This window comes from Zingiber officinale, chromosome 4B, assembly GCF_018446385.1.
Source record: "Zingiber officinale cultivar Zhangliang chromosome 4B, Zo_v1.1, whole genome shotgun sequence".
Lineage (NCBI taxonomy): Eukaryota > Viridiplantae > Streptophyta > Magnoliopsida > Zingiberales > Zingiberaceae > Zingiber > Zingiber officinale.
The window spans coordinates 36207927-36280015 of NC_055993.1; the positions used below are offsets into that span (position 1 = coordinate 36207927).

General features: G+C 37.6%; 1 protein-coding gene and 1 non-coding gene across 3 annotated transcripts; both read right to left on the reverse strand.

Moving 5' to 3' along the window:
- Positions 1 to 10552: 10552 nt before the first annotated feature.
- Positions 10553 to 10659, reverse strand: LOC121978879. The gene has a single exon (XR_006111211.1). It is a non-coding gene; the product is annotated as a small nucleolar RNA R71 (small nucleolar RNA).
- Positions 10660 to 25564: 14905 nt separating this feature from the next.
- On the reverse strand, positions 25565 to 54492 carry LOC121974954 (E3 ubiquitin-protein ligase UPL1-like). 2 transcript variants are annotated; one of them, XM_042526253.1, is made up of 16 exons: positions 54144 to 54492; positions 48526 to 48621; positions 48241 to 48447; positions 40126 to 47997; positions 39743 to 40057; positions 31476 to 31674; positions 31112 to 31395; positions 30742 to 31031; positions 29028 to 30105; positions 28794 to 28940; positions 28637 to 28717; positions 27905 to 28130; positions 27695 to 27834; positions 27225 to 27331; positions 26904 to 27056; positions 25565 to 25989 (listed from the first exon to the last, which is right to left on the reverse strand). In XM_042526253.1, exons 1-15 carry the CDS (start codon positions 54174 to 54176, stop codon positions 26954 to 26956), a joined length of 11178 nt encoding a protein of 3725 aa, XP_042382187.1. In that variant the 5' UTR covers positions 54177 to 54492; the 3' UTR covers positions 25565 to 25989; positions 26904 to 26953. The 2 variants fall into 2 exon arrangements, with proteins under 2 accessions (XP_042382187.1, XP_042382186.1); XM_042526252.1 differs by having other exon boundaries at positions 40126 to 48000.
- Between the last annotated feature and the right edge of the window lie 17597 nt (positions 54493 to 72089).

The following is a 72089-nucleotide window of genomic DNA, read 5'->3' on the forward strand; positions in this document are numbered from 1 at the left end:
TCAACCACAATACTCCCCTCTAAATGGTTCAAAAGGTATCACAGAATCTATCTTCTCATGAAAGACACGAAGGAGAACAATTTTAATTTGAATAATGACAATAATAATAATCAAGTCTTATCCTACTAAGTGAGACTGGCTATATAGATATTAGGTCATTGGACTCTATCCTCCATTATATCTTTATTTATATTTAAATATTTTTATTGTGGTTAACTAAGTTTTTTTTCATTACAGCAAATGTAACTTTTCAACCGTGTATGGTTAGAAGAGATCATTAATAATAATTTTTACGATATGTGTTACAAATAGTGTTATATTTTACAAATAATAGTGTACAAAAATAATACGTTGTCAAATATACTTTTGACAGCACATAATGTGCGCTGTTAAAATTAAATATTAACAGTGCACTTTTGAAACCATAACACACTCAAACCTATAAGACACATAAGATGCCTTTCTTGTGGTTAACAAGGGTGTCCTAACAGGATGTCAGGTTAAGGGAGACGATGTTAAAAGATCAATATTTAAAAAGAATATTATTTCTTTGAAAAACACATTGATGATTTTTAAAAAAAAAATAGCTTAGTTTCAAAATCTTTTCTTACAAAAATTTTCCAAGATATTTTCATGTGATGTTCAAAATCTTACTTTCAATTTTTTTTTTAATAAAAACATTTCAAAAAAAAAATGCTTTCAACATATATTTCAAAATTCCTTTCTGGTTGGAAAATTGCTTATATCATGGAAATATGCTTGATTTTTTTTAAAAAATAGCTTTCAAAATTTCTTTATCAAAAGATTTTGAAAATATGCTTCAAAAATCTCTCTTTACAAAATTTTCAAATCTTTTTGTAAAATACTAGTCCAATTCATTTTAAAAAAGAATATTATGATTTTTTTTAAAAAAAAAAACAAAATGATTAAAATGGTCTTTCATAGAGGGTAAGAGTTAGTTTTTGACTAAAGAAATATGCTATTATTGATAAAACACCTAAGGAGATCCTTAGGAGTTTAATTATTTTTGATATATGTCAAAGGGATAAAAAAAATGTTAATCCAAAATTCTCTAATTTGACATAAACCCTAAATGTTAGGCTAAGTAATTTAGCTTAACTTAAATATATTATCAAACATTAAAAATGAGAAGATTATTGGTGCAATCGACCTTCAGAGTTTTAAATATTTATTTGAATAATATGTTCAAAGGAATTTGGTCAAGAGTGACCAAATAATTCGATCATGGCGGATCAAGTTAAGTTAAGAGTCCAAGCAAAGTCAAGATTGACTTGAAGCTTAGAAATGAGTGAGAAGTCCAAGTAGGACCAAAAACTTGGCAGGTTGGTGAAAAGACCTAGTGAGACTAGGCAAACAGAAGTCCTGTTGGATAACTAAGCAATGAAAGTTTTAGCAGGGCTAGGCGATGGAAGTTTTAGTTGGAAACTAGGCAGTGGAAGTTTTCATTGGGAACCAAAGAAGAAAGCCCTAGTTGGGAACTAGGTGGATCAAGTCCAAGTGGAGTTAGTTGGGAGTTGAAGGCTTGACAAACAAATCCAAGTGAAGTCAGCTGAGAGTTGAAGTCTTGGCAAGCAAGTCCAAGTGGAGTTGGCTGGGAGCTGAAGGCTTGGCAAACAAGTCCAAGGTGGGTCAGCTAGGAGTTGGACACTTGGCAAAGAGAGAAATCTTAGAGAAGTGAACTCCAAGCAAGTGAACCTAGTAAGTTAGGTAAACCAAGTACTAGGTTTTGTATGTTGTCTTGTTTGTTTTGTAGGAAACAGCAGCTGGACTAAGGCTCAGGCGGGACTAGTTTGGTCCGGGTAACCAGAGTCATGGTCTGGTATACTGGAAGTCGACCTAATCAAGTCTGAATGAGTTGGGTCTCAGATAAGTTTTGGTTGAGCTTGAGGCGACCGAAGGGTGTCCGATGGACCATGAGGTCAAAAACTTATCTCGAAAAGGATCAAGTTTGTAGCCATGTCAACAACTCCCTAGGTGACCAGAGAACTACCGATCGAGTTGTATAAAAGGGGAGTCGAGGCAACGTCTTTCATCAACTCTTGAGAATGTCCATATTCATGCTAGTGCTTAGAAAGTGCTCCAAACGTCGCTCGTGTGATCTAGAAAGCCCCAAGAGTAGTGTCACGACACTCAGGGATTCCAATAGGACTACGACGAGTTTGTTTTGTTTTACTTACATGCTTTTTCCTTATATTACTACTCTTTTGTATTTGTGATTGCCTTACAACTTGTAAGAGGTTTCTTTGCTTCACCTCTGGAAGAGTCTATAAAGGAGGAAGATACTAATGGACGACTACTTTATGCATAACCTTGGATGTACTAACTTAGGGGTTTGAAAACCAAGTAAAAAATCTGGTGTCTACCTTTTGTATTGTTTTTACTTTTATTATTCCATTATGCAAACTAAGAACTTTGATAGCAAAAGAACGAAGAAATTTCAATTACGTCACAGACTTCTTCTAGCATCAAACAAGATCCTACAACTAGATGTAGGATCATTTTAGTATGTAGGATCGTTTTTTTAGAAATGTATCATGTCATATTGTTTATGAGAAGGTCATTATATAACATTCAAAAGATGAGAAAAATGGAGGAAAAATTTACCAAAACATCTATAGATGAAATTCAGATGATATTGTATTCTTTTTTAAATTTTAGTTTACTTTAATAAAGTATATATTTCAATCTCTTTCTACTATTTTTCTAGGAAAATATAGCTAAAAGGCTATCGGGGTAAAATCTAACACTTCACCTAATTTGTCACAAGATTTGTATGGTAAAGAGTCAATTGATGACGAAAGAATTCATAAGAAAAAAGGAACGAGGAATATCAAATTTGAATTAGTGGTCAATAAAAGTCCAAAGAGTTAAAGCGTAATGAGTTTGAACAACTGATTGATGTTAATTCTATGAAGTACACTTCTTTTCTTGGTTGCATGGTAAAGGAATTTGTGTCATATACATTAGATGGATAGAATGACGTAAACTAAGAAGTGAAGAATAAGATGAAGAGTTATCTTCAAGTAATGTCTTGAGTCAATAATGTTTTGAAGTCTGATTCTATAATAAAATGTAGATATAATTTTGGGTTTCTTAATGTATAGGTGAATTATAATGTTTGAGGAGTGTGAAAAGAAAACAATCTTTCAAAAGTTAGATAATTTGTGGCATGATAAAAAATTCAAACTACAAATACTTATATGAGAAGCTAATGTTGGTCAAGTAGCTACACGAAGTCTTAATCTTTTAAAACTTGAATTTATGAATCAATAGTAGTGGGAATTATTTATAAACAGGACATTATCAACTTAATTTCAAGTAAGTATTAATTAAAAAGTCTGGCTTTTAATGGATTTTTCTATACTAGAAAAACTCTTAAACTATCAATGATTATTAAAAAAAAATGGATGTGAGGCTAAATCAAGACTACATTCACATGATGAGCCGAAGAGGTTATGCCCGTTTGGCTAACATGATTGTATGTATTATTATTTATAAAACATAATGAAAGATTTTATAGATACACATATTAACTTTATTATTTGTTCCTAATGATTTTTGTATATATTTATATGTGTCTTATACTTAAGAAAAAAAGCAAGTCCTACGGATACACCAATTACAAAATCAAACCTTTGGAGTGAAGATCATAAGAAGAAAAATGGACAACTTAGTAGTCAAGCTGTTGGAGAGAAAATGGTAATAAAAAATCTCTTGTTATTATATCTAAAAGTTTTATACCAATGCCACCACTAGTCACCTAAATTTATTATTTTATATAAGTTGTATTTTGTTATTTTCATAAAGAAATAGACGAACGTCCACCCAAATCTATTAATACAATAAACATTGTTGATGATGCAATTAGCCTTGTATTTGATAAGGATCCTCGAGGTAGAGTGCGCAAAATGAGTCTTGGAGTTACACCATCGAAAGTTGAAGCTTCTGTGTAATAAAAGGGCACCATTAAACATCTTGAAAGTACAATGCATAACCTTTAAATACATATAAGGCAACAAAAATATGTTAGGGCATGTATCACTTCTTTGAATTTGATTTACGGCAAAAAAAACTTGAAGCAATGTATTCACCTTCTTAAGGTGACTAATCTAAGAGCTCACTCCCTTCTCTCATAGATGTACCATGAAAACATCATTCCTAGAGGTGAAGAAGCCTCATACAAGCTCAAACACGAGAATACAACCAAGAAATACAAACTAGATTACAAGGGAAATCAAAAATAACTTTTCAACATGAACCTTACTTGCTTGCTCTTTTCTTTCTTTGGATTGTCTCTTGGTGGTGGAAAATATAACATCACTTCTTATCCAAACTCCCAAAACTGGCATAAACAAGTCTACTTCCAATCTTCACAAAAATTTCATTTTTAGGGTTACTTTGATGCCTCCTAATTGATTGGCTTACCAAGTTAGCTTGACAGTCCAAAACTTGCAGAATGACTCTTTTTCGCTCATCTAATTAATTGGTGAGTCATACCAATCGATTTGACAGCTTCTAATGGATTACCCCAATCGATTCAGAAGCTTTCTATTCATAGAGAATCATTGTCCAATCTATTAACCTAATCGATTGACAGGCTTGATCGATTGCCCCAATCGATTCCAAGCCTTTCTAATCTCACGTGAAAAACCCTCGATCGATTGGCCCAATAGATTAACATGAGGCTTAATTGATTAACCAATCAATTCCCAACCTTACTGATCTCACAAGAAAACCCCTTGATCAATTAACCCAATCAATTAACATGAGGCTTAATCGATTGACCAATCGATTTCCAGCCTTACTGTGCTTCACAAAAACACTTAATCAATTGGCCTTGGGCTAATCATTTAAGCTAATTGATTGCCCAATCCTAAACACTAACCCGAGTTTAGGGTTCCTTTGCCCAAGCCTCAAGTAATCTGTGACTCGTTGGGAGTTCTTGTTGTCTATCATCCGGTCAACCTTGACCAAGGCTTCTACACCAAGTGTCCTGTCAGCCCTTGACCCACTTGGACTTTTCATCTCGTGCCAACTTCCCGTCAGACTTTCAGTCACCAAGTGTTCGGTCAACCTTTGACCCACTTGGACTTTTTCCTTATTTAGCCCCGTTAGGACTTCCATTGTCTAGTTTCCAACTAGGTTTTCTCTATCTAGCCCCGCTAGGACTTCCACTGCCTAGTTTTCAACTAGATCTTCACTACCTAGCTCTGCTAGGACTTCTAATTACCTAACATCTAGTTAGGACTTCCCGTTATCTAACCTTCAATTAGGACTACCTGTTGTCTAACCTCTAGTTAGGACTTTCCCAAACAAGTATTTAGTCCTCCTTTAACCTACTTGACTTCTCTCACACATATTGTCAAACATTAAAACTAAAGCTCGAGTCAACTTAAGCTTAGTCAAACTGGTCAACCTTAACCCAAGGATGATTGCACCAACAATCTCCTCTTTTTAATGTTTGACAATATTTTTAAGTTAAGCTAACCCATATTAGCCCAACTCCCTTCTTCATCCCATGCCAAAGCATAAATAAGAGTTTCCTAAGTTGAACCTTATATTTTTCTCCCCCTTTGACACACATCAAAAATCTTCTCCCCAAGATTCATCATTTTATCATTCAAACTTCACAATAAAGGTCGCATACCCTTCCATTATCTCCAATGCTCAACCTTGAGCATACATCCAATATCCTTCAAAAATTCTCCTTCCATACATAAATCATGTCTTTAAGGTGGCCCTCCCCCTCAAAAATATCCTTCAACTTTTATCATTACACCAACAATAATTTAGAGTTCCTAAACTTTTAAGAAATTCTTAAATTTGAAGTCTCAAGGTTAAAAATCCACCCTTAAATATAAAACTCTACCTTAGCTTCAAATCAGCCTCCTTTAACCATTACTTTCTTATTTTCATCAAGAAAATTACTCTTAAATGCTTATCTAAGCACTTCAAAGAGTTAGGGATATATAGCTAAATTGACTAAACATGACTTAATGGATAGATGTACTAAATTAACATCTTGAGTATTGTTTATTATCCTTAAACTCACTTGTATCTAATGTGTCTCAATATACAAACAAGTCAACTCCATAGTCTTTGTGAGATATAAAATAGGTTTTTCCTAAACTAAGAAAACATGCATTTCTATCTATACATTTTAAGTTTGATCATCCTACTTATGATGTTAATTTATATCATTATCCTTAATTACAAGGAATCTAAAACAATGCATAATAATGATTATGACATACATTAAATGAGCATTTTTCGAAAGAAAACTACCATAGTTAAATGATGTATGTATGACAAGATATATAGTATTTTTATAACAATATGAATGCAAAGTATAATGTCATGGCATGTGATAGGGGACACAAATATAACAATAATTTCTCAAAGAAAATACCTAGATTTTCATATAAGTGGTATTACTTATCTATTATGCCAAAAATAAGCATAAGTTGCACCCCCCCCATCTCCCTAGAAATGTCAAAATCTCAACTTAACATTTCTTTGAATTCTATCTTATTTGTGTCAATTTGATTATTCTCAATACTTCAAATTTTTTAATTAATACACTTTTACTTTTCAAGAGTAAAAAATTCAACTTCTCAATTTCAAGGTATCACAATATCTTGCAAATGTCCTAAAGTATCAACTTTACTATGATTGAGTTAACTACTCTTCCAATTAGAGTTGACACACTCTAAACTCATTTAGTATGTAGAGAATACACTCTTAGGAATCCAAATCCTATTAGTACTTCTTGGGTGTACTGGATATTGACTAGGAATAACTTCCCTCGATACCTTTCTAATGCCTTTCCTAGGCTTCTTAAAATCCTTAGCCACACTAGTTTCCTCAAAGTCAACTCTAGGGATAAATTTCCTTGTAACCTTAACTTGACTTCCAGACTTAGGATTAATTCCATAATTATGTGAAACTTTATGGTACAAGGGCACATGATCCTTGGACTTAGGTTTATATCTCAAGCCTCTCTTACCCTTAAATGACTCCTGCCTCCCTAAACCTAGGTTTTGCTGTTAGTTAGAGCCCTAGAGCCAATCATTTGATGATTGTATGGACTCATTGTATCATATTCTTGTATATTAATAAAGACATTTGTTTGGTTATTATACTTATTTGTATTAGTGCCAAATAGACTAAGTATAATAGCGTCCTTGAGTAGAAGGTTCATACCTATATCAATCGATTAGTTGAATCGATAGTGAGATGATGTAGGGAACATTACTCTAAATCATTCCTAGTCGAGTATTAACATTCAAGGACAATGTTAATGCAATAAGACTAGCATGTAGGTTAGCTCGATGACTTGATCTCACAAGTCATGGATATAGAGATATCAAGCTGACACATGGGTATACATTGGAGAATGTATACTGAATGACCCGCCATGAGAAAGTATCATGGATCGTTATATGAGTGTCATATACTTTCTCATGTGGCTATTAGTATGACTATTAGTCCTTAGACCTGAAGTCACCATGGATCCCTACATAAGGAGTTATGTACTTTGGTTTCGTCAAACGTCACCCGTAACTGGGTGGACTATAAAGGCGATTACCGGGTATGTAACAAATTATGCAGAGGGATGTGAGTGATGTAGATGGGATCTATCCCTCCCATATGACGGGAGCGACATCAATATTCTTGATAGAGTGAGACCACTAAGTGCATGGTCATGCCCAAATGAGTCAACATGAGATGTTGAGCTCATTTGATTGAGTGAGTCTACTTGGGGTTCAAGATTTAGATTGATTAGAGGATGACACGGTCTATGCCTCATATTGATCAATCTAGATGTCTAGGATAGAAGGACACTTGTCATTATTTTGTGAGGAGTCACAATTGGTAGTCACAAGGTGATGTCGGATCTCGACATTCTTGTAACTTGAGTAGTAATGATGTGTTGCTAGATACCGCTCATTACTTATGCTCCTAAATGTGTTTAGGGCATTGCCAACGTTACAAGAACCTATAGGGTCACACACTAAGGACAATTAGATGGAGATTAGGTTCATATGATGAACCAAGAGGATTAGATTCATTTGATGAATCAAATTGGATTAAGAGTAATCCTAATTGGGCTAACTTGAGTTGGACTCAAGTTGATTCATGTATTCAATGAGTCTAATTTAGATTATGACTCATTAAATCAACTTAATTTAATGAATTAGATTCATTATATTAAGTTGGCTTGATTCAAATAGTTAGATTAGATCAACCATGGAAGAGATTTGGTCAAGTTTGACTTGACTTGAGAGGAAGTTTAAAAGTCAAGTTTGACTTGACTTTATGCCACCTCATTGGTGAGTTGGCATTGATGTGGACCAATGATGATGCACCACATCATCATGGTTGCCACCTCATGGAAGTTACAAAGCCATTTTCTTAATAACTTCATATTAATTGCAATTAATGCAATTAATTTGGGAGTTTTCACAAGGTAGAGTGGCCGGCCACTTTGGGATTGATGTGGATTTCATTTTTCCATTCAAGTGGTGTATCTTCTTCTTCCTCCTCTTGAAGCTCTTCCTCTCCCTCTCCTCCTTGCCTTGGCCGAATCTTACCAAGGTGCTAGCACACCTTTGCGTAAGGTTTTCTCCACCTACGTGTCCGTGTGGATACATATAGAGGTTGTCTACTTTGACAACTTGAGATCCGGCAACTCCTTGGACGAGCGGGAACGCGAAAGGGCTCGCTTCGAAGGTATAACTCTCATCTAGTGTAGATCTAAAGTTTTTACAAACTCGTACAAGAAAAAAGGTTTTTTCGATAATTTTTGTTTACGAATCTTTGCACGAGATTCATGGCTTTGGGTGACTAGGGGTTTCCGCGACGCGAAAAAGCGGTTTTCGCGGCCCGAAGAACCCAACATTTGCTTCTTGGACCCTTTGACATTATTTGTCATTTTCTCTAAGGTCCTCTACAATTTCTCAAGTATTGACCTCAAGACTTAATTTTCTATCCTTAAATACTAAAATATAGATTTTTTTATGATTTCCTTAAGCATTTTTTCTCTTTTAGGCATATATCTAACATCCCTAGAATTTTTACCTAGAATTTTTGCCAGCTATCCGGTCAGCCCGTCGACCTAGCTAGACTTCATGCCAAGCGTCCGATCAGCCCGTCGACCCGCTTGGACTTCGTGCCAAATGTCCGGTCAGCCCGTCGACCCATTTGGATTTCGTGCCAAGCGTCTGGTCAGCCCATCAACCCGCTTGGACTTCGTGCCAGACATCCGGTCAGCCCGTCGACCTGTCTGGACTTCACCTGCACACTCGATCAGAGTGTTTGATAACGACAAACCTAACTTAACATAAATTGTCATTCATCAAAATCTGAGTTAGACCGTTAGTGTTAACCGCACCAACAACAGGTTGTCCCGCTAACGGACTTCATAGGGATCATAACTATTTAATTGATAGAGGTGTAGATCAAAATCCCTTACCAGTTATCTTCTACAGGAGAAACCCGACAACTTCCTACAAATGCATGTCAATTGAGGATATGAATTGGAGAACCATGATACATCAATGAATATCACAAAGAAACTAAATTCCTAGAACACTCACAAAACCAAATACTTCATTTACTTTCCTATTTCTATTTCTAGTTGCTTACTTGGTACATTTCCTTACCTTGTTAATTGTTTAGCTAATTCTACATGAGAAGTCTCTTATGCTTATAATCATTCCCTATGGGATCGATAATTTTTTATTACTGATGACGAAATCGTACACTTAAGGTTGCATAACAAGCTTTTGGCGTCGTTGCCAGGGACTATGTCTATTACATTAAAGATAATCATTTGAGTTAGTCTAAACTTTTCTTTTCTATTACATAGTTGTAACTAGTCTTAGAAATTTTGTTTTCAAAATCTTACCTTGCATTTCTTATTACTTTTTCTATAATTTTCCTTGTTGTAATTCAAATTCTGCATTTTATATTTCCAGCATTTCAGTTTAGTTTGTCTTTCAAGTAAAGAGAAAATTTTGAAACTTGTGATCTTGTTCTTTGTATGCGAAGATCTAACCTTGCAGGTGATTTGTTACCTTTTAATCCTGAAATTAATAGAACCTTTCATAAAAGAAAAATCTCGCAAAGACATCTAGAAGAATAAGAACACTCAAATATGGCAAACAAACCACTGAAAGATTATACAGCACCGTATGCAAGAGGACTTTGTTCTAGTATCACAAGGTCATCTGTTGAAGCCAATAATTTTGAAATCAATCCTACGATAATCACTATGGTTCAACATAATCAGTTTGGAGGTGGACCACACGAAGATCCTAATCAACATCTTGAAGTTTTCTATGAAATCTGTGGTACAATGAAAATGAATGGTGTTCCAGTAGAAGCAGTGTGATTATTATTGTTTGGATTTTCTTTGAGAGACAGAGCCAAACAGTGGCTAAATTCTTTGCCTGCAAATAGTATATCCACTTGGGAACAATGTGAGCAACAATTTATGGACAAATTCTATCCTCCAAGTAAAACTTCTCATATGAGAAATTTGATATCAAGCTTCAGACAGTCGGACTCTGAATCATTATTTGAAGCATGGAATAGATACAACAATATGCTCAGACAATGCCTACATCATGGACTGGAAAAATGGCTGGTTCTACATACGTTTTATAACGGCATCAACTATCATACAAAGGTGTCTCTAGATTCTGCAACCAGAGGGGCACTTATGAACAAAAGCTTAGATGAAGTCAAGAACATTATTGAAAGTGTAACACAAAACCATCATCAATGGGCAACAGAAAGGAGTGGAGGCTATTTATATGCAAACCCAATTAAAGCATCAGGAAAATTTGATGTAAATGCAATTACTTTGATGTATGCAAAACTGGATGCTCTTACTAAAAAGCTAGAAAATATGGGAACAAATTCTAGAACGATCAACGCCATAGTGTGTGTTTGTGAAACATGTGGAAGCACAGATCATGCTCAAGATTCATGCCCATTCGGAGCCATCTCTACACAAATTAATCAACTTGAGCAGTGTGATGCTATCATGAGTTACAATCAGAAACAGAACAATCCATACTCCAACACATACAACCCTAGTTGGAAGAATCATCCAAACTTCTCTTATCGTAATAATCAAGAACAAGGACCATTCACGAGGGCTAGACCAAGCTACCAGCCTAGGCAACAAAACTTTCAACAACAATCTTCTCAAGGCTATCAATTTTCTAAATTAGAGAAAATGCTTGAAGAAGTCATTTCTAGTTAAAATGAATTGAAGCAAGACATCAAGCTGTTAAATCAGAGAATGGATAATTCAGAGAAACACCAGAAAATGTAAGATAGCCAAATTACCCAGATAGCTTCTTCATCTTCAAGAGCATTAGGATAATTTCCTGGAAAACTTGATGTCAATCCAATGAAACATTGCAACAGAATTGAGCTTAGGAGCGGACGGACCTTGGGAGATCCTCAAGTGACTGCTCCAAAAGGTATGAAAATTCAAAAAGAACTCTCTCCTCCAACACTTGAACAAGTTCATATTCAAGATGATGAGGAAAATACCGAGAAGGTTGAAGAGAATCTTCCACTTACCCTCAAAGCCCAGCAATCCCTTTTCCTTAAAGATTAGTCATGTTGAAGAAGGATGAAGAATTTGGTAGATTTCTTGATAAGGTTAAAGATATTTGTGTTCAGGTCGCTCTCATTGATGTCATTCAACAAATGTCGAAGTTTGCCAAATTCCTGAAGGATATTATGTCCAACAAAAGAAGAAAAGGAGAGATCGAGACCGTAGCTCTAACTGAAGAATGTAGCGCTTTATTTGAAAAGAATACTTCCCCGAAGCTCCAAGATCCAGAAAGCTTTTATATTCCTTGTATTATAGGATCTGAATTTATAGAAAAAGCTTTTTGTGATTTGGGGGCAAGTGTTAGCCTCATTCCATACTCAATTTGTAATAAGCTAGGTCTCAAAAACTATAAACTTACTACTATGGCATTACAATTAGCTAATCATACTTGCATGTACCCTATGGGTATAGCTGAGATGTGGCAATAGAAGTGGGTGGGAGCATTATTCCCACAGATTTTGTTGTGGTTGACATGGAAGAAGACGCAAAGATTCCAATAATACTGGGAAGACCTTTTCTTGCAACAGCTGGAGCTATAATCAACGTGAAAAATCATAAACTTTCATTGGTAATTGGTAAGGAAAGGTTGGAGTATGATTTATCTAATTCTTGTAACCATGTCTTTTCTTTCTTAATAAGCATTTGCAGCAGAGTGAATGCTTACAAATTGGAGGATTGGGACTTCCATCCTCATGAGAGGCTGCCGAATGAGGACATGATCCGGTAAGTGTTGGTAGAAGGCCCCCAATAAACAATGAGAAGTACATCTACCCTCCGAGGGCAAGAATGAGGGAAGAAGAAGCACACTCAACCCTAGGAGGGAAATCTGTGTCTCCTTAGGTATAGTCGTGAAAATGGAGATGGGGTCAAGCTAATGACCTTAAACAAACACTTCTTGGGAGGCAACCCAAGGGTTCTTTTAGTTAGATTCAATTTTAGCTTTATTTTTCATTAGTTAATGTTTTTTTAAAATTATTGTCATTTTTGCTTTCAGGTTGTACATTGCTTCCATGAGCTAGCCATGATTATTTCATGGGCATGGAGGCATTGGAGAAGACAAAAAGGAGGAAATTCAGCAATATTGGACCTAACAGAGCTTGGTCGTATATCATACACGGCCGTGTGACACTTACAGAGGGAGAGAAGTAGCTGGCCGTGTGAACTCACCTGAGAAGAAGAGGGACAAAGCTGTGTGATTCCACATGGCCATGTGAAAATTCCAAAGAAGAAGAAGAAAGAGGTCGTGTGAGGCCAACCGAGAAGAAAATGAACTCGATCGTGTGACACACACAGGCCGTGTGAACCTAGCAGAGAAGGAGACACCACCACCCATGTCATTTAGCACGGTCGTGTGGTTCTGACTGAGAGGAGGACTTCTTGGGTCGTGTAGATCTACACGACCGTGTGGAGTATCTTGACCTGGCCATGTCTATAAGACACGGTCGTGCTAAAGTTGTGTCGGCCACACCCTCAAGCCGAAGTTCTTCTCCAACCCTTTCTAATCTTCAACCTTTCTTCTTAACCTCTCAGATCTAGATCTCTTACTCATTTTTCTCTATAAATCACATCTGGATCTAGATCTAAACAGTAATTCTCCTCTCTTACCTTCAAGATTTACAATCTCCTTCCCTAAGATCTTACTTCTTAAGATCTATTTTCTCAAGATCTCGCCTCTCCAATTAAACAACACTTTTCCCCTCTCTGAACTCGACATCATGTCTAACCTTTTGAAGAAACTTAGAAAAGGAAGTGGTGGATCAAGCCGAGAAAAGAAACCAATAAAGGAAAAGGGCAAGGAGAAAGTCGTAGAAGGCAAAGGCAAACAGAGGGCGCTTTTAGAAATAATGATCATAAAGCTAGATTTGATATTCTTGTAACAAGAAGGATTGTGTGTACACGATACATGGACCTAACTATTTTTAATGTCTTAGGAATTAGAGATAATATAGATTGGATGATTAGTTCTCTGGATTGGGATGATATTATGTATACACATCTTCCTACATATCCTCGATTTGTACTTGAATTCTTGAGCCCATTAGATGTCCGCTATTCAAATGGAGATGATTATATTGGTAAAATTACCTTTAGATTAATGAATCAAAAATTTTAATGGGCATTTAATGACTTCAACAGTTGTTTTGGTTTGTCTACTGGTGACTCTCGCAGGCTTGACCCTAGATTTAATTGGAATAATTTTTGGAATTCAATCATCGGATTGGATCAACCTTATGAGCCTTCTAGAGCTAAAGCTTCCCATATGCAAAACCTCATCTTTAAATACTTACACCGAGTCATGAATAAAACTATTTTTGGTATAGGGTAAAGCGATGAAGTCATTAGGAAAGTGGAACTTTATGCTCTTTGGGCTATGTTACATAAGGTTGACTTTGATTCTAGTTTCCATTTTTTGCAAAACCTAATGAGAACCGGGAAGGCATCCTCGGGATTGATTATCTTTGGCGGTTTGATCACCCAAATAGCTATAAATTTGGGTTGTGATTTAGATGAGATAGAAATCATTCATGGCAATGGCATGATCGATATCGATGCATGTCTTGCCATGAAGATGATTTATCGGGATGAAAATGACTTTGCCTTTCCTAGGAAGGATGGTTTTCCATTACCCCTTCCTTGTCCCGAGCGAACCTTTGTTCGCAACCCCTCTAATTGGGTGATCACTGATTTAAATCCTGAGAATGTCCCTTCCTTGTCTGGAGACACGGAGCCCCACCTTGAGCCCTCATCATTTGGACACCAGCAACCGTCCGGACATCCAAAACCTGCTAAGCACTCTTTTACCTATGGTACGGGTCACTCCAGATTTGATTTTTCTAACTTTCGCACCTCTGTAGATTCGCTTCACGAGAAGCAAGAGGCCCAACGAGTAATGTTGGAGGGTTACTTCACTTTGTCAGATGACCAGTATAGAGAGCTACGAGATCATTTTCAGTTCACGAGGAACTTTCAAGATCAAGTGGCTAAGTTTGTCCAGGATTATGATACAGACCAAGCTAGAATGAGAGACTTCATAGAGGGCATGAGCGTTACACGTCAACAAGTTGACGCCCTCTACGAATATCATAGGATCCTAAGCGAGACTCCTAACTTTCCTAGTTTCCCTGTTGGCCGACCGCGTATACCTCCATTTCCCCGTCCTCCTCCACCACTACCACCATATTGATTTTATCGGGAGGATGAAAAGTTTAAGTCAAGGGGGGGGTTTGTAACCTGAAATTTCTACAGTTTCTTTTACATTTTCAGTTGTTCTACATTTTATTTTGCTTTGCATGCATTCAGTTTTTGCTTATGTCTTACACTTTTCTTTGCTTTATTTGCTATATTTGGTTTTGACTGTCACTTGATTGTCTTTTGAAACATTATGGCATACTGAGAACATCATTCCTCACTACTGCTGACTTGTTTACAAGCAAAATTGTTTGTACGTTTATATCTTGATTCATGATGTTGTAGATATAATGCTAGTATGTTTAGTGTACCTCTTTTCTCTATCTTAAGTAGCATGATATGAGCTAAGTATTATACGGAAACAAATTTGAGTTTTGGCTTAACCTTAAGGATTCTATTATCACTTTACTTGAGATTGAATAGTTGATATCATTGGAATAGTCATGATTCATCCTATTTGTTTAGTACTTAGTTCCTATGGTGATTTCTCAAACTATATCTTGGTTACTAGATGATGCTTGAGTCATGTAAAGTTATTTGGAAAAATTAAAATATCTCAACATTTGCACTTATATGCATTTATGTTCAAGTGTTGCATCTTGCAATCACTAAAAAATAATAAAAAATATTAAAAAAAATAAAGAATGAATAAGGGATATAAAAAAATAGTTGTCGTGAGTGGAAACTAACAAGTTACCCCTTGGAGACCGAGTTAATTTACTAGGGAAATGACTTCTATGTTTCTCTTGATATCGAGCATGCCTTTGAGACCTTGGGTGGATTGAGGAATATGAACCAAATGTGCGACAGGTAAGTGTCTATCACCGAGAATATTAGGAACTCAATTGGATAACGACTTAACTAGAATAAAGATTGAAACTTGAAGAGTTTGGGTCACTTGTTGCACTGTGCACAAGAAACTTATATTTAGGTCATACTTGAGTTATTTCTACGATCATGCTCATCAATGAAACTTGTAGATAGAGTTAGGAAAGTGCACTATGGATTATGATACATTATAGAGCACATGAGTTTAGATTACGGTATTTTACTTAAGGACAAGCAAAGGTTTAAGTCTGGAGGTGTGATGTGCGTAGATTATATACACTTAGCATGTTTTGATGCACATTCACATATTTTATGCATGCTTTGTCTATGCACTTTCATACTCTATCTTACTTTTAGTATAATTACTCTTCTTTGTTCGGAGATCTTCTCTTATGTATTTTTTGTTTACAGGAGTCAAATTTGGAGAGGAAATGATGTTCGTGATTGATCCGAGCAACATGCGAAGGAAAACAGCACTGGCCATGTGAGCCACACGGCCATGCCAAAGAAGACAGGAGGAAAATGACTTTGGTCGTGTGGTGCAGACAACCCGTGTAGCTTCACTAGAGGAGGAGCATGACATGGCCGTATGAATCCACACGGTCATGTCACCCAGCACCGTGACCAGAACATGGTCGTGTAGATCTACACGGCCCAAGTAACACTTCCACATGGGCGTGCAACATTTCCAAAGAGAAGGCAAGTCCAGGCCATGTGTGCCACATGGCCGTGCAAGATTTCCAAAAGCCAAGATTGGCTAGGCTGTGTGAGCTACACGGTCGTGTAAGCCATCCAGAGACAAAGAAGTACACGGCCGTGTGACCTTAGTCAAGAGCAAAACGTTTGAGGTCGTGTGAAGGCTACACGACCGTGGCATGGGCCGTGTGGTGCCCGTACCCTGCTCTATATAAGGGGGGTCTTCCTCTTTCAAAAGGGAGGAAGACTCTCCCTTTGGGGTTGTTCTTCACCTTCTCCAGCCTTGATCCAGCATTCCAAAGCCATTTCCATCTCCGTTTTAACTCTAGAAGCTAAGGATTAATGGTTCTGAAGATCACTCATTGTCTCTAGATAAGCATTTCTATTCTCTTCTCTCGATTGGGATTGGAATGTTTGTGATCTCTTCATCTTCAGATCTCTATCTTTGTATTATGGAGTAGATTCATTATTCTATGACTAAGGGAGTATTTATGGTATGATTTGATGTAAGAATCTCATGGATATACTATTTTCCTATCTAGATGATATTGGTGGGTTTTGTATCTATTTGATCTTATGTGGAATCTTGTGTTTGGACCTAATTATCATGTTTGATTGAATGTTTGTGATGCTTGTGGATCTCATAAAGGGATTCCCTAGATTGTATGACCGAGGGGCGTCAATGACAGGCTGCCTCGCTAACGGACGTCTAGGGGGTTACCTTGAGAGGTGAAGCTAGTCTCTACAAGGAGGTGGGATAGTTGAATACGCTTAGTTCCTACACCTTTATGTGGATCGAATGGTGATGTGTTTCTGTGTTGTATGACCGAGGGACATTAGTGACAAACTGTCCCGCTAACGGATTATAATTGTATGTGATATCTGTGTGCAGTATTATAATTATATGATGCTGAAATTGTTTGAGTTATGATTTTATATTTGTGTGGTGTTGATTATGTGGTTAACATCACATCTTAACCATAGCACGTGGTGTGCGCTGCAATGTTCTTAACTACACCGCGCACTGCGTGCTGCAAATGCTCTTAATTGTAGCACGTGGTGTGCATTGTATATGCTCTTATCCATAGTGCACTATGTGTGTTGCAAATGCTCTTAACCGTAGTGTGCACTGTCAATGTGCAGCATGTGATGCACACTATGAATAGAATAATTGTACGTTGTGAAAAGTCAAATTTGTTGTAGTGTTTGATCTTCTTCATTTGATGTGCACATTTGTTATAGTTTCATATCATTTAATTGAAGCATTTATTGATTGTCTAACTACATATTCGTACTACCTTAAATGTGTCTTTTAGAGGTTTTTCTTAATAAGTGCAACCCTGACTTCCTTTTTAATATTTTAAATTCTTATTATGTTCACCTCCTATTATATTATCATTTATATTTATTATTGCTAACCGAATTTTTTTTATTTTCCTCTTCCTCGTTTGATATGCACATTTGTCATAATTTTGCATTATCTAATTGGAGCATTTATTACTTGTCTAAGTACATGTTCATATCGCCTTAAACATGTTTTTCAAAATTTCTACTCGATAGGTACAACCCATACTCTCTTTTTAATATTTTCATATTTTGATCATATATGTTAGTCATAACTTAACATTCAGCTTCATATAATATACAAGGTTTATACTTTAACTATTGAACATGACCCTTTATTTTATCCCCCTGGTCAATTTATGACTTGAAGAAAGAACTATTGGACTTTGAGCTCAATATATTTGGGACACTAGACGAGAGGCCAAATTCACAAATATCTACTATATCATTTAGAGTTATCGATCGCTAACCTAGTACTTTCGATCGACTTGAATGTAGATGGAACCCCAAGCACATACATTATAAATGCTCTAGTTAGTAATATTTGGCGGGCAATCTATTTGAACAAATTAAGTGAAGGCGATTACTTGGCTCATTCTTCATGACAAACTAAACACTCGAGACGAGGTTTGATAATAGTTTTATGTAGGCTTACAAGGGTGTAAGCGTTGATATTAAAATTTCTTATAATATTAAATAAACTAGAGGTTTGATTTAGTCAAACTAAATATTCAATGGACTGAATACAAATGTTCAAAATAATTAGAATTATTTACTATTAAATTACTATCTATTAACCCTCCCCTCTAGCATATCCAATCATCAAATAAACTTTGCTATTCAATAGGACACACATTCAAGGTACTAAAGATTGGATAGCACCTTCTTTTGTAGGTTTTGAAAGATAGGATGACTGAAACAACTATAGATTTGAAGCCGAAAAGAGTCAACCACTAGAGCAAATGAATTTTATATTATGATCAATTGATATTCTCATTCGAGACTCTTAGCTTGCTCGGTATCATGTACTCTTTTAGTCTATTAATCCTAAATCGAAATAGAGTTAGAAATAAAGGTTAATGAGAGATTTTCTCAAGACTAGATAAAGGAGGATATTACACGCATATGATCGAGACCTCTTAAATCTAGAACCTGAACTCGGTGATGTGGATTATGCCAACGATAGTATCACACCTCCACAAACTAAAGATTATGTGTTACAAGTTTGTCCCTTATGAAACAATTGATACCTAACAAAAACATCAATCATAAGTCCATAACGAATCTATTATTTAAGAATTTGCTACCAAGAATATCATCTCAAATGAGATATCAAATGGGAAGAAGAAAAAAAATACCGACATCGACAAACCAAAGTGTGATATGCAAAAGAAAAGAACAACATCTCAAATCGCTAGAAGAGAATGATGTCGCTTCCAAGTGTCCAATTTATTCTCTAGGAACAAGCAAATTAAGAGATGATTGGACATTGTTCTTCAACCAGCTTGCTAAAGATAAGGAAATGTAGCAAAACAATTCCTTTCAAGTTGGTTTTGGAAGGCCGGTCGAACACGGCTAAAGCTTATGAATTTTATGTTTAATAATCTGTACGAGATTTTGAGAAATTAGTTGAATTTAAATACATAAAATTAAATTTAACTTATCTGTCAAAATGACCTCAGCTAATAATCTCAAACTATCAGTAGGGGCTAGTTTTTGCCAAGTGTTGAGTGCAGACTACACAATAGCCGAGCGAGCAGAGCGGTTGAATGGGCAAATCGGCCGAGTGGGCAAAGCGACCGAGCAAACAGAGCGGTGAGGCCATGAGGCAGAGTAGCCAAGTGGCAGAGCTAACAGAGCTACCAAACGGACAGGTTGGCCGAGCAAGCACAGGGGCTGCATGGGTAGATCGGGCGAGCAAGCAGAGTGACCGAGCAAACACAACTACCGAGCAGGCCATGAGGCAGAGCAGCCAAGTGGCATAGCTGGCAAAGCTACCGAGCGAGTAGAGCGGTCGAGTAACAAATCAGACCAGTGATCGACCAATCAAAGCAGTCGACCGGGTAGAACGGTTGAGCAAGCAAATCGAGCCGTGAGGCAGAGTAACCCAATGGCAACGTGGCCGAGTAAACAAATCGACTGAGTGGTAGGTCGGCTGAGTCGCAAAGGGGCTAACCGAGCAGAGTAGCCTTACAATAGAAAGCAGGGAAACCTAAAGACATAGCAGCCCAAGTTGGTAGAGTAGCCGAGTGGGCAAAACGGCTGAGCAGACGAAGCGGTAGAGCAAACGAAGTGGACCGAAGTCTGCGAAGGACGCAGTTTCCTTGAAACAGATTTACCCCATCTCCGGTTATGCTTTGAGGTTTTCTCAAGTCGTCTGTTCTCAGGATACAACGGTTAACAGCGATTCCCACCAAGCACTGATTGTCACGGCGAACTGAGAGATATCCGACTACTATCATGAGTACTGCCGAGAAAGAGATGCACGACAGAGAAGGAGGGGAACATAGATGGAGAACTTCTGCTTTTCTTCTTGTGTGTGTCTTGCTCAAGACCATGGTCTCTCTTTATATAACAAATCATCTCTCACTTGCATTGAACGCCGAGTAATAGTCATTCAATACCCAGGGATTAATGATAGTTGTTAGCCATCAATGGTCGACCATTACTATTCAGGAGGTTACGAAACCGGTTAATACTTCTGTTACCTTCCTGAGCAACAAACAAAAAGAATCCATGTAATAAAATGTTAGTCATCACGTATAGGTAGGGATGTAATCGAGCCGAACTCTTGAATGTTTGAGTTTGGCTCGTTTATAATCGAGTCGAGCTTGAGGTCGAGCTTTATTTAACGAATATATTCATGACTCACGAGCTTATTCAAGTTTTTATCGAGTCTAAACAAGTTTAATAAATATAAATTATAAATTTTAATATTCATTAAAAATTAAATTATATATTTAGATAAAATTATAATATTTTTATTAAAATTTATAATTTTATTCTAATAAATAAAATAATATATTTGTCTATATTTTTCATAAAAAGAATGTAAAATGTATATTTATGAGCTTAACGAGCATGTAAGAGAGAACCTCTCTCTATGCTTTTGTTCATATTTTTAATATATAATGAATCAATATAAATCAACCAATATTCCTTGAAACCTTTAATATAAGACTAAGGTGTCGCTTGGTTTGCGGAAGGGAATGGGAATAGGAATGGGATTCATTGAAGTAAAGAATGGGAATGGAGAGTTTTGAATCCGTGGGACCCACCATTCCCATTCCACCCATTTTACTTGTTAATGGCCCAATCCCATATTTGGGGGGTTGAATCCGTGGGATCCACCATCAATACCTCAAACCAAACATTAAGGGGGCGTTTGGTTAAATGATGGGAATGACTATAGGTATAGGTTTGATAGTAGGATGGAATGAGAATAGGAATGGAAATGAAATCCATCAAGTTATATGGGTTTGGTTGATTCTCATAAATCTAGTAATCATTCCCAAAATGACATTCCCAAACCCACAATCCAAACACTATTTTTTACTATCATTTCATTCCCTCATTCCCAAACTCATCAACCAAACACCTCCTAACTTTCAATCTTATTCCCCACTTCCATTCTCTCCAACCAAACACTACCTAAAGTGTGTGTGTATATATATATATGGCTAAGGGCGAGAAGTAGACTTCTTACACTTGATCGTATTAAATTCCATGACACCACCGAGCTATGCGAATTATACAACGATGAGCTCATGTGAGGGATTGGATGGGCATCACTCGACAAATGAAGACCTCGAGGAGGCGAAGAAGATTTCTTTTGCTTGCACGGTATATCAACAATGCCTTTCTCGTTAAAAAAAAAAAAAAAAAAAAAAAAAAGACTCGAGTCTTTGTATTATTGTATAGGTTCTACCCACGAATACAATTTACATTTATCAATATATATATATATATAAAAGGAGACGATTTGACACCACTTAGGTTTGTGTCTAGCCTCCAAAGGGAACAAATTAATGGCACCATGAGCACAAGATCCCTCCCCCTCCATACCTATTGTTTCAATTGAAAGATTGTCCCTAGATATTTATCAAAACCAGAGGACAATTAAATGCATCTCACTTCAATTGTGGCATGGCCTCTGTGAATCTAATGAGCTAATTTTATTGGCAAAGAAGGCATCAAGCTGGCAGTAGAATGAGATGTAGTTGGTCAACAAAGAAAGCAGAGGACTGCATGTAGTTCAGCTGGAATATTAACTTGTGATGGTATCTCCACCACCCTTTACCCTCCCATCACCTCAGCCCAACTCCACCGTTGGCTCGAAATTAAGCCCTCCACCTCCCCCCTATAAATAACCTTCATCAGCATGTCCACCCTCCTTGAGTAAGTAAGTTCATAGCCCCCTACACACAACCTAAAGGAGGAGGAATGGGAGGAAACCAATCGACTTCGTGCTTTTGCTTCAAGTGCGTCGAGGATGAAGAAGAACGGGAGCCGAGGTACTCCTCGTCGAGCAAGGTGAGGCCTAGCGATGAGGACCGAGGGCACTATTGGGTCGGGGAGCCGGACGTGGACAAGAAGGCCACCGCCTTCATAGCCAAGTTCCATGAGGCTCGCTTCATGGACCTCGAGACGCAAACCGCGGGGGTTTGAGTTTGTTTGAATGGTTTGTTTCATGATTCATGGTTAATATGATTAGCATGCCCTCTACATCTACATGGAAGGGAATGGCATTGTAATTTGTTATGTGAAATCGTGTTAGTGTTGCACTAATTAAATATATTTCTCTAGTTTGTTTCAATGTCGCTTCCAAGTACTCGATAATTGGAATGTCGCTTTCTTCGATCTCCTTTATGATTTTACATATTCCTCCATTTAATTAGTATCCACAAGGTTATATCATTAGTGCCTTAATCTAGTTAGCGACCATTAATTACTTCAATCGATACTAATCCAAGAATGAATAGAGAGCTAAAATAGGTTCTATCTCCCATTAGGTGTGGTGTGTGGCAAATACTAATCTAAGAACTCACAAAGCATCTCTTTTATACTTGTATTGAGTTTAGGGTGTGTGCACAATTGGAACAATATGCATAAGCCGATCCGATTGGAGAATAAGAAGGGAAAAAAACACTTAAAGTGGATGGGCTCAAAGCGAAATTGCATCGCCCATATGTTTCGATTCATATAGCACATCAATCAAGCTCCAACTTTGAACTCTATATGCTCAATTAATTTGAAAGACAAATGCTAGCTTGTACGACCTTCCGCATAACTTAAGAAGCACCATGTTAGCATTTTTTTTCTCTTCCAAGATGTGTAATATAAGCGTAACATATGTAAGTGCATTAGATGTTGAGCTAGGGATGCAAACCATCCTACACACGAGAACACAAGTCGGAGGGTATCAGAGTCTTTTCCAATGAGGTCGCTTTGTTGTTCGCTAGAGTACCATGAAGCAAAAGTTTTTAAAAAAAAATAGTGAGAATTTATAAGAGAGCTAGAGAGACATGATCACATATTTGATATTTGTAGGGGTTAAGGAGTCTAGTTCCTAAAATCTTCTTAACCTCTACCATATGACCGCAAGGGATCATGGATTATGGAGATGTTGATATTACGTAGTTAATGTGGACCATATCCGTTTATGGCTTATAATTGTAGGGGTTATAAGCAAAATAAGGAGCTTGGAAACTCGATCTCAATATAGAGAGCTCGGGGAGCTTGGAGGGGATAACATAGTAAAGGGGAACTAAATTAAGGTTATCCTTAATGACTTTTTGTGTTAGGCAACCCATTAACCTCTTGGGAGAGGTCAGTAGACCTGCGACATGCTGACCTACTCATCTTTTAAAAGATATTGGCTCTACAATTCAAGATCTTTATATGCGCAAGTAAAAGTGCTAGAATGACTGGAGCAGAATCGACATCACGTGGCATTTTGCGTAAACTACACAACTTAAACTCACTGCAGATTTTCTATTGGAATCTAGCAAGTTCTTATTTCACACAATACTAAGAATGCTGCTTCCAACACTCACCATTACACCTAAAACTAGCCTGTCTTCTTCAATGGGATGTGTGGTATCACAAAGAATGTGGACAAGGTGTGGAGAGATGTTAAAGCTTTTAAAAAAAAAAACTATATATGAATCAAGATAAGCATGCATATCATTCATTGTCCTACGGAATCAAGACATGATGCTCTTTGATTCATGGGTTGCTGTTGAAGTCAACCTGCAATAACAATGTTATATTCCATTGCATGATTGCGTTGAGTAGGTGAGAATATTGAGCCTAGAGAAGAAATCTTGGGTTATCATGAACAGACAAGCAAATCTAGGTTCCACTGCTAAACGCCCACTGCCCCTTTTATGTCTGTCTTCTTTGCATGATGGTGTGGAGGATTAAGACACTTGGATGAGTGAAAGATACTGGGAATAACACAAATAAATAAATACATATAACATTTCAAAAATATAATGAATAAAAATTACTGATATTTAATAGGCTTGTAGTATTTATAATTTTCTTAAAATAGATTTGTCCCCCTCTCTTGTGGTGTTTAAAGGTTCACAAGAAAGAAAGAATTGAATTCATCTGCACTGCAGAGGTGAGCTTGTATTTATACCATCAGTTCACCTCTAGCCATATAACCACAATTAATGGGCAAGTCATGTAACGGCAGTTAGTGATCACTCACTGTTTATAACCATGATTAGTGCTATAATGATTGAACCAATTCAATCTCAAGCATGACAAAGTTCATTTCCATCATGTGGATAGTTTTTTTTAACTTTTACCATGTTGATGCAGCATCCATGGTAGCAAAAAGTGATTATACTTACCCAGACGCTCTTCACAATCCGCCCCCAGATTATATGCAAGGAGATAAATTACAAAGTCAACTTATAACCGACCGCCAAGTTAATTAGATAATACAACATCCATGAGTCACTGACCAGATTCATCATTTACATTTGTAGCATGTGTAGTTCAGATTAATAACAAAAAAGCTGAAATCGATCAAGATGCCAATCTATATACATGCAAGTAACAACTAACTCTTCAAGAAGAGAGTAAAGAACCGCGTTACTAAAGATGAGAGCAACTCAATTTGGATTTGCATGACAATGATTAGGTATAATGTGTGGTGGAATGTTTATAAATTCCTTTGAGCTACAAATTTCTTCATTATAGCAGTCAAATGCAATCTAATAAACCTTTGTGATTAGTACAAGATAAATTTTGATGAAGTTGTAGTCTCCAAAGCTTAGCCTTTTAACCATCTAAAAGAAGAATAATTAAGAAAAAAATTATGATGAAACATTCTTTTAATATATTTTTTCAATAATAGGGAAAATGGCTCCACGGTTCTTTTTCCTCACAATTTAAGTAAGGCGATCTTTAATCGTTGTAAAAGAGACCCTTTTTATAACTTCTTGTTGCATACTCAGATACAATTCTATTCAATAATTTAATTATTCGTCTGTTCTTTTCCTGTTAAACTGGTCTGTCCTTGTTCTGTTTTTCCATAGGTGCATAACATCAAGTGACCCTTCAGTGTAAGCTCGAAAATTACATGGGATCGTACTAAATATAGACAACCAGAACCTTACGGATGAAACACAGAAAATTCATTGATCTTTCGATCTATGATACTTACCAAGTTTACCAGCCATAGGAAGAGGGAAGCAAAAGGGCAGAATCAACTGTCACAGGACTTGCCACTGTCATTTTTGTTTTGCTGAGACTCATTTTTCAGCTCCAGAAATTCTACTTGCAACATGGATCATTGTTCTCAATGTTTCTATGTCATGATGCCCCTTTACCTTTAAGGAACTGAAGGCATAGATTTGATCATCTCTATGAAAGCAAATCGTAGTCCAATATTTACATGCGAAGTAACAGAAATTTCAAAAGGCGGGTAGAAAGAGCCAGTATACAATCAACAGGCAAAATTGTAGAGGCAAATTGATTACCAGATTGCAGCTGCTACTTACATTTGAAAAGGCACACTTCAAGAGAGCCTAATATATGTTAACAATAGGCAAACAAGATGGAAGGTGCTTTCGATTGTTAACAGATAGATGCATCAGGCAACGTGGAAGATGCCATTCCATGTCAAGCTCCAATAGCATGATCCAGACTGCAGGCTGTTTCAATTTACTGGGATCTTATGGCGTCTGATTGAGCATTTTCCCAGTGTTCAGCCCCGCTGCTCCAAAATATAGCCCAGGGAACTCTGCCTTTGGAATCTGTATCAATCGTCAGAGTATTTCGTGGTTCAGTCATTGTAAGATAGATCAGACACAAAGGTTATATACACTTAATACAGCAACCTTTGGTAGTTAAAAAAATAGTTTGCTCACTGGTTAAAGAAAATAGTTAAAAGTAAAAAGATTTCATGAGCATTAACTTAAGATTCGAAATGCCAGAAGTTAAAAGATATGCACTGAAAGGATAATAAGAGATTTAGTTTAATTCTTTAGGGATTATAATAAGAGATTTAGTTTAATTCTTTAGGGATTATACCTATTTCACTGTGAATCTAATCCTGTGACACCCTACTTTAGCTCCGATGAGTGAGTGTGAGATAATAAAGGGGATTTATAAACATAGATAGATGAGTTAGTATTGTATTGAATCTAGGCATTTGGGCTAATGGTGATGAGTTACTATTAAATTGAAGCATTTTGGGCTAATGGTGACATGACATGTTAATGAGTCAATTCTCTCAACTAAGAATGGTTTGGTGTTGGAATTGATAGAGTCACCACCAGACTTTACATGCTGTTTGATTAAGAATGATCCTAGCTTATGCATCATACTTCTGGGCATTGACAGGGACTTAAGTGGAAATTGTGATATGGTGACTTGTTGCCAATGAAATGTTTTTCAAGTCAGGGTGAGAGATTATCAAGTAGAACTTTTAAGCCAATGGTTGAGTCTGAGTAGTGAGTCAATACTCCCACCTAGGCAGGTCGAGAGAAATCCTCCTCACTCAAAGAGGCATTTGATGGGTCAAAATCAGCAATTGGTAAAATAAATGATAAAATAGACATGCTATAAAATTGAAAGACCAGTTAGTTAATTTTTGGTAGAAAATAAGCTAGTTAACCTAAAAATTAAGGCTAACAATATATTTGAGAGATCAAAGAAAGCAACTGACCTGTACATGGCAGAGAGAAAATAGTCATATGTTATCAACTGCCACAAGGTCTAACCAAAACCAAAGCCTTCACTAGCTTCATGGATAGCAAGCAGCAACCTTTCTTCTAATTGTTCCCTGGAAGAGTATTCTGGTAGATCTAGTTGGTTAAAACTGCACATTGATTGAAAGTTATTAATGTTTGGTTAAGATTCAAGTAAAGAGAAACATGAAAGCATCATATGCAATAAAATATAATTGAATGGAGGGAATGGAAAACACCAAGATGTAGAACATAATTATACCCCTGAAAGAATTTTACAATTGGTGGCAAGGCATTACCAGGTATGTGCAGAGGGCAGCCTTTCAGGAGCACCATATGCCTTGTGAATCTGAAACTGCTGGGGACCAGATATACCCTGTAATGCTTTAAACCCCTCCAGGGGAACCTGAATTACATCCAAAAGATTATAAATCCTGTCAACCAAACTTTACTATTCAACTCACCAGGCGTGCAAGGCCTTAATTGCTTGTTAGGAACAAAATGTTACTATACTATTGTGCAAGTGCACTGAAAATCAACAAGAAGAGATACATTTGTCTGCTAAATCTTTTTTTATTATGCTGTATTTATTCAACAGTGCTGCATAATCATGCACCATTCATTTTCAACTTCTATATGATGTTTTGTTTTTAAGTGTAATTAGGTTTTCTCTTTGCCTGTGTTAGTAACTAGTTATGTGTCAGTAGTATCTCCTGTCAAAAGATCAAGAAAAGTCAAGTAAAAAAACAATAAAACTGTCATAATATACCTTTGATGTTCCAGTAACAAATTGTAGTAATCTCGCCATATCCTCCTTGTTAAATGATTTAACAACTTCCCAGAACCACTGAATTACAGTAGAAGCAGCTGAATATCCAGTATACTCTGTGTTGGCTTGAAGATCATCAACTGCATGATGCAAGATGAATTAAATGAAGTACAATACTCTGACTTTTAATTAAACAAGAAACAAACTTACGGTCAATCTCTGGAAGTCCACTTAGAAGAAGTTCAAGTTCCTTGTCATTGAATATTGAAATAAGTTCCTTAGGCACTAATTCATTGAAGCCTTCTAGAAAAGAATTGATTTGAGGACGAATAGCTGTGGTCAAAATGTGTTCAGCCACAAGATCCACATATTCATGCTTTGTCTCCTCAGTTACTCTGATATTCCTCCCTCCGGGAATAAGCTCATAGTCAGTGACCTTCAACAAAAGTAGTTACCAGAAAAAGTAAAAGTTTAGTCAATTAGGCATATGTATATTTATACATTATTTAATTTCCTTTTCTTCCATAGCTGAGGCCAGTAATATCTGAGTGTGGATTCAGTTACCCTAGTTGCGCAGATACTGAAGAAGAAATTTGACTATTAATATACATTTAAAAGGACTTAAGTTTGTATCCCTCCATCCTCCTGTTAATGTCCACTTTTGGCCGCAGTTTGGAGAGAATTACCAATAAAAGCTAATCAAAACCAGATTTTAAGAGAAAATGCCTTTGATGCTTTGAGCTTTTTTCCCCCTTCTTTTGTTTTCTATTGCTTTATGATTCCTTCCATCATTGCCAGTGCAATGGGTTAAAGAATTTATATTCATCTGTATGTATTATAAACTTAACCCAAACCATATTTTATCAAAAATTAGGAAAACAAGGATTCGCCATGCAATCTCAAGAATGTACCAAAACTGGAATTTAATACTCAATCTGTTACCTGATTCTTCTCATAAAGGATGTGTTTTTCTTCATCAGCATCCTTGCTAAATGTTAAATCTGGAATGTCACTGACATCATTCTGTCCAAAACAGTAAGAAATGCAGCTTATAGATAAAGATTAGCAAATGGAAAAGAGAGAAGTACAAAATGCATACCTCTAGCATCCATTTTAAGTTCTTATAATAGTCAGGATCCACAGCTTCTATGTCATGATAAGTCACTTTTACACCAAGAATGTGCTTGTAAAAGGACCGGGTGAAGTACACATCTAACAGTTGACCATCGAACAATGCTTTAGCGACCTGCATAGACACAAAAGAGGAATGATACAGAAGCTTTAAAATGCCAACAAAAAGTTCAAAAGTTAAGCAAGGGGCTAAAGGCAATACCAATCGACCAACAAATTTGAAATAAGAAAGATGTTCTGTTTGGTATACTGAATTAGAGTTGGGCTGGAAAGTTGAATTATTGCCAACTGTAGTAAAAAGTAAAGCTCCTTTATCAAAAATGACCCTTGAAAGCAACTGATACCATTCCCTAGTCAAACCACCAGCATCAATTCCTTCCTCGCCTTGAAATTGCACTGTTAAACGCCCCTTCAAATCCTGACTGGAGCGCAAACGTAACTGATTATAAGAATCCTCTAAAATATAGGCTCGACGAATACTTATCCTCAAAGGAGCAGCAAAGTGCTGATCATGTTGTTGTCGGATGTGAGAGCGAAAGTATGCCCTTTTGTTATCAAAATCAATAAGTCTTGGAACTTTTAACATCAGTGAAAGTGACTTTTCAAGTAAACTCGGGTTCTGTCTAATAAAGACATTTAGAAGACGACGATGTTTTTCCACAACCTTAGCAAATGTCATGGTACTTGGTGCAGTAGGTGATAATGAACTCCCATAAGACTCTTTGACTTCTTGTGCAGTCACATTGTTATCTGGCTGACCAATAATCTGATTACTTTGAAGTTTTTCACACAAGAGGAAAAAAGCTTCTATATATGGCAATAGACTCTGTGCAGCAGGAGGAAGAGGTGCTGTAGGAGCGAAAGGGCCACCAATTTCTCCTACATCATGTAAAGATGACAAGAAGGATGCTATCTGTCCTATCTGTATTTCTGTTGCACTTATGCAATCACTCAGTGCATGCCATAGTGGATCAAGTACTGAATTAAGATTCCACAGTATGGATTGTTCCTCCTCAACATTTCCGTCTTTACTTGAATCAATTGAAGCAAGTTTACTGAGTACTTGTAACACACGCAAGATTGAGGCTCCGGCCACTGAAACACTACCATGTTCCAGAACATTTGAATTCCTCATAGTTGAGAGCTCAGCAATAGCAGAAGAACTCAAGCAATGAACTAAATCAGCCAACTCATTTGCAAAAAAATTACGGTGCGGAGTAGCAACTGATGCCAATTTCTTCACCACCTCAGCAGTAAGTGAATATACTTTTTCTGAAAGTCTGGTTCATATAAATAATTCTTAATCAGATAATTGTTCATAAAAATAATAGAAGAGACTAGTAATGCAAAAAAAAAAAAGTAGTAAAGATATTGAAGAAAATTTAATAAGTATTGGTGCAGTGTAGGTGGAAATTGAAAATAAATCAGATAATGCAGAATACAATAACACAATGGATCTCAAGGTTCAAAATCTCAAGCTGTAAGCCGTATGGGAGTTTTCGTCTTCGATACTGTTTCAGTATGTTCAGATACATTGTATGAGTTGAAAGTCGAAAGAGGAAGGAGATGAAGTAGAGGAAGTGGTATCGAGTTTCGGTAATTTACTGGAACATGTTTCAACCGTTTTATCTGGCATGATACAGTATTTCAAACAATGATTGATCTATCATCTAAAAGTTCCTTGTGTGATGCAAAAAGAAGAAATCATGTGAATAAGAATACAAGTGTATCTAGACAGTAAAACCAATCAAACTACAGCCCTTAGAAAAAAACTTGCAGGAACTTGAACAGAGTTGCTATGGTTTTTGGTAAAAAGGATGGAAAAGGCAACAGATTTCTCAGGCAATGACTTGGTCCTTATGCATTAGACATTTATGTCCCAAATAAGTAAAACAGGTATACAAGAAGATAATCACCCTTCATGTGCAAGAATGCGACACAAATTGCACAAGTCAGATTTTGGAAGCTGCAAGAAAATTTCGTGTCGATTAAAAGTATTTTTTAAACTTGAAGATGGCACATCATCACTTGACTTTTGGTTCTTCTCCAAACTAGGCCTTTGTTTGGAACTCAAATTTTCACTTATGTCATCAGTAGTTCTAGATGCCAACTGGGTTTTAGAAAATCCCACACCTTGTCCGAAGCATGGTTCACAATCAATTTCTGAGACAGCATTGCTTACCACTACTTGGAGCAAGCACATGACCTGAAACAAAAATTAATGAGCAATACGTTCAGGTACAGTTTCAATGGAAATTTGATACTCTAACTTAAGCTTGTATGTACCTGCTCAAGATGTGCATTGCTGCGCAAAAATAAAGGTCTGTCCAAAAGCTTCAGAAGTAATATTAAAGGTACAAACCCACTGGCTGAAGTTCGCATATCAAGGGGAGCGTTTGTTTCAAGAGTCTTCTCTTTACCTTTCTCCCATTGAATTGATGAATACACAATTGAAGCAGATCCAACAGTTGAAGGATCAAAGTAGAAAAGTGTGCTTGCAAAATGCACATGATTTTTAGCCAGATATGTCAGAATTTCAAGAAGCCGGCGTGACACTAAAGGGGGAAGACCTTACGTGAAAAAGGAAGACGATACTTAATAAAGAACGCAAAAGCAACAGTAGAGAGCAATGTAAATCAGAAGACAGTACCATCAATGTGTTGTGGTTGACCATAAACGACATCCCACCGACATCCATAAAGCCGTTGGGAAGCTGAACAAATTGATTGTGCAGACCCTTCAACTTCAAGCCTTATCATATCAATTAGCAGGCCAACCAGAATACTGCAGGTGACACCATGCGCACATAGGTTCAGCAGTAGTCTTTGAAGAAGGCCTTTGCTGAGGGGCTGACACGTAGTAAAAAAATTAACATAATCAGTTACATATAAATGTATCTAAAATTTAGCCAAATAAGCAAGTAGCAATTAGCTTTGTCAAAACTACTACCAACTTACTATTGAAATTTTAGCCACTGCTATTATTTCTTTTCTTTTTCTTTCAAAAAAAAAAGAAAATTTATTCTAGAGATGACTCATTTTCCCAAATATACCTCCTAACTCAGTAATCAAAACAAGGAAAACATTGAAAATGGAAAGCCACAACATTTCCATTGATCCAGCAGATCTCAATGCCGGTTGCCTTCCTACTCCATCTTAAAGGAGCAAATATCAGTCTGAGTTTATCACAAGACAAAAAACAGTATAGAGTATATACGATCATGTTTACTATAAAATACCAGAATAAAAGCTTCTCCATAAGTTGATTGTTCATATTCCAAGTACAAACCAGAATGACACAGTTTAGCATCATGGTTCAAAACATTGGTCCGTAGTGATCAGCTGAGACAAAACATCGCATTCCACCCACAAATCTACCCATGGAATGCATCTAAGAAACGAGACACGTCTTCATCTTTTTCTGCAAACCTCTTCAGCTTCTGCTGCTATCATTCATCTATGTGAGTGGCTTCTACTGAATTTCAAGGGCAAAGTGATTTACAAGACCAAGACACAATAAGTGGTGATGGGTAGAAAATGTTGTCTTAATAAAAGAGTCTTCTTCAACCCACTGAAACACAGGTTCCAAACTAGAAATCAACTTGGACAAGCTGTGTCACTATTTTTGTGGTCGGACCATCAGGTCCATTGGTTGTTGCATATCAACAAGAATATTGACCTGATCAAGCCCATGGGTCGAACCGATCTAAGTTAACTGATTGAGCCACATATCTATTAAGTATTATTTTAAAGATATTAAAAATTTTAAATGAGTTATAGTCCTTTAAAATTAGAAAAATATTATCTAATTGTTTGGTACAAGAATGAATAAACTCAATGAAAAAATCATAATCTTTTTTCCACTTGCATCATCCTTCTAGTCATTTTTTGCACGTATAGCGAGTGTAGACAATAGATAAAAACTAAGATTAAAATACAGAATAATTATACAAATGCCACAAATAGAAAGCAAACAAGTACTGCCGAATAATGTGTAAAAAAGTACATCCAGGGATATAAGGATTGCTAGAAAAGAATGTCACAATTATAAAGTTCATCACATTTAGAGGCTTGTTTGACAATTTTCATGTTAAGAAATACTAGCTATATCTCAAAATCATTCAAGTCTCATGATAAAAAAAAACATTCAAGTCATGGGAGCAAAAGATTTCTTGAAATGAATAGATTATATATATTTACTACTAAAAATACTGCAAAGTTCTCATTACCATCACAAGATTCCAATTTTAAGTGAGTTGTGACTCAATACCACCAGCTAGCCAAAGAATCTCCATTAAATCCGGATATGGTAATCTAACCACAATTGCAAATCACCAAAACAATCCTAACCCATACTTTCAATTGATGCCACCCTTCAGTCCATGCTCGGCCAATCAATCACCCTCCCCCATTTCGCTTTCATTTAGGCCTTCTAAGAGTGATCACCCAAAACCTCTCCCTTAAAAAGATGCAAAGCTGCAAAGGTGGGGTTGACAAATGAATAAAGAGGAGCTTAAGAAAAAAAAACAAAGAGATCAACCAATTAGGATAAGTAGAATTGAGGAAAGAGGGTCAATGGAGGGAGGTGGCCGACATCCAAAGAGAGTCTAAAGATGCAAAGATTGTTGGTGCGATCATGCTCCAATTTGATTGTGTCAGACAAAGGTGCTCTGATGTTTGGTTGTATGCTTAGTCAAATGTATGCTTGACTTAAGTGTTTAAGTTAAGACGATGTGTTAAGTTTATATAGTGTCTTAAATAGGTCAAAGTTGGCTTGATAGTTAACAAACAATGAAGTCTTCAAGTTAAGGTTGATTAAAGACTTGGCGATGGAAGTCTTGGAGGTAAGGCCTCATAGCATGTGGAAGTCCTAGAGGCAAAGCTTCTTGGCAAGTTGAAGTCCCAAAGGAAAGGCTTCTCGGCAAGTGGAAGTCTCGGCAAGTGGAATACCCAAAGGCAAGGTTTTTGGCAAGTTGAAGCCCCAGAGGCAAAGCCTCTTTGCAAGTGTAAGTCCCGGAGGCAAAGCATCCTCGCAAGTCAAAGTCCTAGAGGTAAAGCCTCTTGGCAAGTGGAAGCCCCAGAGGCAACACTCCGTAACAAGTGCAAGTCTCCAAAGCAAGGCCTCTTGGCAAGTAGAAGCCGCGAAGGCAAGGCTTCTTAGCATAGAAGATCCAGAAGTGAAGCTGCTAAGCACATGAAGTCTCAGAAACATGAGCTCTTGGCCGCATCAGGTGAAGTTGAGAGTCGAATGCACCTGTATGAAGTGTTATGAGTGACACTAAGGCACTCGATCTTAAAAATAGTTTTGAGTTGAGTATTCAATTGTCTTAAAGAATTATTTTACAATCAACTAGAACTTCAGTTGACTCATTAGTCAACTTTGGATAATTCAATATTTCTATGTGTTTTTATTTTAGGGCTTAGTCGACTGAAGTATATTCAGTCAATAGTCAATTGATGTTTAACATGAGTCTACTATTTCAAAGCACATAGGATTAATGACCTGACAAATCCTAGGGAACACTTATGTACAAGCTATGTGCATATACTCAATGATCATGATCAAAAATTATTTTTAAAATGTTAATTTAAAATAAAATAGTTTTAGAAAATTCTAGTTGAACATATATGTCCATAGAAGTTTTTTGAAATCAAATAGATAAAAAGTTTAGATTAAAACATTTCTAGACTTTTCAATTTTGTGTCAATCTTTAAAAAATCATTATTTTCATAGAGAAATCTTTTACATGGATAAATTCTATACAAAATTTTGCATTTTAAAAATTTAAATGTTGGAAAGCACAGAACTCAATCGACGGAATCTTGTGAGCATTCATCTGAAAGGCTACTTCAACAAACTCAAATCTATCTGAAACTCTAGTTTCAGCCTGAATTTAGGTTCTATTCACCACCAAGTTTTTCATTTATTCCTTAAGTCTCTCAAACTCATAGGTGAATGTTAGAATTAAGGTTTATAAATTCTAGGAGTTAATGTTAGTGCAAATTGAAGTTTTTAAAGAGGAGAGTGGGAAAAGTGAGGAGCTTCAGTTCTTTATAGAAAAGAACCATTGAGAAAATAATTTCACTAGCCCAGTCACAAAACTCCTGCCAGTGTCGGGTCACGGGAAAGGGTCAGGTCCCGGAATCTATTGTATGTAGCCTACATATTGTACATCATCTTATCTTGCATTTTGCAAGAGGTTGATTCTATAATCTCAAGGTCACATGACAACAACTTTACCGTTACGCCAAAGCTCTCCTAGAAAATAATTTCACTAGGCTTAAGGAAAATGATTTTTTAAGTGAGTAGTTGTTTATGATATTAACAAGTGGTCTAAAATATTTTAAGGTTGAAACATAGTGATAAAGTAAGTGGGAGGAAAAATTCAAGGTTGAATTTTTTGCTTATGAAGAGAGAAATTTATGTATTGATTTCCATATTTTAATCTAATCTTCTCAACAAATGCTATAGTTGTATTTTTTGATATCTCATCTTGTTAAAAATAGGTACAAGTCGAGAAACAGCCTCTTGCAAAAACCAAGGTAAGACTACGTATAATGGATCCTTCCCCAGACCGCTCTCTCCCGCATGGAGAGAGCTTCGTGCATCGGGCTGCCCTGTTTTCATTTTGTTAAAAATACACTTAGTATCATGGAAATTCGGTTGAAGTTAGATAATTAGATGAGTATCATGTAAGCTCAAAGTTTAGCATTGGAACTACCGTTCAAGTAGAAGAAATTGAACCCTTTTTTGGGTTAAAGGAGGAGAAATTTAAATGATGATTTTGATGTATATCAAACTTAGGAATCATAACTTAAATTTGACATTAATTTTAAGAGAAGTGAGATTTTAAATGTTTTCTTTTATGTATATCAAAGGGGAGAAGCGAAGTATTTAAGTTAGAAATGTTTACTTAACCTTGACATAGAAAACATAATTAAAATGATTTGGATTGCTCTAATCTAAAACCTATTGTCAAACATCAAAAAGAACAAGAGATAGATTGTTAGTGCAATGATGCTCCTGCTTGGTCCTATTAGACCAAGGTGTTTTGATGTGTTGTACACTTGGTCAAAAGTGTTTAAATTAGGATAATGTGTTGAGCATATATGGTGGGTCAAGTAGGTCAATATCGAATAGATACTTGACAATGGATGAAATTTAAGTTGGTCAATGTAGACTAGACACTTAACAATTAAGAAGTCTAGTAGGTGTTGGCATAGAAAAGGTCCAATAAGTGGTGGCAATGGTTAAAGTTTTGGAGGCAAGGCCTCTTGGCAAGTGGAAGTCCCAGAGGCAAATCTTATTGGCAAGTCAAACAGAAGCAAGGCCTCTTGGTAAGTATAAATTCTAGAGGTATGACTTCTTGGTAACTTGAAGTCCCAAAGGCAAGCTTGGTAAGATGAAGTTCTGAAAGCAAGGTTTCTTGGCATAGATGAAGCAAGGCTTATCAACACGTAAAATTCTGGTAGCATGACCTCTTGGCAGGTAATTTGTAGTGAAGCTGAGAATAAGTGCACTTGTCTAAAAGATTACGGTTGGGACTAGATTTGGGAAAATATTCGGGCCTTAAGAATGGTCTAAGTAAAGTATTCCATTGATTGAAAGTGCTTTTCAACTAGAACTTGACTAGAATGTATTTATGTGTTTCTGCTACAAAGCTCAGTCGACTACAAATGAAACCAAGTAACAACGCGAATGAAAGCAAGTAAAAGCAATTTAAAAGAAGAGTTTCATCTTATAGTGTTTATTTATTATAATTTTTATTATTTATCTTTGTATTGTCTTATTGTTGTTTGTAAGCTCATATTTAAAGAGGTTTCTTTACCTTCGGAAGGCATGCAAGAAGGAGAAAAATAAAGGGGTTCTAGGTGTTCAGGTGTTCCATAATTGACTCATAGACAAGTCATAGGTCAAATAGTAGGAATCAATGGTTTCGAACTACATAAAGAGTAAGTGTTAGCATTATTTCTTGTTTTATGTCTTGTATTTGATATACCACACCATATTACCTTGATTGCAATCATGAACAAGCAAAACGAAGCAATCAGCTATTTACATCCCTCCCCCTAGCCTCTAGCCTTACCATCTATTCAACAAAGACTTACCTATACCTCTCACATTTACTAGAACATGGTTAGTAGGCAAACTTGGGTTTCCAATAGGTTAACAAGATTTTATGGTTTTGAATTTTTTTAGCAAAAATATTTAGTTGAAAAAAGGATAAACTTACCTTTATATATTTTCATAATATATAAGGTTACTTTTGGACATTGTTTACCTAATGAAACAATGGTGGTTTTTTCATAAAAGATTGAAAACTCAAGTTGTGGTAGAGTTTTAGCGTTGAACTAAGACTAATTAAAACTGTAGAGTTTTGATACTATATCAAAATGTTGACACATGGTGTTAGTGATGAATTGGCTGTGGAGGGAGGGGAGAGATGAAGAAGAAGAAAAAGTAGAAGAGAAGACAATGGGAGCATGGTTCAAAAGTATCATTATAGGGTTGGAGTTTTGGCTCCTACATTTTAGCAATGTTGTTTAAGTTAGATGTGACTTGTGGTTTGATATATGTATTTAGTGTGCAAGTAGTTGTGACAATTCCAAGAGATTGCATATGGAGCTCGTGGAGCTTGTTAAGTAGTGACACCAAGTTGTTGACATGGCGATCATGGATATCTCATGCTTAGTGGAGTGAGGAGTCTGATGGACTTGATGGGATTAAGTTGTTGGACATAGAGTCAAGGACTCCTAAACTCAAGAGCTTGGCTTAACTTGTCACGTTAGAGCTCAATGAGGAGCTCAGTGAAAAGAGATGAAGACTTGGATCGAGTTATTGCAGTAGGAAATTGACAAGGAGCACAGTGAACTCAATGAACTTACATTTTAAATATGAGAGTCATGAGAGGTTGTAATCTTAGGTAGTTAATAATATTATGTTGCCTAGTTAGTGGGTAAACTACCTAGGGCTTGGTTGTGAAGCATTGGTCTCATATTTTGTCAAGCAGCTTGAGTCCCAACCTTCGATTAGGTTTATAGATTACCTAGAGCTTGGTTGTGAAGCATTGGTATCATATTTTGTCAAGCAGCTTGAGCCCCAACCTTCATGTAGGTTTATAATGGTGTGTTAATCAAGTGAAGTAGAACAACTAAGATTTCTAGTCAACTGAACATGACAATCAATTAAGCAATCAAATCAATTGATTAGCTGATTGGGCAGAAGGTTTAAATAACTGGAGGCTTGAGTAGTAGACTGGAAACAATTACCAATAGAATGAAATTATAGTTGTTGTCATCCAACGATCAATTGGGTGCAGAAACTATCTTTTCTGATATGAGAATATTTGATGCTATGGGCTGTAGGCGGTTATGAAAATGGGCCTTTGATATTTTTTTTCTTTGAGTTCTTTAACTATTGTGCAAATTTTCCCCCTTTTGTTACTTGACGTGAGATCTTCTCTTGTGCAGGGAAGGTTAAGTAGAGATAATGGTTAGAAATCTCAGGCCGGATTTGGGTTGCAGTTCAAACCTAATGAGGCATTCTAGTCATGTTATGTGTCTTGGTGTTGATGGGCGTACCAAGAACTAACCTTAATGGAGGAAGCATAGGAGAAAAGTAAATACCAAAGGAGGAAGAAGCAACCACTCACGTCTTGGGAACTCACGAACCATACGCAAAGCCATCCCTGTCTTAAGACCTCACAAACCATAAATGAAGTTGTTGTCTCGAGACCTTGCAGAAGCCTCACAAAAGTCATTACCATCTCCCAGAGCCTTGCAGATCTTGCATGGAATCATTGTCAACCTCGTATGGATTTGTGGGCATCTTAAGACCTTATGAAAGCTTTCAAAATCATCACCCTTATCACAAAGTGTTGCCAAAGTCTGAGTGTCATCTCAAGCCTACTGCATGTATCGATTGATTACAGGATTAAAAGCATTGCCATGCTAACCAACGTAGAATGAAATTCTAATCCATCCATGATTGAGATTTACTAAAAGTACACCAATTTGCCATTGTCAGATTATTTCAGTTCGACCATTAGACCACATCAATTTTAAACCTGTGGTTTCATTTTCGTTCAAGTTAATCCACCAACACATTCAGGTTTTGATTCGTTCAACTCCTCTAGCTTCGTCTTCTTCCATGGGCTATGTCGAGGAATGACCTCCTCCTTTTTCTTCTTCATTTCATCAAAGCCCACAAATTTGCTGATAAACTAGGATTTTGATTGGTCCAACTGTTTATTCAACATCATCTTCTTCCATGTGCTATGTTGAGAAACAATCCAATGCTCCTCACATGAACCAAACTCCTCTATGTGAGTAGTCTTCGACCACTGGCCATCAGCAACGTGTATCAATATGTCAACATGGCATCAAAATAGTGTTAGTCTGTCCAAGGATTGAAAACTCTAGCTTGAAATTATACTTAAAAACCTGGGTTAGCATCACATTGAATGCAGCACACTGATTTCATCCTATAATAAAAATGTCCATTGAGGTTGTGAGATCATGAAAGTTCCCAAACCGCCATCAAATGTGCAGGATGAAATTTACTCATCAAGGATGATATAACTTATTTAAATATCAAGGATGATATAACATATTTAAATTTCAGACATTAAGTGCACCTACCATAAATACGGAAATCAAAATATCAATCACCATTAAACATAGAAATGTATAATGATTTCACCCTACAGTAGAAATGTCAGATGAGGTTTGAGATGATGAAAATTCCAAAGGATCTAACCACCATTAAACGTGCAGGAGGATATACATATTCAAATTTTAGTCATCCAGTGGTCCGACCATGCATAGCAAAATCAAAATATCAGTATCACCATTAAGTTCATTGTCAGGCATCATCTTTAACTACAAAATATATTTTAATGAAGAGGAAGAGAAGTACCTGAGCTAATCTCAATAGACGAATAAGAGCCTTTAGAGCATTTTCATCAACAAGTGGCAGCCCTTCGATTTCTTTGCTCTTTGAAGTGCTTGGATTTGCAGATAGAATCCTTCGGTCAATTGTTACACCCACTCCTCTATCCATTACCGCTTGCCTGTTAACTGTTATTCTCCTGCCGTCATGCCTATGGTTGCCTCCAAAGAGGGTGCTTCGATAGTGATACCGATTGTTTCGTCTATCTCTGAGCATTTGTGCCTCAGCAACCAAAGCAGGAGGTAGCCTGGACAAAACTGCTTCAGGAGAGGTCAAAAGTACCTGGATAGAAAAAGTAGAGAATAAGGAGTTCTGTTGTGGAACACAAATTATAAGTCATAAAACGACACCTCTTCACGCAGTTCAGGAGGGAAAGTAGCTATAATGGATGCATTGTCCATTTCAACTGGTAGCCCCTCAGCTTGCTCAAGTTGTAAGTTTTGTTGTGCTCGTTGTTGAGCCAAAACTTCAGCTTGAATATCTGGAGGAAGAGCAGCTAAAAATTCAGGATCTATTTCTTCAGTAGGTGGTGGACCATAATTTGTAGCTTGGGTTGCTTGGGTAGCTTGTGTGGGCCTTGTATCTTGCTGTGAAGCTAGAACTTCAGCACGTAGATCCTCTGGAAGTGCCTCAAGAAATGTAGGATCGATTGCATTGGCACCGAAAGCCTCGTTGCTATCTAGTCGATCAGCCTGATTAGTTTGTTCAGTAACTTGTATGATTTGAGGAACAGATAACTCATCTCTGTTTAGCAGTAGATCAATGTTCTGATTCTGAACTGTATTGACAGAGTTCATATGAGCTTCAGTACTTCCCGGAGACGAACCAGCATGATTATTAATAGATTCTTGCACACCAGAGATAGGGATACCACCTTCGTTGTAGACTCCTGTACCATGAAGATTATCAAGTATTTCAGTGTCAATTCGAAGTTGGCTATTCATAATTGGCAAGAAAGAGGAATCAACTTCAGGTATAGTAGCCATCCTTGCAATTCTAGGGATAGATTCAATTGCAAGATTAATTTGAGTATTATCTGCGACATTCAGGTTATCAGGAGTTTGCTTCCTCGTTTCAGATGCCCCTTGATGCCTATCCTCCACAGTGGCAGTCTGCTGAACAGACAGTGTTTCATCTGACAAACTTGGAGGACAAGAACACCCTTCAAAAGGAAAATTCAGATGTTGATTAACTGAAGTACTCCTAGGAACTTGAAATTGGTTGTTGGTTGGTTCAGCAGTAAGTTCAATTGCCTCATCTGCTTGGACATTAACAGGCAGTGTTGGCAATTGTTGATTAGCTGAGTTTTCATCCACAGATTTTTCTTTAGTTTGAGGGTTAATGACAGACATTGTTGCATGCATGTGAGTCAGAAATTGGTCTTCTACTGCTTGAGCAATTGCAGAAGCATGACTCCCTACTTGAGGCTGGCCATCATCAGTCCAACGGCTATCACCAAGCCCCCTTCTTCCAGAAACATGGCCAGAGTTCATTCCATGTGAAAAATTAATTAAATGTGAGTGGGCATCACCATCCAAATGGTCGTCAAAAATAGGAGCTACAGAAGCATGCTGGGATGGCACTGTAGTACCAAATATGTTGAGATGGGATGAACCAAGTCCTGCAATGGATGAGGTTAAATTTCTTGAAGAGCTTCCATTTGTAGACCATGATGAGGTAAACAGGTCCCCAGAACCTGGTGGTCTCACAAGTAGCGGGTGTTGAAATGCAGATGCATCAAGCCTAGAAATCTCAAAAGTCCTGCTACTACTTTGACGGTTGTGTCCTATACTAAATGGACGATGAAGGTGATATAAATCATCAGAATCAAAACCCTCAAAATAATCCTCAGCAATGTCAATGAGAGCATTTGAATCAGCAGGTGCTCTAAGAAGACGCATATGATTTAAACCTGTCAAACCTTCCCTCCACCTAACTTCTATAACGGGATTATCAGGAAAGCGGTCATCTTCCCTGTTAAACTCATCATCCATAAGGTTATCATTATCATCATGATCTTCCACATCAGTATCTGCTAAAGACATGGCAGCACCTTCCTCTGCTACATCCTCTTCTTCATCTTGATCATCATCTTCCTCATCATCCTCAATGTCTTCACCAACATTCTCATCATCTTCATCACCTGTGTCATCAATATTCTGGTCAGCAACCTGATAAGTCAACTCAACCTCATTTGTATTAGGTGTTACACCACCTTCATCCATCTCCTCATGCATGAACACAAGCTCATCATTGGCAGGTGGATTAATCGTTTGATTCTCTAGATTTGCTCTAGTATTTTGCACGATAGATACATCTCGAACATCATGACTCCTCTCGCTATGAGAAGATTCATTTGGAGACAGATCAGCACTTCGACTGGCATTCATGTCATCATAATTTCCATTTTGGTCATGGTGAACATTATCAGTTGCTGCAGTACTCTGACCACCAGCTCCCGGTGCCAATGTTGACATTTTCTTAGTATGTCCATCCAACTTCAGAACTTGATCAGTATTGGCAGCCCTTGTGAGATTTTCCAAACACTTGACAATCAAATTTACAACTTTTGGAGCATTTGGATGATCCAGATCAATCACCTGAAGCATGCAAGAAAGGTAACGAACTGTTCCTCCATCTATCATGGCTTTTACAATATCAGGTGAACATCCAGGGCCAGGTACATTGCTAGAAGAATTTCTAGATAAGATGGAATTTATCAACTCCACAAAAGTCAGGATCATTTTGTCAGGAATCAAAAATGATTTAGAGGAATCTTCCTCTTCATTGATAAATGATGAAAATGTTTTTAATATCTCAATAATAAGTCGCCTACGGCCCTCAGTAGATCTACCACAAAGCACTACTAAGAAACATGATGCTTTTTCAGACAGTTTATCATTCAGTTCATCTGAGGCTCCAGATGATTTTTCAGAAGCTAGTGGAAGTAGATGATGCAATATATGATGCAGTAATGCACTATGACCTGAGGCACCTAATTGACCACAACAACCTTGCAACTGGACTGTCTCTGTGTCACGTTTTAATATTACTCCTGCAGCATGAGTATACATGAGAAGAATATCAGTCAACAACTTCAGCACAAATGTCATCTTAGAAAGCCATGCAGATCTTTCTGGTAGATTTTCTTCCATTCCTACGGTTTCACCAACTTTTGATTTGCCTTTCTCTTGTACTGCATGCTTATCTGTTCGCACAGGGCTGGAGGACATAGCAACTTCGTCTGACTTCTTTGGTAATGGATGGCTTAAAACAATTTCCAAAAGTTGATCAATAACTTTAGAAATGTTTGCGGGAAGCCTCTTATGATTCCTAGAACATTTGCCTGGTATATCCTGCAGCTTATTGTCAGGCATCCGAATAGACTCTGTGGAGACAAGTCCAGTATCAGTACCAGAAGCTCTTAGTTTGTCCTTATCTTTTTCTTTTTCCTTCTTCAGGACAATATTTGTTCTTCCACCTGATGACTCTATTTGGCAAACTGCGGCTGCAGCTCTCATAAAAACAGCAGGATCTCGGGTAAGTAAAGATGCCATCGATGTTAAAAACAATCGAGGGGAAAAACGACCAGCATGACCTGTTAGACTCTGTCTCATCTCCAATTCCATTGCATTTTGAAGAGTCTGAGGGTCTTCAATGAGATGTCGGACAATAACAGACACCAAACTGTCAAATCCAGGAAAGGAACAGGATTTTGGAAGATTAAGAAGTGCAGCCAAACCTCCACTTTCAAGAAACTGGTTTGCCAATGTATGTGTTTTAGTCAACCGTACAGATAACTGTAGGACAGCTCGCATAAGAATTTCTGAAACATGCTGTTTAATGAATTCACAGGTGATAGACAATGCTTTTTGACTTTCCTCAACAGTTAGAAAACCAGTAGACTTTCCAAATATTCTTTCAAAAGCATCAATAGATTCTTTCTCATGACCATCTACTGTTGTGCTATTGTCAGTAATCGGTGATACATTTGCTAAAGTATTTTCTGCTCCACATAAATCAGATGAAGATTTACCAGCCCCAACAGCCATTCCAGAGATAAATTTGGGTTTCAATTGGACCAAACTATCAATTATAAGCAGCAAAGAAGTTGCAGTTTTTGTTGCAGATGCCTCATATTTAGACTCATGCCCATATTTAAAGTTGGATAATACATCTAATGCAAAGGAAATGAGACCACTTGCTGCAGCTGCCTCCTTAGTACTACTTTCCTCATGAAGTAGCAATGCCAATATATGAGAAAGTGAACAAAGTGCAATTGTATCCTTTGAAAGATCTGAGGGGCAAAGCTTAAGCTGCTGAATAAGAAAGCGAACCACCATCAGACAATCTTCACCATTCTTTCTGCGACAGAGTGCCAGAAATAGATCTGTTAATGAAAAGACCAAATCATCAGTCCATTTAAACAACTTGACCGACACAGAAAGAATATCATCAACAGGAGGTGCCTCCCGCATAGTCTCAACATAGGCATTTATTGACATGACATTGCTGTCTTCTTTAGATGATTCAAATGTGTTCCCCAGTGAGAGAGCAAGTGCCTGTGCCAACTGCACATCCTCCTGAACATATTCCTCAGGGTGGCTGAATAGCCAATCAGTTGCCATTTCAACACTATTTGCACCCACACTCCTCAAAGCTTCCTCAGCACGAGTTCGAGTAAAACCCATCTCAACTATAGTGGAAATAGTTGTTTCATCAAGTGGACTGGTAAATCTTCCTTTAGTACCTCCTGTGGCATCGTTGTGACCACGCTTCAGATCTCCAACCCCCAAGTAAATGTAAGTCAGTACAGAGTTCACAGAGGTAATAAATGATGGGCTGCAATTTGGGAACTGAGGGTGGTTCCATATAGGAAGTATCACATCTAATACTTGTGATTGCAGTATACGAACAAACAACTGAGGATCCTTAGGCACAGGAAAAAGACCAATTGACAACCCAGCTGCGACAGGCTGAACAAGAAGCTGGGTATCAGAAGATGCATCTGAGGATAACAACAAAGATGAGTTGACATAATATTCAAGTAAGCAGCAGTATGTTTGCAATGTATCCAGTAGCCATGATCTATGAGATGCTTTCTCAACAACAGTGTTCTCCTGACCTAGCCTCGAAGCTGGAACTGTGAAAGGCATTGCCCACAGCAGCTGGCTTGTGGCCACAAATGTAGTTAGAAGCTCTTTGAATGTACCATTAACATAAAAGCTGTTCACTAGTGCAGAATTACATGTGCGGCGCCTATCCACAGTTATAGCAGCCATGTCTTCCACAACTTTTCCAAGATAACGACATTTTACTGATAATGTTAATTCAAGGCCAACTGTGGTATGTTCTGGATAACAAAGAGCATCATGAAAAAATTTTGCAACAGTTGCCACAAGGCTTGTAGGATCTAGAGAACTTGAATCCCTCCGATGAGCAGATAATCCTTTCACAATGACAGCAAGGAAAGAACGTATTCCAATGCTAAGTTTTCTCAGAAGTTCGAGTACAAGAACTTCAACACTTCTGCTTCTAACCTCATGCATATGGGAATTTTCTAATGTGCTAGAAGACCCTTTTGAATCTGATAGTGGCAGGTCTAGCTGCCTAAAAATCCTGTCACCACGTCCACGTAAAAGTGAATGACGATTATAACGGTGCATAGATCCAGAAGAATGATGGATGGATGCTAGATCATGTTCAGTTCTCCAATGACTACGAGTTGCTAAACTGCCCCTAATTGAAAAGGAGTTGGAATAACGAGAGACTTGTATAAGGTTTCCATCATCATCGATATCCCTTCCAGCAATTTCGGTCACTGAAGTGTCTATATTACCATCCTCCTGAATAGGAACACCTTTAACATCAGATGAGCCACTACATAAAGATATCTGCCAAACAATTTCCTTGTAAGTCATGGCAAGCTTTTTAAAGATATCAGCATCTGCAGATCCCAACTCTGATATCATATTTGGGGATCCCTTCAAAAGAAGAGCAGAAAGAGTAAAAAGCCCCACAAGACAAGAAAGACACTTCAAAACTTCTTTCTGCTTTAGATTTTCGATTTCCACAAGCTTGGTTTCGGATACCGAACTCAACAGATCATTGGTCAGTTTAAGATGTTCCCTCATAAATGAAAAGACAGCCATAGCCAAAGAAGAAGAATTTTGAGCTGAACATTTTTTAAAGGCATTTGATATGGTCTGAGAGACAGCAATAGAAATAGGCACGATTTGCATTGTTAACAATTTAAGAAGGGATTCAATGCCCTTTTTTTCAATAAAAGCATTGATGGTATTAGCATTCTGAAGTACAGGTTCAAGAAGACGAGCAGCATTGGAAATATACTCCCGAAGAAATGACCCAGTAGATGACTCATTCATTTGATATGCATTCTCAGACTCAGATACATCTCCTTTGCCAAGGGAAGTAGACATGTTTTCTTCTAGGTCAATTTCCATTGGAATATGCTTCGAAGAGCTCTGTGATTCTGAGAAAAAATCTGAAGATCCAATTCTTGAAATTGTGGTAAGAATATCAATGAGCACATCAACACCAGAAGCACGCAGCACTGATGAATGGCGCATCAATTCATCCAACCCGTTGGACAACATTTCCAATGATTGTTCATTCAGTGCTCTCAAATATGATGTAGAAGTGAAGATCTTTGTAAGGCACTTAAGTGCATTACGTTCTTTGACCATTTGAAGACCACTATTATTCAAACACAGGGCATCTAAGCACTGGGGAATACAACTTACAGCTTCGCTAGAGTAAGGTACACCAATGTCAATAGCATCAATAAAAGCACTAGGTGCACCAGCTGCAGCAAGGACAGAAAAGCATGTTGGATCTTTGTGTATAAGATCACTCATAACATTTGCAGCAATTGAAAATATCCCACCACCAAATTCTTTAGCTCTCTTGAAAATTATGGCCAAACATGTTGGTAAGATGTTCTCTTCAGATCCACCAACACGAGCAGAGTTTACAGGAACATAGGTTGCAAGTGAAATTGTACGAAGTAAAGCTTTAATGAGTGACCTTCTGTCATGCGTAATAATACTTTCTGAAGAAAAAGGTTGCTTATCTAATTGAGACAGACTGCTTATGATTTGTTTGCCCTTGCTATCATTCAATACTCTCTCTCCAGTACCATTTGTTCCGCCTTCAACATGTGAAACTTCAATTTTAAGACGTGCAATGGCATCATCTAAACCCCCTAAATCTCTGAATAATGCTAAAGATGGATTATGATAATCCAAGAAACCTTCAATTACACGAACTGCCATACTAACAAGATGCAAGTGTTGGGTGTTAGTATCCTTGAAAAGGGGTAAAATACTGGGTATAAATCCTGCTTCTTGCAGAGCTAAAGAACCTGGAGTTGAAGAAACCAATAAAGAGACAAGAGCAAGCAGTGCTTCAGCAAAAAGAATAGAAAATCTCATGGAGCCATTAATAATCGAATCTACAGCCTTTTGTATAAGACTGGAAAGGGTCCCACGATGACCACCAGCAGATACAGAAGACAGAACCATAGGTTGGTAAGTTCGATCATGGTGGAGAGCAACCAATGATAGAATAGCCAAAATTCGAATTTTTTCAGGAATTCCATCTTCGTAACTTAATAAAGATAACAACTCACTGATAAACTCTGGTGCATTATTAAAAAATGTTGTCAAATCATCAGCGTTGTTGCTTGATTGAACAAGAAGAATGAAAGCATACAAGCGAACTCGAATGAACAGATGTCGAGCTGTTAAAGAACAAAAGGCCTTGGCAAATCTCAATCTTGTCAATAGTGAAAAGCGTAACTTCAGAGGTATACTGTAGTTCCTCACTAACTTCTGCATAATTTGGAGATCATCCTCATTGTTAGTGTTGATGTTTGGAAGATGAATTACCTGCCACCCCTGTTTCACATCTTCTGTACTACAAGATACATTTGATGACTCATCAGTTAAATAGAACTCAAAGTGAAGTGTAGAACCGACATCACAAGCTACTGGATCGCATGTATCTGGCAAAGAGCAAGTGATTAATCCAAGCCCATCTTCCTTCCCTCCCCAACCTTGTGACAGAGCAAACAATTTAGATCTCAAAGAGGCATCTCGAATGGAGCACTTCCCTACTGTTTTTTTCAAGAATGCGGTCAGTGTTTGAAGGCTTGCTTCAACAACATCAGCATCAGATGCAGCTAGGAGAAGGGATAAATGCTGCTGCACCATTTGTAAAATGAAAAAGAATAAGAAAGGCATCCATATTATGCAAGAAAACTAGAAGGGATAGATGCTTCTGTAACATTTATACAAAAAACAAAAAAAATAAGAGCAAATATCATGCATGTGATCAATGAGAAAATAATTCCTGAATCAATTTTACATGATCAGGGTATAAAGCATAATTGTAGCAAAGAACTAGTCGTTATTGTAGAAAAACATCCGTAAATAGACACATACTTCAAATGAACTATAGAAGTACTTGTTTGTACAATTCTCCAAGATAACTCTCATAACATGAAGAATCTGAAGAACTGCATCCTTGGGAAATAATGGATCTGCATTAAGAAAATTATCTTCAATCTGCAAATCTTTCCTTGGCTTTGTGTATTTATCAAAAAATGAATCAAAATGATTAAACAGATCGACCCAGTGATGAAAATCTCCCTGCAGAAAGTTAATATAGAAAGATATTAGAAAAATAGAATGTGAATTTAGAAAACATTGAAAAAGTGCAAGACGAACCTTATCAAACTCCCATACAAAGTCTTTTAATGTTTCTGCTATGTTCTCAAAAGCAGTAGAAGTGACCTTGTTAATGAAAAGTGTTATCCTTGGAGACTGTATCAGCAGCAATAGAAAGTGGGTTAACAACAAACAAATGTAAGGCAGTAACCAACTATTAATCAGGATGGTAATATGAAACACAAGTATAGGGAACATAGGCATCAAAACACTTGATTATATTCAAAAGTGGGAACAATAAGTTACAAATTGACTTTCTTATGATCAAGAAAAGGAATAGAAAATTTTGTAAAGATTGAAAGGTCATCTCTAAAGAAAACTTGAATACCCAACATAGTTAGTGGTGTTAGATACACACCTCAAGCATAATATTAATAGAATGAAAACATGCATAGCTCCTCAAATCAAGCGATCAAAGTTAAAGGATAGGAAGCAAAATATCTTTAAATAAAATGTATGAACATAACTATTAGGAGAAACACATAGCTGCACGAATACAATGGGAAATGATGATGTCAAATTTAAAAACGATAAGCTAGATTCTACTCAGTGAGTCAAGGTGATGGGCTCTACTAAATAAAAAATCTTGGTGATGAAATGAAGACGTATAGGATGAAGACGAAAAACGAACAATTTATAAATTTTTGTACACTTATACAAACGAACAAAAAAAGTACACAGTAACTAAAAAGGGGCCAAGAAAGTAGTAAGTGAAGCCAATAATGAAACTTTTGAATGCTTGTATCAATAGCTTGATACAAAAAAGGGAGAAAAAACATCTATAGAATAACTAAAGCATGAGAGAGGAAAATAAGGGATCTTATCAAATAAGATGCATTAAAGACGAATCGAATAAGGTAGTAGCGAAAAATGAGGAAATAAAAGAGCGATGAAAAGCGACGAAAGAAGTATTTTCTTCAACTTTTTAATAAAGGTTTAGGTGATCAACCTAGCTTAGGAAATTTAAATAGGTCGGAGGAGTATAAAAATTTACATTTTTATTAGAAAATTCAAATCTTAGAAGGAGAACAAACATTAAATGAAATGCAAAATGAAAAAAAAAATGCTTGGACTAGATGATATTCCAATAGAAGTATAGAAGTCTCTAACGGAATAGGATATTAATTAGCTTATAAAGTTATTCAACCTGATATTGAAACTAAAGAAAATGTTTGGAGAATGGAGGGTACTTTAGTCCTCTATTATAAACAAAGGAGATGAACAAAATTGTACAAATTATAGGAGCATTAAGTTAACAAATCATACCATGAAACTTTTGAAAAGATGATAGAAAAAGATTAAGGAAACCTACATTACGGAAAATCAATTTGAATTAATGCTTTAAAAGTCGATGATAGAAGTTATATATCTTCTTAGGCAAATGATTGAAAAATATCAAGAAAAGAAACAAGATTTACACATGATATTTATTAACCTAGAAAAGTTTTATGACAGAATCCCAAGGAAATAATTCTAAGAAAAAAAAGGAGCTAGCATAATGTATATTTAAATAATTAAATATATGCATGAGAATGTAATGACCAGAGTAAAGATTCCACACAGATTAACCAAAGAATTTCATATAAAGATACGCATTGCCATGGTGCATATTGTTTGCACATTATTTTAGTCTATGATACTCATAAAGAACTAAATGCTAACTTTGAATATTGTTAGAAAACTAAAGTAAAAAAAATTTAAGCTTAGTAGAGTAAAGACTGAAATATGAATTTCAAGTTTAGTAGTAATAGATGTATGCTTTGTTTACTCCAAGGTGTGGATTGAGGAAGGAAAGGAATCAAAGGTAGAAGAAAAAAAAACCTAAGGAAAAGGAAAGGAAAAGAAGGGAAAAGGAAGAGAATAGGAAGGGAATAAATTAGGAGAGAAAAGAATAAAGAAGGAAAAGAGAGGAAAAGAAACAAAAAAATGAACTGGACTTGCGTAACTTCATGGCCGCGAGCAAGGCCGACCATGCATGAGTGCAAAACCGTCCACATGAGTTCGCTCAACTGCCTCAAGCAAGGCCACCCATGGTAAGCAAACTTGCGCCAAGTGAACTCGCAACCTTGCTTACGAGGGCGAGCGAGGTTGCCCATGGTCACAAAGTCGCTCGCGGTTGTGAGTGAGGCTGCCCACATCCACGATGTCAACATCATTGGGAGAGATTCAACGTAAGGGAGGAAGAAAAGTTCATTCCATGCAATTCAAACAGAAAAAAAATTCTGAAAAATAGTATGCATATGGATTATTAAATCCATCTATCCATTATTTGACAATAGGCAAACAAATGAAAGGATAAACAATCCATCCTTGCTCATGAAATAGTAGAAAATTTTCCCCGTGGAAAATTTACCCCAATTTTTATTTTGGCCCTCCCAAGTAAACAAGAAGGTAGTAAGATAATTGTTAAAATACGAGTCAGCTAAGTTATCATATTTGTTTTTACAAAAAGGATTAAGAGGTTGATAGAGATGTTTTACATAGATGGAAGCATAATGGTTGAAATGGAGGAGGGGTGTTCTTTATAATCGTAAGATACCTCTAAACCTTAAAGGGAAGTTTTACAAAATGACGATTAAACATATTATGTTATATGGAGCTAAATATTGGGTTATAAATCTAGCGTACGAGCAAAAAATGAGTCGCAAAAATGAGCATGTTAAGAAATGATAAGAAAAGAGGATGGAAAGGATAATAAATGAAAACATTAGAAAGAAAATCGACATCGAAGTTGCGCCTATTAAGGGAAAACTTCTAGAGTGGCACATTTGAGATGGTTTGGACGTGTATTTTCGTGATCAATAAAAGCCCTAGTTAGGTGATGTGAGATCATGACAAATAAACACATTAATCGAGAAAGAAAGAGACTAAAGAAAACTTAGTTAACAATGATAAAACACGATAAATTTTATTTCAATATAAATGACGATATAGTAGGGATTGAGCCCAATAGCGTAAAAGGATTATATAGTTAACCTCACTTAGTGAAATAAAAGTTTGGCTAGTTGTTGCAGATAGAAAGATAGCATCCATATGAGTTGAAACAAAAGGATAAGCAAGATACAAAAGTTGAATGGCATGTGATAATATAGTTGTGTAATTTTCATTGAAATTGTAGTTAAAAAATATGATAAAACAATTATTATACTTGATAAATATATATTTTGCCCAATGACGACGATGAGATTGTTTTAACTATTGTGAGGCTACACCATGATATCTAACAATCAATTTTAAATTTTACTACAGATGCTTTCCCAACATAAGGCATGCCATTGAGAGTGTATTTTTGGCTAATGACTTTATCCAATAAGAACTACCACCAATAAGTTTGCATTTAAATGCCTATGTTACTTGGATGCAAGTATCCAACAAAGATATGCAACACAGTGGTTTCTAAAACTTTATTCACATGATCAGTAGGGAAATTGAATGTCCACTCTTTGCATTGCTAGTGTCGGACATGCGTATTAAGGTGTAGATTACGAGTCCACATATAAGTGCTAACTACTAAATGAAAATTCTATACAATGTAGGAGATAACTTAGCTTTTAAATGTCAAATGCCACACTAAAAGTCAAAAGGTACAATATGCTTCTTGCTTAAATTTAATATGTATAAAATACACATCTGACCAAGGTTTGAAATCTTGAATTATATCAAAGTTTCTATCTTGACCAAAATGATACAATATACAATGATTGTCGATGCGCTTTGTTAACAACGAATTAGAGGTGGAGGGAGGAAGCGGATGAAGAAGAAAAAGGAAAACAACTACAAATTCATTTTTAACTTCAATGTAATTCATGTAACTTATATTCATATACTCCTTATCCACCTAACTTATTTCATTATAAATCTAAACCTATAGAAATAGTTAATTGAATTAGAATTTTAGAGAAATAAAGTCAATAAAAAAACATTATTTGAATTTATCTTGATCCATATCATAGCATGTCAAGAGGTGTCAAACATCGGAATGACATACATATTGGCATACCATAGGAGAGATAACTGATGGCAATCTTCCAATAATTTACTAAAATGCTAAATGTCAACCATGCAATCTGGTATGGTAGAATATTTCAATCCATGCATATAGTATAGTATAGTAAAAGATTTCAAACCATGCATTTGACACAGAAAAATTCTACACATACAAGTAAATTGTATCAAGTAATATAATGTAAATTATAAATCTTAAGAAAATTTTAGCAACCTAAAGAAAAATAAATGTAAGTACAATCTCAATCATCACTTCTCCAATTACAAAAAAAATCAGAGTACAAGTATAAGAATTGAAATGCAAGTTGTATGAATACATGACCAAAACCTTTCCTAGAACAGATTCAGATACCTTATAGTATAAATGTCCAACTCCACTCCAAATAATAATAACCACTCTGTATTTCTCTCTCCAATTACAAAAGAATTAAAGTATGAACAGAGGAATTCAAATGCAAGTTGCATGAATAGATGATTAAAATCTTTCCAAAATGATACCAATGCATAGATATAGAGCTCCAATCCACAAAATGATCTGATGTGTCAAAGTATTCCCTCTCATACAAAAGCAATTAAGCATAAGTAGAAGAATTGAAATGCAAGCTGCATGAGTAGATAATCAGAACCTTTCCTAAAACAGACTCAGATACCAAGACGCCCAAATATTGGACACCAGTTCAGATAATGATATCAGATGTCTAAGTTCTCTCTCTCACACACACATATAGGACCTCAGTCCACAAAAATGATCTGATGTGTCAAACAGTCAAAGTACTCTCTCAGACACAAAAGGAATTAAGCACAAAAATGATCTGTTGTTGTCTTTCATTCTAATAAATCATCAGTTCGTTTGAACAGCAAAGTCTAATAACTGGTCACCAAAAGAATGGCAAAAAATCAACCAAGTCTTATGCTTGTTTATCATTTGAAAAGGCAGTAAAACGATTTGGCATAGGGAGTTCAAGATTAGTTGCAATAAAACCAAAGAGTATCACTGAAGCCACAAATGAAACTATTTGGTGGCCTAGCAAGAACATGATATTTTGTGCTATTTCATTTTCTTCTCGAACATAATATGACCAACAGAGACTTCAAAATAATGTGACGTGTTAGGGAATACTAAGCAATAAAATCTCAATTTTTTTAACTGGAGGACTTGAGTTTTCAATAGAAGATGACAGTGAGAAAAACGGAGATTGAATTAATCTAGATAATCAAATATGATATGAATGTGTATAAAGATCAATAGTATGTGAATCATGAGAAGTGAACTAAAGATGTACGAATGTGACACAGAAAAAGGTAGCAAATCAAATTAAAAACTTCTCAAGAATAGTTTCTATATAAAAATAAAAATTGTAAACACTTATTCTTCTTCTCTATACTATTGAAAGGGAACAATTTTGCTGTGTCTAGGATATATGAACAGCACTGCCTCGTTATCCAGCCAACTAAAGACTCCAACAGCTAACACGACCAGGAAGCACAACAGGTCGAGCCTTTCCAAAGAAATAGAATATCAAAATACATAAAGTTTACAAATTTAACCAGAAAATTCGGGATCTCGAGTAGAAAAGAAGAAGAATATCAAAGTGATCAAACATCTCATGTACCGTCTCGCAAACCCTTCTCTTCTTAAACTTCATCTCCAAATTCGCATCGCCAGAACCAAAGGGACAGATAGAAGCCCGTCAAAACGTTGTAATGAGTATAAATCCACCTCACTAGAGCACCCGACGACAGCGGAGCCGCGTGGAGAGCACGCAATTCGGATCAAAGCCAACGGAGAAGGCGATCAGATGATGACTGCGGTGACGCGGGAGCAGAGGAGATCCGAGAAAGGAATCTAGTAGAAGAGGAGAACGTCAAGAGTGTTAGGGTTTCAGTCGCCCACGGCGAGATCCCCAGCGGAATAAGGAGAGAGAGGGGAGGAGAAGAGAGCGAGAGAGGGGGATGCAGAAAGGAGAGAGAACCCGAAGGGCCGAATGGCGTATTTATATATTCCTATGGGCTTTAAGCGAAAAAAGGGTTGATAAAAAAATAATTAAAAAAATTAAAAAAAAACAAATAGAGATGTGAAAACTAGGGCCCTAAATAAGTCGAGCCAAATCAAATTTTGGGATGTTCAAATTTGTTTGATAAGATAATCAAGTCAAGTCGAGCTGAGTTTAAAATGAACCAAGCTTTTGAAGTGAGTGTTCAAACTTGTTTGGTTTATTTTTTATGAGCTTAAACTTGTTTGAAACTTAGCTTGAACTTGGTTCGTTTAGATGTTATCAAGCTCTCAATTCGAATTTAGCTTGAGCTTTGTTCGAGCTTGCCTTGAAGTTGGTTTGAGCTTGGCTGAGTTTGGTTCGAGCTTGGCTGAGCTTGGTTAGAGCTTGGTTCGTTTAGATGTTATCAATCTCTCAATTTAAGTTTGTTTGATTGTTTTAAACTTTTAATTATTTGATTGGTTATTGAGTTTGATAATTTAAAATTATTTTTTTTTTATTTTATTGTTTATTTAGCATATTGAAAATAGTTTTATTAATGAATATGGTTCGTAAACATTGTTCATGAACGTTGTTCACGAACGTTAACGAGGTGAACACATATGTGTTGAAGATTGTTTATTTAGCTTAACGAGCTATTCAAGCTTGTTTGTTTAATTAATTTTATGTATATTGAACAAACATAAACAAACTCTTACTAAGCCAAACACCAAATTTGTTCACGAACACTTAGGCTACGTTTGGTAGGGTGTGCTTTATAATATAATCATGATTACATTACAAGACTAATTATTTTGTTTGTTTTAACTTTAAACCTGTAATGTAATGTAATCTCGATTACAAAAGGTAGTGAAGTTTTCTAATCTAGATTACAAAGCAAACACTATGTAATCCGATTACATTACGAGGTCATTGTTTAACTAAAATTTGAATGTCGAATATACCCCTAATCAGCCGACCGCCCGTCGGCCGCCGCCCGGCCACCGCCGGTCACCTATCGCCGGCCGCCGCCACCGTCGCCGGTCGTAGAAGTCGTAGGATATTTTTGTCATTTTATAATATTATGAATTGCATTTCTTATAAAAAACAATGGATACCAAATAAAAGAATGTAATCATCCTTGTAATCAAAGATTACATAAATTATTTTACCAAACATAGTAATGTTATCAGGATTACATTACATTATACATTTGATTACATTACAAGATAAATTACATTACACTCAATCAAACATAGCCTTAGTTCATTTACAATCCTAGTGAAAATCCTTATTTATTGATTTATCAAAGAAAAAATCAAACAAATCACGAATTTATTTTATTTTTTTATAATTTAAGTATCTAACTCATCAGATTAATTTTAAAAGCCACTGATTTTGACAAAAACAAAAAACAAAAATTCACCGATTATTAAACTAAATCAGAAAGCACAGGCTTCCATGGACTCGGCAGATGAAACAAATCACAAAACATATGTAAGTAATTGAGTTTGGAAAAAAAAAAAATTGAAACAGCTTTTGTTTTTTTATGTTAAAGAAAGATTCTTTTTTTAAAAAGATTTCATTTGAAATTTTTTTAATTTGATTCATCCAAAGATTAGACATACATGCAAAATTTAATTTCTCGGAAGGTGTGATAATTGAGACATGAAATATTATGAAATTTTGGTCGAAATTCAACACATCTGAATATATCTTCCTTAAGACTTTGGCCACCTACGCTATATGATTTACTTCTTTTAACATGTAGCATATTTTTATTTTAAAAAATTATATGAATTATAAAAAAAATTTAAATCAGAGAGAGTAAAGTAATATGAATTATGTTATAATTTCTTTAAAAAAACTAGTATTATAATTTTTTGTTAAAAAATTAAAATATTATAAAAATAATAAAAATTAAAATGATACCTATTAAATAACTTATATACTTTTATATTCAAAAGTTGAGTAGAAAATAGGTTAGGTAAAAAAAATAATCATATGAATAAATCTTCTTAAAAATTATATATTTTTAATGTTTTTTAAATTTATAACTCAAAGGAGTACCTTTTGAATTGAAAAGAATTCTTAAACAAATTCAATCACCTAGAGGACATTCTTAGTTAATTTGAAGTCTTAGCTAGAATCAAAATTCAGCTAAGTAAAGAATATCGAATAAATCAATTGAACTAGATACGAGTTGACATAACTCTGTGTGAGTCAATTAGAAAAACTATTCGTTGATCGATAAGTTTATGATGTTATCCACTTGGTCGCCAAATAGAGTTGAATAAACTACAATGAATTTTAGTGGGCTGAAAATGTTTTCAATTAACTAACAATTAGTCATTGACAAGATAACATATTACACACATTAACACTAAGTTGACCAATGTACGAGAGGTAGGCGATTATATCGCGGATCTTGAATAATAAAGGCAAACGCATTTTGATGTTATAGTTTCACATGAAATTTGATAGAAAGATAAGAACTAAAGAGTCGTTTGATTTAGGAAATAACAATGGGGAATGAGAATGGGAATGGAAATCATTGATTATCATTGTTAATATTTGGATTATAGGAATAGGAATACAAATAAGGGAATGAATCCTTGAAATTGGATAATAACTCATTTCTATGTATCTCCCCTTCAATGAGTCATTACCCTATTTTCATCAATCAAAATATTCCCTTATTCTAAAAATACTCTTGACCTAAAACTAAAATTTTCTCCCTTAATATCAAATATCAAAATATATTTATTTATTTTTTCTTTCATATCACTTCTCTCTCCTTGTTCTCTCTCATCATATTTTCTCTCTCATTATATTTTTCTTTCTCATCATATTTCTTCTCTCATTATATTTTTCTCTCTCATCATTTTATCACATACTTTCTCTCTCCTTAATGTCTCATATCACACTCTCTTTCCTTTTTTCTCATCATACTTTCTCTCTCCTCAATCTCTTCCATCCCACTCTCTTCCTTTTTTTTTCTCATCATAATTCTCTCTCATCATACTTTCTCTCTCCTCAATCTCTCTCATCACACTCTCTTTTATCTTTTTTTCTCATCACACTTTCTCTCTCCTCAATCTCTCTTGTCACACTCCCTCCTTTTTTTCCTCAACATACTTTTTCTCTCATCATACTTTCTCTTTCATTATACTTTCTCTCTCCTTAATCTCTCTCATCACACTCACTGTACTTTTTTTTTCTCATCACACTTTCTCTCTCATCATACTTTCTCTCTCCTCACACTCTCTCTCCTTATTTTTTCTCATTACATTTTCTCTCTCTTCATCCTCTCCCATCATATTTTCTCTCTCATCATGCTCTCTCCTATCACACTCTCTTTATTCTTTCTCATCACACTTTCTCTCTCATCATTCTCTTTCATCATATTTTTCTCTTACATTCATCTTTCTCTCACATCTAATTTTTTCTCTTATTTTCCTTTAAGGGTAAAAAAGAAAATTTTGATTTATTCCGATAGAAAATATGCAACTAACCAAACATTACTTTTAAGAGTGATATTCATGATTATACTCATTCTCATTCCACAATACAATGATTCTCATTCTGATTTCTATTCTTAAGAAAGAATCAAACACCCCTAAGTATAAGTTGATTTCAAATAGTGAGGGTCAAGTCAATTCCAAATGCCTCTGTGTTCGTTTACGAGTCGCAAGAGCTGCATTGTATTATAGGTATATACTACCAAAAACAGTTCGTTTTATTATTCCATTTTATTGGAATTTGATTGTATTTCTTGATTCTGGTAGGTTCAACTCGAGAACTTTTTAGGAAACCTTTCTTTCAATCAGTTGCTAATGCCCTTCGCTCGAGCAGATGCACCCGAGTTGACAGCTTAGGGCTTCAAATGCACGTTAACAAAGAGATGGTTGTTTGTTTGAAATTAGAGAAGATGGCGTGTTAGCTAGGTAGTATTGAGGTTAATCATGAGAAGACTTTGAGCAGGAGGGACCTGGTGTGCACAATCGAGCATGCATGTCAAAGAGAAGAACTAAAAGGAAAAAATGTCAGTGACCGGACTAGGGAGGGATCTCCGGCATAAGCACTCCAACACTCAAGTTAAACAAATGGCGGAGGAAGAAATGGAGAACATAGATGATAAAGAGTGAACTCTGATAGCAGAGCTTATCTACGCATTTAGATGGAGACCCCTTATATAATATTTGTTTTCTCTCTCATACAAATTAATATCAATGCATTTCCAAAATATGACCAACCAATCTGACACTCTGCAGTCCTTCCTAAAATAGACCTACCATTTATATGCTTTGCATGGTAGAAGCTTCTGTCATACAGGTTGGCTAGGGCATACTCCCTTGATTCTCTAACAAAGGTTACACAAAATGCTAAAAAAAAATATTAGGTCGTTGGATTGATGGACCATTAATACACTTTGATAGTAGGCCGGCTAAGTTCCCTATAATGTCTGATCGTACCTTCTTCTTGAAAGGGGTGGAGTCGCTAAGGAATGATGACCATCTTGAGAACTCAGCCTCTTTGAAGGCTCAACATTCGCTCGGACAAGGAGTCAAGTCGAGCCATTCATCTAGTATGTTCAGCCAGACTGAGAGGACTTAGTTCTGAATTAAAATAGGACGGTTTGGGATTCCATTGAGCCGGGGGGACTTAGGATTCGATCAGACAAAAGGTTCGATCGGTTGGACTATTTGGCCGAGCCACATGACCGTACTAGTCCCAAGTGTTGACCCCTCATTGACTTTGACCGCCACATCGATCAGCTTTCTTAACGTCGACCCCAATTTCGGGGACCTTACCTTATTTGTCGTTGTTAGTTAGAGCCCTAGAGCCAATCATTTGATGATTGTATGGACTCATGTATATCATATTCTTATATATATATTAAGGCATTTGGTTTTTGGTTATTATGCTTATTTGTATTGGTGCCAGATAAAATAAGTATAGTAACGTCCTTGAGTAGAAGGTTCTTACCTATATCAATCGATTGGTTGAATCGATAGTGAGATGATATAGGGAACACTACTCTAAATCATTCCTAGTCGAGTATTAACATTCAGGGACAATGTTAATACAATAAGACTAGCATGTAGGTCAGCTCGATGACTTGATCTCACAAGTCATGGATATAGAGATATCAAGCTGACACATGGGTATGCATTAGAGAATGTATACTGAATGACCCGCCATGAGAATGTATCATGGATCGTTATATGAGTGTCATATACTTTCTCATGTGGCTATTAGTATGATTATTAGTCCTTTGACCTGAAGTCACAATGGATCCCTACATAAGGAGTTATGTACTTTGGTTTCATCAAACGTCACCCGTAACAGGGTGGACTATAAAGGCGATTACTGGGTATGTAACAAATTATGCAGAGGGATGTGAGTGATGTAGATGGGATCTATCCCTCCCATATGACGGGAGCGACATCGGTATTCTTGATAGAGTTAGACCACGAAGTGCATGGCCATGCCCAAGTGAGTCAACATGAGATGTTGAGCTCATTTGATCGAGTGAGTCTACTTGGAGTTCAAGATTTAGATTGATTAGAGGATGACACGGTCTATGTCTCACATTGATCAATTTAGATGTCTAGGATAGAAGGACAATGTCACATATTGTGAGGAGTCACAATTAGTAGTCACAAGGTGATGTTGGATCTCGACATTTCTTGTAACTTGGGTAGTAATGATGTGTTGCTAGATACCGCTCATTACTTATGCTCCTAAATGGGTTTAGGGCATTGCCAACGTTACAAGAACCTATAGGGTCACACACTTAGGACATTTAGATGGAGATTTGGTTCATATGATGAACCAAGAGGATTAGATTCATTTGATGAATCAAATTGGATTAAGAGTAATCCAAATTGGGCTAATTGAGTTAGACTCAAGTTGATTCATGTATTTAATGAGTCTAATTTAGATTATGACTCATTAGATCAATTTAATTTAATGAATTAGATTCATTATATTAAGTTGGCTTGAATCAAATGGTTAGATTAGATCAACCATGAGAGAGATTGAGTCAAGTTTGACTTGACTAGAGAGGAAGAGGAAGAGTCAAGTTTGACTTGACTCTTTGCCACATCATGAGTGAGGTGGCAAGATGTGGACCAATAGTGTTGTTCCACATCATCTTATTTTGCCACCTCATGGAGGTTACAAGCCTCCATTGCATTTAATGTGGATTGGTCACATTAAATGAGTGGAGGTTACTCATTTGCCACATCATTGTGAGGTGGCAAGAGGTGGACCAATGGTAATGGTCCACATCTTCATGGTGTGCCACCTCATGGGAGTTACAAGACACCTCTTAATGGCCTCCACTTAATTGTAATTAAGTGGAAATGGGGGTTACACAACCAAATGTGGCCGGCCACTTTAGTGAGGGGAAGGAAATGAATTTTTGATTCAACTCCTCATTTACTCCTTTCTTCTTCCTCAAGCTCTCCCTCTCCCTCTCCTCTTTGCTTGGCCTAATCTCACCAAGGTGCTAGCACACCTTTTTGTGTGAGGTTTCTCCACCTACGTGTCCGTGTGGATACTTCTAGAGGACCGGCGCTTGACGGTCTTGAGATCCGGCAACTCCTTGGAAGAGCGGGAACGCGAAAGGGCACGCAACAAGGGTAAAGTTCTCAACACATAGATCTAGGAGTAGATCTAAAGATTTTGAAACTCATATTTGTATTTCGTTCGGTTTTCCTTGCACGGATCTACGACTTTGGGGGTGATTCGGGGTTTCCGCGACGCGAAAAGCGGTTTTTGCGGCCCGATAAACCCAACAGTGGTATCAGAGCCACGTGCAAGGCTTGTACGAGTTTAAATTTTTGGTTTTATGAAAACTAAAGTTTCAGTAATTTTCTGTAAAATTATGATTTTTTGGTTTTTATGAGTATTTTTCTCGAGTAATCAAAGCACAAGTGTTTAGTCGCTTGTAGGCTTCGGCTACCGGAAAGATTTTTCCAAAACGGCTTCGTTTCGCCCCAAAATTTTTTGGGACAGCGGACTTGGGTGCCATTAGATCGCTTAGGAGCAACTCACGATGGTTAGATCGCGGGTAGGGGTACTGCCCCTAACCCCGCAAGGGGATTTGCTCCGCGATTGCACCCGAAATCGCTAAAAACGAACCCGCCGGGAAGATTTTTTTTGAAACGGCAATGTCTCGGCCCAAATCGTTTTGGGACAGCGAGTTTAGGCGCTGTTGGATCACAAAGGAACCCTCGCGATGGTTAGATCGCGGGTAGGGGCGCTGCCCCTGGCCCCGCAAGGGGATCCGTTCCGCGATTGCGCCCAAAACCGCTAAACGGGTCCGCCGGGAAATTTTACTCGTAAAAATTGTAAAAATTAATTTTAAAATTACAGAAAATTATGAAAATATATAATTTTGAATTATATATTAATTTTGTGATAGTCATGGCCCAAAAACCCAATATGATTGGATTGTGTTGTAATTCATAATACGGCCTGCGTGCCGTTATGTGTTTGCGCGTGTTGTATGTTTTTATTTTTCCGTGACCTGCGCGTCGTGCCTTTCTCATATATTCTGGTTGTAAATTAGATTTAGACTCGAATGTAACTCGAGTTTCAAATTGTAATGTACAAATTGGAGCGGTGGAGGGTCCACACGAGACGGAGTTCCGAGGCGGGCACGAGCAACACAAGGTGGTCAAAGGGAGGAGCTTGGAGAAGCTGTTGACCCTAGATTGACCATTCGATCTTCTCATTGTCTTAAGAAGATCGTAGTAGAGCCATGACTAAATCACAAATAGATTAATTAATTAATTGCTTATGTATATGATGCCTGTTTAATAAGTAATTAATTAATTAGTGCCTTACGATTAGATTAGATCTAAGTCGTGCACATGATGCACCCTTGCGATTAGATTAGATCTATGTCGTGCACAAGATGTATCCTTTTCAATTAGATTAGATCTCGATCGAACCAACTCTAAATGCCTAACCGTGCCGTGATACCTATCACTACCTCGATCACATGTATTGTTGAATCTGCCAAAGCAGAGCAATACATATTATCTTGGTAGGGTACGGATGGACAATCTTGTTCCCGCCTATCAATGCATGGGTGAATACAAACTCAATTAGATTGAGTATTCCTAGTTACTCGGTTGGATCGAGTCAACTATAGGCATTATTCCAACGGTTGGAAAAGATAGGTCAAAATCACATCTATATTAACTCTCGGGCGTATTAGCCAAAGCTAACTCGAGTTTTAATATAAATGCGGATATTGATTCTATAAACAAGAGTTGCATAGAGATGTAATTGGTAATCGTTACCTACCGATCATGCTAAGCCTTGGGCGTATTAGCCAAAGCTAACTCAAGGATTAGTATGATGTGGATCTTGTCCCACAAGAATTATAGAATTCAGTGGGAGCATCATTTAATTAAAGGCCTAATTAAATAATTTTAAGAATATGATATTTATTTCTGCAAATTTTTCTGTTGTAGATAACTATGACGTCGAACACGAATTCCTTCTCCCTGCTATCTGTCCTTGAGAAGGACAAGCTCAACGGAGCGAATTTCCTGGACTGGTATAGGAACTTGAGAATAGTTCTCACCCAAGAACGTAAACTGACGTTCTGATTCCGGAGGCTCCTCCCGCCAATGCCCCGCGAGCCGACAAAGATGCTTATAAGAAGCATCAAGACGACGCATTAGATGTGTCCTGTCTAATGCTCGCGACCATGAACTCTGAGCTTCAGAAGCAACACGAGTTGATGGGCGCTTACGATATGGTTGAGCATCTTCGCCAACTATATCAGGGACAAGCGAGGCATGAGAGATTTGAGATCTCGAAGGCACTGTTTCAGTGCAAGATGTCAGACGGGGCTCCTGTAGGTCCTTATGTACTCAAGATGATTGGGTACATAGAGAACCTACAAAGACTGGGGTTCCCACTTGGCCAAGAGCTGGCCACTGACTTGATCTTGTAGTCCTTGCCGGATAGCTATAGTCAATTCGTTCTCAACTATAACATGAACGAGATTGACAAGCCACTGCCCGAGCTACTTAGTATGTTACGAACTGCTGAGATTAACCTTAAGAAGGTTAAGCCCATTCTGATGGTCCAGAAGCACAAGGGCAAGGGCAAGCCCAAAGGTAAGGGAAAGTCCCAAACCAAGGGCAAAGGCAAGGCACTGAAGCCTAAAGGAGGGGTCGCCAAGGATGCTACCTGCTTCCACTGCGGTCAGACTGGAAGAGGAACTGCAAGGTATACTTGGAGGATCTTAAGAAGAAGCGAAGTGAGACTTCCACTTCAGGTATATATGTTATAGAAGTCAATCTATCTATTTCTACATCATGGGTATTAGATACTGGATGTGCTTCTCACATTTGTACTGATGTGCAAGCGCTGAGAAATAGCAGAGCATTGACAAAGGACGAGGTGGACCTACGAGTAGGCAATGGAGCACGGGTTGCTGTTGTTGCTGTAAGGACTTATCATCTATCTCTGCCCTCTGGGCTTGTACTAGATTTAGACGATTGTTATTATGTGCCTGCTCTTATTAAGAACATAGTTTCAGTTTCTTGTTTGGACAAGAAAGATTACTTTTAATAAAAGACAAATGTTGTTCTGTTTATTTAAAAGATATGTTCTATTGTAGTGCACCTCTGATAAACGGACTCTATATTCTAGATCTAGAGAGCCCTATCTATAACGTTAGTACCAAGAGGTTCAAATTGAACGATATGAACCACACCTATCTCTGGCACTGTCGCTTAGGTCATATAAATGACAAGATTTTATCCCAGCTCCATAAGGATGGTTTGCTGGACTCATTTGATTTTGAATCATATGAAATATGCGAGTCATACCTACGAGGCAAGATGACCAAGACTCCCTTTAGTAGGCACAGCGAGAGAGCGACTGATTTGTTAAGACTCATACATAGTGATGTATGTGGCCTTTTCAATATCGCTGCTAGAGGCGGTTATAGGTACTTCATCACATTTACTGATGACTTCAGTAGATACGGTTATGTGTACTTGATGACACATAAGTCCAAATCCTTTGAAAAGTTCAAAGAATTCAAGAATGAAGTACAGAACCAGCTTGGCAAGAGTATTAAAATACTTCTATCAGATCGAGGTGATGAATACTTAAACCATGAGTTTCGTGACTATTTAGCTGAGTGTGGGATTCTATCCCAACTCACTCCTCCTGGAACACCACAGTGGAATGGTGTATCCGAAAGGAGGAATCGTACCCTATTAGATATGGTACGATCTATGATGAGTCACACAGATCTTCCGACATACCTTTGGGGCTATGCTCTAGACACGACAGCTTTCATTCTCAACCGAGTTCCATCCAAGGCCGTGATAAAGACACCATATAGGATATGGACTGGGAGAGAAGCCCAGGTGTCTTTCATGAGGATTTGGGGCTGAGAGGCTTACGTACGACGTTAAGTCTCAGAAAAATTAGGACCCAAATCCGACAAGTGCTATTTCATTGGATATCCCAAAGAAACTAAGGGATATTACTTCTACATTCCCAGTCAGCACAAGGTAGTTGTGGCAAAGACTGGGGTCTTTCTAGAAAGGGACTTTGTTTCTAGAAAGGGACTTTGTTTCTAGAAAGACTAGTGGGAGCGCGTTCGATCTTGAAGAAGTTCAAGATGCGAACAATAGCACTAATGCCTCGATGGAAATTGAACTGGAACCACAAAGTGTTGTGGATGATGTTGTTCCACAAAGAGTTGAGGAACAACAACCAGTTCAAGTAGACATACCTCTTCGTAGGTCTGATAGGGTACGTCGTCAGCCTGAGAGATACTCATTTCTCTTGTCTGACCATGATGACATTGTGCTCATAGAGGATGAGCCTACCACCTATCAGGAAGCTGTGATGAGACCAGATTCTGAGAAATGGCTAGAGGCCATTCTCGGAGCTGGAATCTTCGATTCGATGATGCGATCAAACAGTTTGGTTTCATCAAGAACGAAGATGAGCCTTGTGTCTACAAGAAGGTTGTAGAAAACATAGTTGTCTTCCTCATATTGTATGTGGATGACATACTACTCATTGGGAAGGACATCCCTATGCTTCAGTCTGTCAAGACCTGGCTAGGGAGTTGCTTCTCAATGAAGGACTTAGGTGAGGCATCCCACATTTTTGGGATACAGATCTATAGAGATAGATCTAAGAGATTGCTTGGCCTAAGTCAAAGTACATACATTGATGAGGTACTCCTACGGTTTGCCATGCAGAACTCCAAGAAGGGATTTCTGCCGATGTCACATGGCGTGAGTCTTTCGAAGACTCAAGGTCCCTCTTCTAGAGAGGAGAGAGACCGCATGGATCAGATCCCTTACGCCTCAGCCATAGGATCGATCATGTACGCCATGCTATGTACTCGACCTGATGTCTCGTATGCTTTGAGCATGACGAGCAGATACCAGTCAGATCTAGGTGAAAGTCACTGGATAGCGGTCAAAAATATTCTTAAGTACTTAAGACGGACTAAAGAATATTTCTTGATATATGGAGACAATGATAAGCTAGCTGTAAAGGGTTACAGTGATGCTAGCTTCCAGACCGATCAGGCTGATTAAAGATCACAGTCGAGGTTCGTGTTTTGCTTGAATGGTAGTGCTATGAGCTGGCAGAGTTCACAGCAGTTCTACAACGTTTCAATCTCATTCGAGAGATTATCGATAGAGGAGATGTGAAGATTTGCAGAGTATCTATAGAAGCTAACATCGCAGATCCCTTGACCAAGGCTTTGGCACAGAGAAAGCATGATGGTCACACTAGGTCATTAGGCCTTAGAGCCTATACTGATTGGCACTAGTGCTAGTGGAAGATTGTTAGTTAGAGCCCTAGAGCCAATCATTTGATGATTGTATGGACTCATGTATATCATATTCTTATATATATATTAAGGCATTTGGTTTTTGGTTATTATGTTTATTTGTATTAGTGCCAGATAAAATAAGTATAGTAACGTCCTTGAGTAGAAGGTTCTTACCTATATCAATCGATTGGTTGAATCGATAGTGAGATGATATAGGGAACACTACTCTAAATCATTCCTAGTTGAGTATTAACATTCAGGGACAATGTTAATACAATAAGACTAACATGTAGGTCAGCTCGATGACTTGATCTCACAAGTCATGGATATAGAGATATCAAGCTGACACATGGGTATGCATTAGAGAATGTATACTGAATGACCCACCATGAGAATGTATCATGGATCGTTATATGAGTGTCATATACTTTCTCATGTGGCTATTAGTATGACTATTAGTCCTTTGACCTGAAGTCACCATGGATCCCTACATAAGGAGTTATGTACTTTGGTTTCGTCAAACGTCACCCGTAACAGGGTGGACTATAAAGGCGATTACTGGGTATGTAACAAATTATGCAAAGGGATGTGAGTGATGTAGATGGGATCTATCCCTCCCATATGACGGGAGCGACATCGGTATTCTTGATAGAGTTAGACCACGAAGTGCATGGCCATGCCCAAGTGAGTCAACATGAGATGTTGAGCTCATTTGATCGAGTGAGTCTACTTGGAGTTCAAGATTTAGATTGATTAGAGGATGACACGGTCTATGCCTCACATTGATCAATTTAGATGTCTAGGATAGAAGGACAATGTCACATATTGTGAGGAGTCACAATTAGTAGTCACAAGGTGATGTTGGATCTCGACATTTCTTGTAACTTGGGTAGTAATGATGTGTTGCTAGATACCGCTCATTACTTATGCTCCTAAATGGGTTTAGGGCATTGCCAACATTACAAGAACCTATAGGGTCACACACTTAGGACATTTAGATGGAGATTTGGTTCATATGATGAACCAAGAGGATTAGATTCATTTGATGAATCAAATTGGATTAAGAGTAATCCAAATTGGGCTAATTGAGTTAGACTCAAGTTGATTCATGTATTTAATGAGTCTAATTTAGATTATGACTCATTAGATCAATTTAATTTAATGAATTAGATTCATTATATTAAGTTGGCTTGAATCAAATGGTTAGATTAGATCAACCATGAGAGAGATTGAGTCAAGTTTGACTTGACTAGAGAGGAAGAGGAAGAGTCAAGTTTGACTTGACTCTTTGCCACATCATGAGTGAGGTGGCAAGATGTGGACCAATAGTGTTGTTCCACATCATCTTATTTTGCCACCTCATGGAGGTTACAAGCCTCCATTGCATTTAATGTGGGTTGGCCACATTAAATGAGTGGAGGTTACTCATTTGCCACATCATTGTGAGGTGGCAAGAGGTGGACCAATGGTAATGGTCCACATCTTCATGGTGTGCCACCTCATGGGAGTTACAAGACACCTCTTAATGGCCTCCACTTAATTGTAATTAAGTGGAAATGGGGGTTACACAACCAAATGTGGCCGGCCACTTTAGTGAGGGGAAGGAAATGAATTTTTGATTCAACTCCTCATTTACTCCTTTCTTCTTCCTCAAGCTCTCAAGCTCTCCCTCTCCCTCTCCTCTTTGCTTGGCCGAATCTCACCAAGGTGCTAGCACACCTTTTTGTGTGAGGTTTCTCCACCTACGTGTCCGTGTGGATACTTCTAGAGGACCGGCGCTTGACGGTCTTGAGATCCGGCAACTCCTTGGAAGAGCGGGAACGCGAAAAGGCACGCAACAAGGGTAAAGTTCTCAACACATAGATCTAGGAGTAGATCTAAAGATTTTGAAACTCGTATTTGTATTTCGTTCGGTTTTCCTTGCACGGATCTACGGCTTTGGGTGATTCAGGGTTTCCGCGACGCGAAAAGCGGTTTTCGCGGCCCGATAAACCCAACAGTCGTATTATAAGTCTCCCATTCAAGTCTAGTTAAAAGGAAGCTGCAAGCTCAACTAACTAGACACGTGTGTCTTTTTGTGTTTCTCGCTTCCCGATCAGATGCTCGATCCCGAATCAGTCACTCGGCTTGAGTTAACATCATTCTCCCACCACCATACTTGTGTTGGGACCTTGACGCCGCTAGAGGGGGGTGAATAGCGTCTCATCCAAAACGTCGCTTCCTACAATGGTTAGTGTGCACAACAGAAATACAAGATAAACACTAACAAAAGAAGGAAAACCTAATACGTTGTTTAACGTGGTTCGGAGATGAAGCTCCTACTCCACGGCTGTCCGCAAGGTAGATGATCCCAATCCATTGGTGGATCACTCCCCAGAAAACCTCCCGCTAGCTCAAGTAGCTCCTTGTGGGTGGAGAAACCTCGTCACAAACTCACACAAGCTCTTGATCACTCAAGAAGACCTTGGAGACTCTAATAGGGGTTAACCACCTCTATTTTCGTCAATCTTGGCTAAACACCCCAAGCTCTATTAAATAAAACTAAGGAGGAAACACCTAGCTATGTTTCTCGCCACCAGTCGACTGGTACTAAGTGAAATTCAACCGTTACATACCAACGGCTCGATACCAGTCGACTGGTAAAAGTTCCAGTCGACTGCTCCCTATGGATTGAGCGAACAAAGGCATTCTGTTCGCTAGCAGTCGGCTGATGAAAACACTTGTCAACTGCTATAGTAATTGCTACAGTACTGCTACAGTGCTTGTATAGTACTATTACATTTATTGCTACAGTACTACTACAGTGATTACTACAGTAGAATCCTAAACCTAATACAATCTCTCATGTATTTGTCCTTGCCCGTACAATCTAGACCTAGCCTTCTGACCTCCTCCATCAGCCTCGCGTCCCTCAGATGTCTTCCCTGTTGGGACCGAAAAGTAGCTAGAGGAGGGGGGGTGAATAGCTTGTCGCGTGCTCGGTACTTAGCGTTGATTGTTTCTTCAAGAATGCACAGCGAAAAATACAGAAACAAAAGCATACAACGCTAACAAGGTTGGCTTACTTGGTATCCACCTAACAAGAGGTGACTAGTCCAAGGATCCACACCTACTCACGCATCCTCCACTAATAAACCCTCCTTTATGGTAACTACCAAAGGCGGAGAAGCCCTACAAGACTCTCAATACAAGAAGAAAGGGAAAGGTAATGAAATACAAGCACAAGCTTACAATGAGTACAAAAACTCTAACCCTAGCTTTCTTCTTTTTTACTTTTGATCCGCCTCTTGACTTGGAAGACTCCAAGAACCTTCAAGAACTGGCGATCTGGAGCTTGGAGAGAGCTGTGGAGGAGCTGGTGAAGATCTAGGGTCTGTCGTGGAAGCGGTGCCGAAGGAAATTAATGAACGCCTGCGGCTTAAATCGACGCCAACGGTCAGATCCCGATCGATTGGATTGCTCCCAATCGATCGGGGAGGCTTTAGATCGATCCACGGATCGATCCAGAGCGCCTCTGTGCTCTGGAAATTCGTCTGGATCGATCGGCTGATCGATCCAGGGCTTATCGCGACATACAACACCTTCCCAATCGATCCACTGATCGATTGGGACCTCTGAATCGATCGGCTGATCGATCCAGAGGCATTCTGTGTGCTCGCGACTTCCTCCCAATCGATTGGGACGAAGGCTTCTCGCAGGGACACCCCAATCGATCGACCGATCGATTGGGCTCCAGCCAATCGATCGACTGATCGATTCGGCTTCTGGTTTTTGCCCAAAACCAAGTCCCAAGCCTCCCAAACCAACACCCGGTCACCCATGACCTGTTGGTTCATCATGCTTAGCATCCGGTCACCCTTGACCTGCTAGGATTCCCTCACCAAGTGTCCGGTCACTCCCTTTGACCCACTTAGACTTTTCTTCATCTTGCCAAGTATCCGGTCACTACCTTGACCTACTTGGACTTTCACCAGATGTCTGGTCACTCCCTGACCCATCCGGATTTCCCCGTGCCTGGCTTCACTCACCAGGACTTCCAATCTGCCTAGCTTCACTCACTAGGTCTTTCCTTCTGCCTAACATCCCAGTTAGGACTTCCCAGTCAAGTATCCGGTCATCCTTGACCTACTTGACTCTTCTTCAATCAACCTTGTATTGTCAAACATCGAAACTCAAACCAAAACTCAAGCTTGGTCAACCCGGTCAACCTTGACCTGAGAAATGTTGCACCAACAATCTCCCCCTTTTTGATGTTTGACAATACCACAATAACACTTACAATACCACATGTAAGTTAGGCTAATCCCATAGCCTCATTCTTCTTCATGCCACTAGGTAATGAACACATAAGTTAAGCTCTCCATTCTCCCCTTAAGAGGGCAAACTCCCTCTAGGTAATGAAAGCCTAACTTACTCCCATTCTCAAGTCCTTTCATTCTCCCCCTATTGGCACACATCAACCCATGCCCCAATTTCGGGCACACCTTAACCAAAATCCACTTATTGAAAACTCTCCCCCTGAAGAGTTGCTCATCATGGTTCACAACTTCACTCGTTGTGAGCAACACGATAATGAATGGCCCATTCCCTTCATTATCAATAATGCTCGCCCTGGAGCAATAACAAAGTCCAATGACCCAAATGAAGGTCTCATACCCTTCATGTTAGGATCGATGGACGCGGCTAGAGAGGGGGGTGTGAATAGCCGCCCCAAATTCTTCGCGTTTCTTCCTACGATTAGGGTTAGCGCAGCGGAAATAAACAATAGAAACGACAACGGAGAATAGCAAACCTCAAACTCGTCGATGTAATGAGGTTCGGAGATGAAACTCCTACTCCTCGGCGTGTCCGTAAGGTGGACGAAGCCTATCAATCCGTCGGTGGATGAGTCCCCGGAGAACCGGCTAATAAATACTCCTTGTGGGTGGAGAAACATCGCCACAATAGCTTGCAACAGCAATATGGAAATACAAAGAAGAGCAAGAACAAAATACACAATGAATGTACAAATACTCGCTTGCCTTCTCATCGACTGAAGTCCCGGATGAAGCACCAACTTCACGGACGAATGCCAACAAGCAACTCAGTCAAAGAAGCTCACACGAAGCTTCGGAGCTCAGCAAAGCTCGCAGAAGGAACCAGGAAGAACTTGCAGAAGCAAGAAGAAAGTCCTGTAGAGTCGCTCGACTCTTTATATAGCTGAACCTGCAAACCTGTGAAGGCAGAAGAAGACACAGAAAACCGAGATCTAGCCGTTGTCACTCGCAATGGCTAGTCCTGGACCAATCAGGCTCCAACCTGATCAGTCCACACTGTCCCTGATCGGTCTTGGTGACCGATCAAAACCTATGCTGATCGGTCCCCAGACCGATCAGCACTCTTCGCCCAACTCTCTGATTGTCTCCTGATCGGTCTGTGGACCGATCAGGGTGCATGTGGATCGGTCCACAGACCGATCCCCTCCTTTTCTCTTTGCCTTCTGTTCGCTTTCTGATCGGTCTCCAGACCGATCTAGGTCTTGGTTTTTGCCCAAACCAAGTCCAAACCAATATCCGGTCAACCTTGACCTCTTGGTACATCATGCTTAGCATCCGGTCACTCCCTTGACCTGCTAAGACTCCCCACCAAGTGTCCGGTCAATCCCTTTGACCCACTTGAACTTTTCTCTTCGTGTCAAGTATCCGGTCACTCCCTTGACCTACTTGACCTTCTCAACACCAGATGTCCGATCACCC

Coding starts and splice junctions, on each gene's coding strand:
- LOC121974954 (XM_042526252.1), bottom strand. CDS start 54,176: ATGAAGTTTAAGAAGAGAAGGGTTTGCGAGACG. Junction 31,396..31,475: donor TCAACCACAACACATTGATG/GTACTGTCTTCT, acceptor TTTTCACGTAAG/GTCTTCCCCCTTTAGTGTCA. Junction 27,057..27,224: donor CTGCCCTCTGCACATACCTG/GTAATGCCTTGC, acceptor ATCAATGTGCAG/TTTTAACCAACTAGATCTAC.